We start from the raw sequence: 67,322 nt of genomic DNA on the forward strand, positions 1-67,322 counted from the left end.
TTGAATAGTTGGCAAAGCAACATCAGACTAAACCACATATAAGTTAAAAGTTAAATCCTTAATAGACCAATTTCTAGTTACAAAAACAGAAGCTTCACCTCATAAGCTTCCTGGCTGGTTACAAAAAATGTGTCAAAACCAAAAATTTGATCTTTAAGGATGTCAATAGTTGCCTTCGAGATCTTCATAGTTTCATCAAGTTGTTGCTGTAAAGAAGAGTATTTCAGCCAAAAAACTATAAAAAACACTATAACAAAAGCAAGCAAGCATAATTGTCTCAAAACATCACCTTCATTCCTGGCAAAGGTGAACCACTAGCAAACTCCAACTCATCATCCTTGACCTACAGTGGGATTTAAGTCAAGCAAAACAATACATAGTTATATATTGCAGTACTAACAAAGCCATTCGAACCTATGCAGCAAGTAAACAAAATCTTAAAATACCATGTTACTATTTTGAGCCACAAATTCTTCCTTGTTATCTTCAACTTTTACTTCCTGATCCAACAGTTTGTTGCTAGAAGCCACATCCTTATCCTGGGGATACATGACAACAAGCATGAAGGAACTTCTCATAGTAAGGACACAAATCTTCTGCATAATTAAACAATTTTCAGAACATCTATCATGTGGTCTTGTAAGCCATATATATATAATACTACTTTTCAGTCTTAATCATTGTTTATGATGTGTTTCCTTGGAGGGGGATCAGAGATTTTTGTCATCTATCTCTGTAAACCACTATAAGAGCTCATGTCCCTCATGGTTATAGGCCCTCCTGTTAGTTATATTTCACCTTTTCAACAAGTTTAGTAATAAGCATAACCTTATTGTTCCAATGGAAAGAAGAAACTGGAAATAGCTTTTCGAAAATTTCCAAACAAATCATTTCAGCTAAATCTTTCAATTTTTATTTTACCATGTTCAGATTTATGTAATCATCCATCTGTAAACTACTCGGAGCACATTGAAAGGATAGAAATTGGCAATAACTGAGCTAGTGATGTGCTCCAATAGTCGATAAAAGGATGTTGGTAAGGAGAAATAGTCAAACCAACTTCTCACAAACTTGGAGGACTTCGTGATTGAGAACAAGGGGGAAAGGAAGGTGTCGCAGTGTGAGCAGTGTAAGCCAACATCCTCATACTACACAGTGGTAAGTTTTTCAAAACGAAAGCATTGAGGACATTACAAGCACCTGATTGAATCCCATTTGATGTGGTTAAAAACATTTCTCCCTTTCTCTTCCTCTTTTTTCTAAAACAACCTTTTTTGAGATGGATGTCTTCTTCAAGATTGGAGTCTTCTTCAAGATCAGTACCTACTCCTTTGAGAGACCGCACCTATTCCTTCAAGATGAATGTCCTCCCTTCACTATGGATGCCTATTCCAATGAGTTGAAGCCCTTCCCATCTGGCCAATGCCTTTATGAGTTGGAGTTCATTTGAAGTCAGCACCCACCAAGCACTTGTGCTACAAGATTAATCAAGGGATAACAGCAAATCACTGCCCACTTTGAGCATTGACTACGAACCGCACTACCCTTCACATAAGTAGCCATGTGTCTCTTGACGTAAAGCAATAATTTCTTTTCGTTTGAAACATCTTCACCTTATTGTGAGATGCTTTGGGCCTAATCTATCTGATGATTCATTGATAGGGTTAGTGAGAGGACATTGTGTTTTTCTCAAAGAGTCGTGACCAATAATGGGCATGCAACGTCCAATCTTTTTAAGGTGAACTTTCACCATATTGATCCTAAGTTAAAAGAAGGTTCCAATTTCGCAACCTAATAAATAGTTTGTATTACTTGAATTATAAAATAGAGTAAGCTCTATACAGGCACTGATTCACGATCATTAGAATTTGACTGTAAAGTATTTTAGTACCAATTTTAATTAGTGACTTATGAATGAGAATAACAAGTAATCGTGTAATATTGTAATAGAGATTCTAGCATATGGGAGCATTAAAAGAGTTCATTGGAGTTTAAGGCATGAGTTAGGAATCTACTTAGTGGTGGGTAACCATTTGCTGCCTGGAGTTTTCTTTTATGCGTGATATATTAAGTAGGGATGAGAAAATGAAATGAGCAATTATGAATATTTTCCTAAATAATTCAGTTTAAGAATTAATTGCTTTACTAACAATAAAATGAGCAAAAGAATATAATTTATGTCGTGCCTATTAAATAAGTTTCTTTGCAATATTACATGAGATGTTATGATAGATATCTTTGTTTTTGTTTTATGCTACTGCATGAGATATCATGGTAGATACTTATGTTCTCTTCATTTGAGAATGAGATACTATGATAATTCTCTTGTTTTTAAGCTATTGCAAGAGAAGTCTTGATATATATATTTGATAATACCATGATAACCCTATGTTGGAAATGAGATACTTTTACAATGTGTGCAAATAATATATTTTTTAAGAAATCACAAATTAATGGCTCACCTAAGGTTGGCCCCTAAAAATATGTTGCATATTAAATCTACTAAAATTTGATGAAATACAAAAGAGGCCAATGAGAAAAATAAGGAACTACATCAAACTAATCCTTAATAATACTAAAAGGAGAATAAATCATGTATAGTAATGCAACCTCAACCAACCATCCAAGTGCAAGTCACTATGTGTGAGTTGCATACTTCAACTAACATATACAAACATATATATATATATATATATATATACCCTTGCATTATTGAGTAGTACATGAGATGCCTTTACCCCACATGCATGATTGTTGTAGCCAAAGATAATATATTAGATGCCACTTTAGATAGTTGAAGATTATGACTCAAATATGAAGTTAGAATGTTAAGTTGGAGAAGAAAATTTTAACTAAGAGATCAAATAGATAAAACTTGACATAACCAAAGCGAGCTCAATGATAGGCATTAATTTCTTGTGTTATTATTGTTCTTTTACATTTGAATTTATTATATCATGCAGAACTTTATATGCATTGAGAGTATTATTTTGTATATTGTCCCTCTACCTTCGCCCTTTGAATGTATAGGTAGGCTGACTCAAACTAGAAGTTGAATAAAATTTATAGGTATAATGTTAATTGTTTATGTTATTCTATGAAATGTTGAATGGAGTTAATTGTTCATTTATATGTTTATGTTATTCTACGATGTAATCATATTATTTGTGCGTATATGTGATGCAGGAGCAACCGAGGCATCTAGCAAATATGGTTGATCCTTGTCTCTTGGCACGGGCATGCTTCATTTTAAGCCATGGCGAGGTGAAATCGAACTTTCTAGCAGCCAATATAGTCAAGTCGTGTCCCCTGACACGACCGTGTTGCATTCTGCTTCTCGACGAAGCGAAATGCAGCGTTCCATCATGGAACACAGCTTAGTTGTGCTCCTTGGCACGGCTGTGTGGCGCCACCACGGCTCAAGCGGATCGGGTTGCCAAACGACCTAACTTTAGTTTTTTAGAATTTGTTTTGTTAGTTTCATTTTTTAAGGGGTTTTAGGCTATTTAAACACTTGTTTGGGTTGATATTAGACATCTTATTTTGGTTTAATAATTTTTTTTTCACTTAAACCTAAAGGCGGATCCTCTACGTTTTATCAAATTTTCTTCCTTCTACATGATTATTCTATGGGCGAGTTTCCTTAGAGGAATTGCAAAGAAAGAAGTAGAAGGAGGAAAATTCGATAAAACATAGAGGAGCCGCCTCTAGGTTTAATCGAAAAGAAACTTTATTAAACTAAAATAAGATGTCTAACATCAACTCAAACAAGTGTTTAAATAGTCTAAAACCCCTCAAAAATGAAATTAACAAAACAAACTCTAAAAGACCAAAGTCAGGTCATTTGGCGACTCAACCCGCTTGAGTCGGAGCAGCACCACAAGGTCGTACCGGCTGGCACGGTCGTACCGAGGAGCACGACTAGGTCGTGTTCCTTGTTGGAACATTGTGTTTCTCTTGGTCAAGAAGCAGAATGCAATACGGTCATGTCAGGGGACACGACCTGACCATGGTGGCTGCTAAAACTCGATTTCACCTCGTCATGACTCAAAATGAAGCACACCCATGGCAGGGGACATAGGCTGGCCATGTTTGCTGGACGACTCGATTGCTCCTGCATCAATATGTTATAGCTTTTGAATCATGGAATTATCCCAATTAACATGGCTTTACTCTTATAGGGTAAAGCAACCTCTAATTTGTGACAGTTGAAATGAACATAATCATAAAAGTGTAATTCTCTAGTAATATTAAACGTATGGTTTTAAAAAGCCCCACTTGACCACCTAAGAAAATTTGTTTTAAGGGGCCAATCAATGATCGCATATGATTGCATTCATTATTTGTATACTATATTTGTAGCTATAGAATCTTATTTGGTTCATTTACTAAAGCAAATAGACTTAAAATTCTAAGCTTGCTAAATAGCTTATAACTTTTAGATATTTCCTTAATAGCTATTTTGCAAGTATAAATCTTTTAGATTTATATATTATTTTTTTAATATTTTAGTATTGACAAAATATGCCTCCACATTTATTCTTGCATACTATATATGTGATACAATGGGTCAATTTTATACTACCAACATGCACTTTTTGAAATCTTGAGTAAATATTTTAAACTATTGTATAATGGACAACTACAACAAGTATATAATTCATTTTGACACTAATACAACAATATAGTGCAATAATAATATGAAGTTACTCAGTTGATGATAGAATCCACATAGTCATGATCTTAGACAAGGTCATTAATGGATGGTGTGGTTGCTTTCCATTTAGATGTCAATTGCTTTGTTCAACCCTCAATACACAGAAAACACACAAATTTAACTTTATTCAAAGTAGTAAATAACCACATTTTCTAAGACTTCTCTAACAATCAAACAATTTGCAACATAACAATAATGAAGAACAAAATCCGCACTGTCTGCAAATAGATATTTGGAGCTTCAATAGTTAATTTGACCTTCTTGACTATATTTCAAATCAAAATCAAGAAGGTTTATGATCCCACAAAGAAAAATAAAACAAAAGTTCCATACATAAATAGGAATATAGGGGTATAGTAAAAGTATTGTTATGAATGCTATATTGATTTTATTGGAGAAACAAAGATTTTGCAGTTTAAATGAGGGAAGGAGGACTGAAGGACTAGGGTAACTTATGAAGCCAATTGCAAATAGAAAGCATAGAAGTCAACAATTCCAACATCGCTATGAGTCTAACCAATAGTACCCTTAGCTTCCAACCCCACCTCACCATCCCTTGTGTCCTCCCCTGACAACAAGCAAAGCATTAATTTCCTATTATCTTTCTTCCCTTGTCTCCCATTCTCTCTGCCTTTAAGTAAACACTGCCTAAGGAGAACCATTTTCAAACAACATTAAACAAATGAAAAGAAAAGTCTAAAACACAGTCTAAAAGAATATGAACATAAAAATGCAACTCATCAATAATATTAAAATTTTGAAGTATCATGTAATGGAGCATTGCAACAAATATATAATTGAATTTTCACATAGTGCTATAATATAGTGTGACAAAAATGCAAAGTTAATCGGATGCTGATAAAATCCACATAGCCATTATTTTGGACAAGGCCATCAATCGATGATGGGGGTGCTCCTTGTCTCGATGCCAAGTTCTCCTGCCCAAATGGTTCAACCCTCAGTACATGGAAAAGTCATCTATTTAGGTTAGTCTAAACTAAAGAAAATAACTACATTTTCTAAAAGTTCTCAAATACCAAACCAATTTGAAACGTAACAAAAATGAAGGACGTAAAATATGAACTCTCCATGAAACATTTGGAGGGTTTATGATCTCACGGAGAAAGTAAAACAAAAGTTCTTTGTAGCAAGTAGAAACGCAGTGTATTGTAAAAGACAGGATTAGCACTCAAGCCAACCAACAATGAATGCCACATAAAATATCTGGGAGAAACAAAAAATTCTTCAGTTGAAATGAAGGCAGGAGAAGGACTGAACGACTAGGGTAACCTATGAAGCCAATTGCAGTTAGGTAGCACAGAAGTCAACAACTACAACTTCGCTATGCCGAAAGAATGAAAATGAAACAGTGACGACAAGCAATAGATAGTCCAGTTCTAAAATAAATAAATAAAACATTGAAAAAAAACGCACCTTTTCCTCGTCGTTATCTGGCTCAGTCTCCGTCATGCCCTGGCACGCTATCCAATATCTTCTCGACTTCAACCTGCACCGGAGAAATGGATTCCATTCGAGGAAGATGGAAAAGAGGTGAAAATGCACCAATTTGCAGTGAAACCAGAAGACCTGAGGAGGGTGGGAGGTTTGGAAGAGAAGCTCCGGAAGGGCAGCGCATTGGTGGAAGAAAACGCAGGCGTGCAGAGGTAATCCCGGGAGCGGAGAGCGCTGCAATTGAAGCATTGGGAGGCGCAGGAGAGATCCGCCGGGAAGCTCATACGTATTTGCGAATGGCAGCCTGAGAAAGAAGCGATTTGCTACTATCAGTTCGCGGTGGCTGATTGCGTTCGCCGGAGGAAGAAGGCGGGGAGAATGCGAAATCTTATCCGTTGCCGTGAGGACGAGCGAAAGCGCGAGCGAGGGAGCGATGCAGATTTTTATTTTTTTATTTTTTTTATTTTTTTCTCTTTTCCAAAGAAGAAGTGGAAGTGGAAGTGGAAGTTGAAGAAAAGAATCCGACCCGCATCCATCCAGCTTCACATTCATATTATTGTCGGGTATGGATCGGATTTTACATAGTTAATGGATCCGGGTAGTCCGACCCGCATCCATCCAGCTTCACATTCATATTATTTGTCGGGTATGGATCGGATTTTGGATAGTTAATGGACCCGGGTAGTCCGACCCGCATCCATCCAACTTTAAATTGTGATTTAAAGTTTATGAAAGTCGAATGTGATTTAAATTGTAATTAATTTTCATTCATTAAATTCCTACTTTAATATTATTGTATCTATAGGATCTCACTATAGTCGTCAATTTGGATTAGCTTGCCGGATTAGTTCGTCCTATCAAACAATTTAAATAAATTGGATTGATATTTTATCAACTCATTTTAAGATAAATTCAGATGATGACCCGTAGACCCGTGATCCACGTGGATTGATTCGTGACGAAATTGAGTTGACTCATAAATTGAAAAAATTTATTTATTTATTTTAAAATTTTAAATTAAAATAAAAAATTTAATAAATTAATGAGTTTGTTCCTTTTAAATTATAATTCAAATTTAATAATTTAAAATATACAAACTGATATGTATACCAGAAAAACTTGGGGGTCCCAACTCGATAGTAACCCAAATTATTAATGTAGTTACCTACTACTAGGTACTGGATGCTAAATGCACTACAAATAATGTATTATTATATAGCCTTACCACCCTACCGACCCTGTTTTCATTACCATGCCACTTACCTTAAATTATGAAGATATAAGGAAATATATTAGGTATAAGGAAATAATTAATTCTAATGATGGATCAATTTAAATTGTAATTTAAATTTAAAATTTTTAATATTTTTTATTTTTTGACAGGTCTGTAGATTGGTCTGCCTAACTCATAACCTACCTTAGATTGGATTGAGTTGGAGATTTTTCAACTCACTAAATTGGTAAGTCAATCCATCCTATCCTACCATATAATGAGTTTTTAATGAGTTAGCCCGCCTAACTATAGATTGACTCATTTGACAATTCTAAATCTCACTCATTCCGGTCCTCCAAAGTTCCTTAATATATTATCATTAATTTTGGACTTCTTTTATAACCACTATATAAGTCAAATTGTTTATGTTGAGGAATAAAAGAGAAAAAGTTATTTTTTATTATATTCCTCTTTCAAATATTTAAATATTATATCAAAGTCTAGCTTAGGAAAAATGATAATAAAAAGTATTGCTATATCATTTTTCATAAACTTTCAATAGTCGAAAGTAGAGCTGTCAAATGGATCAACTCATAGTGAGACGAGCTAACTTATTATAAATTCATCATATGATAGGACGGGACGAGTCAATCCACCAACTTGGCTGGTTGGAAAATCTTCAATCCAATCCAACCCATGGCGGGTTGCTGATTAGATGAGCCAATCAGCGAACCTGTCAAAAAATAAAAAAATATTAAAAATTTTAAGTTTAGATTACAATTTAAATTGATAAAATTGAAATTTTTAAACTTAAATTGTAATTTAAACGGATCAAGTTTACTAATTCATCCAATTTTCTATTTTAATTTTAAAATTTAAAATAAATAAATAAACTTTCTCAACCCGCGGACCAACCCAAACCCGCCACGGGCCAATCCACGCGGGTCGCAGGCCTAGGTGGGTCAACCCATCTGAACCCATCGATTGATAAAATTTTAATCTAATCTATCTAAATCGCTAACGAGGCAGGCCAATCTGACGGATCCAACTGACGGCTATAATCAAAAGTATTTTACTTATGGAATATAGTCGTTTAAGGGTCAGGATTAAGTGAGGCTGAAATTAAAATATTGGTAGAGAATTAGAAAGATGTAAATGATGTTAATCAAATTAATCTTGTAATAGAAAAAGAGGTGTAAAAAAAATTCACAAAGCAAGAACATCGAAGTAAGCTTAGAAAACTCGGTAAAGAATTCACAAAGATTATGAACAAGCTAGAAATATTTGACTTTAGATTTTGAGATCAAAGTTTGAAAATTTTGAGATGAAAAAAATAATAGCATTAAAGAGTATTTTACAAAAGTTAATTTTGTAGTAAATTTAATGTTTTCAAATGATAAGACTTTGGATGATCTTAGATTTGTTCAAAAAAGTATTTGGTTTTATTTAAAAAATAATTATTTTAGTCGTTAGGATTGTTGAATAGATAAAGATCTCAAAAGTATGACTTTGTATGATTTGCAAGGAGTTTTGAAATCTCATGAAGCGAAGATTAACTTGTTGTTTCCCATCTAATCAAGCTCTTAAATTTCAAGTTTCTTTTCATGATTCACCCTATCTCGGTAAAAATTTAGATAAAAATAATTACCGATTCAAACTCTCAGAGAAGAGAAAGAAATAACCAAGACAATAATTATCCTTTGTGCATTCCCCATCTGGAAGAAAATGACATAAATGAAAATCAAAATTTCAACAAAGAAGCTCTCACAAAAGAGAAAATGATGGTTATCAAAGGGGCGAAGGGTGTGGTTTACTAAGTGCAACTATTGTCATAAACTATGACATAAAGCTATCGATTGTTGGCACAAACAAAACAGATAATAAGAAAAATAGTTGTTAAGTGTAGCTTGATGTAAACCCAATTGAGAACAAAGTCTCAAGAACTCACAACAAGAAGGGAAAAACCTAAAGCAGCTTAGATAGAAGTTGGAACTATTAATATAAGTCAAATGACACAGCTAGTAAGAAATGAAGGTTGATGAGTCAATGAATGCCACAATGATTGCCTTGATAATTTTAAAGTTTTATTGAATAACTAACAAAGTGGGAGCCTCACTAATATATCACTCAATTTTCTCCTCCCTTGGTAAAACATGTATTCTATTTCTAGGGGAACATGTTGCCCTTATTAATGTAATCAACCTTTGATCAAAGTTGACCAAGCTCGAATTGTTTGATCAATATATTTGATAGTTAAGTAAGATGTCAAGTAAGTGAATGTTGATCAGATATTTAACAATGAAGAAATTCAAGTGGATCATGATTAATTAAACACTTGATAGATAAAAGTCCAACAGGAAATTAACTTGAGTGAAGTCCAAGTGAAATATTGTTGACTGGACACTTAACAATAAGTGAAATCCTAACAAATCATGAAGAACTAGATATTAGGGATAAGCAAGGAAGTCTTGATAGGTCATGGAGAATAAGATATTGGACACGTGCAGTGGAAGTACTAACATGGCATAGAAGATCATATGTTAGTCATGAGAATGAAAGTCCTAATAGGTCATAAAAGACTAGATGTTGGGTATGTGGGTAAAACCTAATAGATCAAAGGTTGATCGGATGTCAATTAGTATGAAAGCCCTAGAAGTGTAAACTTTAGGCAAGTGCAAAAGTCTTGGTGATCAAATGTTAGGCAAAGAAAATCTTAATAGATTAAAATCAATCAGATACTAAGCAAGGTGAGGGTTCAACCTTGCCATGGTTAGAACCAAGGTATCAATTGATTGATGTACTTGAAATCATATATTTGGGATTTAAATAAGTTCGTGGCATGATCAGTCAATTGATAGGAGTTGTTTAGTCAACTGAATATGTAGTCTACTGTTGCAATCGATCGAGACCAATATGAAATATCACAGAATATTTCTAAGTCGACTAAAGCAATCAATTGATAAACTTGAAATCATAAATTTGGGATTTAAATAGGCTCATGATGTGATCAATCAATTGATAGGAGTTGTTAATCAATTGAATGTGTAGTCTACTATTGCAATCAATTGGGACCAATATGAAACATCATAAAATATTTCTAAATAGACTAAAACAGTTGACTAATGATAGTACACTGGTGAAGTGTAGAGCAGTTGACTGGTGACCTGGATGCTAGGTTGGAAAGAGTCATTGAGTGGATAAAACTCGAACAACATTCAAATTTGGGCGGAGCAATCGACTAATAAAGAGCAGATAGTCGACTGATGGTGAGTAGTCGATTGCAAAGGTTTAAACAATCGACGGATAAGCAAATTTCAATCATAGACAACAATTCTATAAAAGATAATTTCATGAAGATTTCATATAATAGATTATTGAAGGGTTCATGGGAGAGTAGTACTACATTCCAAAGTCTTCAAGAAGTAACCAAAAGCAACAAAAAGCAATCAAAGTAAAGTTCCATTGTTTAAAATTGTTCATTTTATCTTGTATTCATTATCATTTGTATATATGTATTTTGTTTGTGTTGCTTGTAAGAATATGTTTTGTAATAGGTGTCTCCACCTTCGAGAGGTGTCTAACAAGGAGGAAGAATAGTAGTGTTACCGCTAGAACTTTAGGCCATGAAGTATAATCTTGGAGTTTCGAATCATGTACAATCTCATATTTGTGATTGTTTATGTTATTGTGTTTTCATTTATGTTTCCACCGTATATTAACCTTTTATAGACGAGCACATAATCGATAATAAAATCAAAAGTTGCTATTTACCCCCTCTAGTGATCATAACGGGTAGCCAAGTAGTATCAAAGTAGGTCACTCTTCAAAAACTAATCGTCGAGGAGCACAACACTAGAGGTGTTAAAATTGGGATGGATCCTAAAGACAGATTCAAATACGACACTAGAGTACCTCCACCATTCAAAATGGAAGATTTCAAGTATTGGAGATTGTAGATAAAGCATTTTATTATGATGGACATCAACAATTGGTTCATCTTGATGGAAGGATTTGAAACCCCAAAAGATAGAAAAGGAACTTCTCAAGAAAAATAAATGGAATGAGGAGTCAAAAATAGAGGCAAACAAAAGAGTAATGAATTTGTTAATTAAAATTTTGTCTAACAATATTTTATGTAGGTTAGGGAAATGCAAAAGCACTCAGGAGTTATGGAGAAAATTGATCGCACTTCATGACAACTCTTCATCCACACAAAAGAGGAGAATCCCAAGGAGGACTCATTGGATCAAAAAGATGAAAATTTGAAGGTCAAAAGAAACTTGACATTCGAAGTGGAGGTTAAGTAGTCATCTACCTCATTGTCCAAGATTGAGGGAGAGGAAAGATTTATTGCACTAGGACAAGAAGAAGTCTCTACCTCCAGAGTCGATGAGGATGTGCCATCCACTTGCTCTGGGTAGGATGAAGAAGAGAGCCCTAAATCTACAAGCACTAAGGAGCTTACACTTGAAACTATAAGAAATTCAAAAAAAAAATTGTGTGCTTTCAGTGTAGGTAACGAGGACACTATAAAATAAGTGTTCAAGCTTGGCAAAGAAAAAGGAAAAAATTTAGTCTGTTAGGACCTTGTGAGCTAGAAGGGGGGTTGAATAGCTCCACTCGATCAAACTTGAACCTTCGTCGCTGAAGAAACTCCTCTCTACACACCCTCACAACTCAAACAATGCTAACACAAGAGGATTTTACTTGGTATCCGCCTCCTTGAGGCGACTAATCCAAGGGTCTTCACTCGGCTCACTCTTCCACTATAACTTCTCCTTCTCGGACAAACACCGAAGGCGGAGAAACCTTCTTACAACAGATTACAAGTTGTATACAAACAACCAAGCAATACAAGGAAGAAGAAGAGTAAAGATGTTACACAAAAGTGATGAGAATGCTTCTTCTTCTTCAAGAGGTTGCTCCAAGCTTTGTAGATGAACACCAGCTAGGTTTCTTGATCACTAGAGCACAAGCACTTGGAGCATAAATAGTGTTGAGTTCTTCCTCCACAAGTAGCTCTTCACCATTTAAACAGGTTCAGTTTTTATGTCATCAGTCGACTGGTTTTACCATGCCAGTCGACTGATTTAGTCAAACCCAGAAAACGACTACTGAACTGCTGAAGTCACGTCTGATTTCTGTCAGAATTTAAACTTCAGTCGACTAACTTTTCCCATCAGTCGACTGATCTTATCTCAGTCGACTGATGTGGATGATCAGTCGAGTCGTTTAAGCTTCTGTTCGCTGACAGTCGACTGAAGCAAAATCCCAGTCGAGTCGATTCTCTTCTGCCTGCTTCTGAGACAACCTCAGTCGACTGATCTCCAACCTCAGTCGACTGATCAAGGAATCCGACTCGACTGTCGTGTGTTTCAGTCGGCTAACGCAGCGTACCAGGCGTGCCAGTCGACTGACCTTACCAAATCAGTCGACTGTCTTCAGAATATAGTGGCTGAAATGAGATCTTACCGAGTTCTTTCCTCGCTTGATCAAGTGTTTGGTCGTCGACCTTCTTGATCTTCATTTGCCTTACCCTATAAGGACTTTCTCATGCCAAGAGCTCGCCTCTTGATCAAGAGTTTGGTCGTCGACCTTCTTGATCTTCATTTGCCTTACCCTATAAGGACTTTCTCATGCCAAGAGCTCGCCTCTTGGACTTCCTCGCTTGATCAAGAGTTTGGTCGTCGACCTTCTTGATCTTCATTTACCTTACCCTGTAAGGACTTTCTCATGCCAAGAGCTCGCCTCTTGGACTTCCCTTTTGCCTCACGTCCGGTCTTCTTACCCGCAAGGACTTTCCTCCATTTGCCTTACCCTTGTAAGGACTTTCCCGTGCCAAGAGCTCGCTCTTCGACCCTCTTGGACTTCCCTTTTGCCTTACGTCCGGTCTTCTCACCCGCAAGGACTTTCCTCCATTTGCCTTACCCTTGTAAGGACTTTCCCATGCCAAGAGCTCGCTCCTCGACCCTCTTGGACTTCCCTTTTGCCTTACGTCCAGTCTTCTCACCCGCAAGGACTTTCCTCCATTTGCCTTACCCTTGTAAGGACTTTCCCCCATTTACCTTACCTTGTAAGGACTTTTGCTCACCAAGTGTTCGGTCAACCTTGACCCACTTGGACTTTCCTCTTGCCAACTTTCATATTGGACTTTCCATCTCGTGCCAAGTGTCTGGTCCTCCATGACCCACTTGGACTTCTCACCATCAAGTATTCAGTCAACCTAGACTTACTTGACATCTTGTCAACATATTGATCAAACATCAAAATCCAACTCAAGTCAAACCGAGCTTGGCCAACTTGGTCAACATTGACCTGAGGTTGATTGCACCAACAATAATCACATGATATTGTGAGATTCATCTTTAAATACAAAAATTTTACTATGTCAATATAATTGAATTTTTAATCTATCAAAATTGACATGATAGGATAGAGTCTTATAATATGATAAAGATCCATTAGCAATTTGACATCCTTGGTATGTCATATTCATTCACATGATGGCAATTAAGGCCAAAGATATTATTTGACATCCTTGGTAGGTCAAATGTTTAAATAGATATACATAATCCTATAGTATAAGGAAAATCCTATTACATCTCACAAGAACCATAAGATTAACTTGTATCGTGTATTGAGACATGTAGAGATATCAATGAGATGCTAGGATGATGAGCTGAGTTTAAAGTGCCAACATAGTGTATCTAAATGAGCTAAGTATCATCAAATCACATAGACTTTGTATGAACCAATAATGAAAAAATAATAATGTACAAGTTATGTACAATTAGTCCATAGAGCATGGTTGAAAATTATTTTAAAAAATATTTTTAAAAATCTTAGTAAAATCTATTAGTTGATAGAAATCATCATTGATAGTATTGATACAAAATGAGGGTGAAACATTGAAGGCTTCAATGACTTCCAATATTATGTCATTCTTTAAAAATAATTACTTTTTTTAAAAGTATTTTTAATCATAGTCATTGATATAAATAATGTATGCATGAAGTTTCATAATCTTTTTTTAAGTTATAGAATTATTTATGCACTTTTAAAATTTAGAGTATTAAATTGTTCAAACATCAATCAACTGTCTCAGAAATATTAATCGCCTATAGACACGATAGTCAACTAACACTTAGGATTTTAACTAAAATAGGGTTATTTCAATCATCTAGATTTACTTTTGGATATTTTAGTTACCCCTAACCCTCTGATATACTTAGATAAACATTTAAAGAAAAAATTTCTCAATGAAGATAAAAAAGATGTTAATAAGGGGAAGAAAACAAATTAAGGGAGAAGTTAAGGTTCAAGGTTGAACTTTTAATTTCATAATATAAAATTGAAACTTTCTAAGGTTTATGAAATCTAAAATATTATTGGTGCAATAAATAAAGAGAGGTGTGCTTTGAGTCGAAGGTCCACCTTAAAGGCACGTGGAATGACCTAGGAAGAGTAGGTGTATTTCCTTAAGGGGACAGAGATTTGTTGGTGCAATTAGTCTTTAGGATTTTAATATTTGTTTAACCAATACGTTTAATGGGAGTTAGTTAAGATTCACCAAGTAATTTGATCAAGGTTGACCGAGTGAGTGGTAAAGTCTAAACAAGTTAAGATTGACCAGATGTTTGACAATCGGTGAGAAGTCCAAGCAGATCAAAGGTGATTGAAGGTTTGGTAATTGATGAGAAGTCCTGACAGGTCAATGTTAACCTAGACATTAGTGGAAAATCTAAGCAAGCCAAAGTTGACCTGATGTTTGACACGGAAAAAATTTAAAAATTTCAAAGGTGACTGGATGCTTGGCAAAGAAAAAATCATAGGAGAATGAATTTTAGATAATGGAAAGACTCCGAGGAGTGAACTCTGAGCAAAGGAAAACCTTAGGTAGTGAAAAGTCTTGGAGGAATGCACTCTAAACAAGTGAGCCCAGTAGGTCAGGTAAGCTAAGTACTAAGCTTGTTTGCATGTTTATCTTACAAAAGCTAGAGTTGGACAAAGACATGAAAGACTGGATGAAGTTTGGTCAACCTGAGCTAGTCCAGGCGATTGGACCAAGTGTGATTGACCATAATCAAGCTGGTCCGGGTGATCGAACCCAAGTTGGTCCGGGCGACTAGAACAAGTCTAGTCGAGTGGAACCCAGATAACTTTGAGTTCCAGGATGAAGTTTGACTGAGTTCCAAGAGATTAGAAGTTGCCAAATCAACCTGATCCAGAGTCGAAGAGGATTAAACTTGTAGTCGAGTCAGTGAAGGTTCGAGTGATCAGAATGACTTTCAAGCGATTGGACAAGTGTTGGTCGAGACCTATAAAAGGGAGGCAGAGGCTCGAGGTTTATAACTCATTCACACTCAAATAAATTTAATTCCCTCTTGTTATGTGCTTAAAAGTGCTCAAAAGATTTTATTCGTACAATTCGGGAAGTGCCAAGAGTGTCATTACATTTACGACTTTTAGATTGGATTTGCACTTTCTGTGCTTATACTTTATTTTCATATTCTTTCTATTTATGTTTTAATTGTGCTTGTACTATTAATCAGATCTTGTAAGAGGTTTCTTTGTTGGGATGTATACTATAAGCCTAGCTTTTGTATGAATATCTATTTTATAATATTTTGAAATGAGAATCACATTGGTCAAATGTCTGCATTTTATATGTTAATGCAGTTGTCTACTTAATTTATATTATAGATAACATGGTGTGTGGTGCCACACAGAAGATCATATTATTAGTTCCTTATAAATTATAAATAGTAGCTCACAACCAAGATGGATAGGGATAAACTATTGAAGTGGTTGTAGTGTAATTGATATTAGTTTATCTTGACTATTAAATTACACTAGTACACTTTGTGTGTATTGAGCAAGACCGTTTGAAACCGTTCAATTTATACTGACTATATAATCGAACTAGACCTCAGTTATGCCAATGTAATTGAAACTTCAAAGCCTCCTCCTCTTTGTTGATTCAAGCGTGGAGCTACTCCCTATATGCCAATGTCGGTAGCGAGAGATTAATCCTTGACAAGAGCGACGACATGGTCTTTGTTGCCTTCTCCAGGGTGCACACAGATGCTTCATCGTCCATGCCCTTGTCTGGCCTCGACGATGAGTTATTGGAGTCTGTTTCCCTTTATCGTGACACACACGAGTTCTTTGCGCCGTTGGATGGAGGCGAAGGGGACGACGACGGGCAACCGCTACGGCTACCGGCTACCGATGCTCCTTCGAAAGCGGAAGCGAACGATGATGATGGAGGAAACTCGTTGGGACGGAGATGAAGGAGAATTCTAGTGAAATTATAATTTTTTATGGGAAAAGATAAAAGTGCTTAGAATGGAGTATGTCAAATGGATATGGATAAATTTAGGATGAAGTGGATTAATCATCAAATATCTATATATAAAAACAGAGTTGTCTGTCTAAAAATTTCCCGCCTAAACATCATTTCAGACATATTTATCTATATGGAAATTAACGTACATAGCTATAATTGATTGATAATACAACTTTTCATATATATTAATATTAATTGAAAAGATCTTTAAATGCATTTTAATCCATATTAAGCATAAACTTTAATGCTCAAATTATTATTATTAAATGGTAAAATAAGATTCCTAAATATATTGTATAACTTTGATGGTAAAAAATATCACATATTACAAATGAGGGTGGGATTGCATATACTCTATAAATTAGGATTGCAATATATTCATTCACTTATTTTAGGCTGAAATAAAAAAATGACTCCTCTGTTTAATCTCATCCGAGAGGTTAACCCTTCGAAAATGCAATGGGCGTTGAAACTCCAATTAGTTCGTTGTTATGATCTACCTGCATGTGGAAACAACGAAGATTTTAGCTTGGAGTGCGTCTTTCATGATAAAGAGGTTGTATTTTTTTTACGTATATATCTGATTACTATTAGAAAATATAAATATTTACTTTTTCTATATATTTGTAGGGTGAACGCATGCATGGAACAATAAAACGTTCGATCATAGAGAGAGTGAAACTCATTCTCAAAGAACGTCCGATCATAGAGAGTGAAACCCATTCTGAAAGAACGTCTAATCATATTTGTAGGGTAATTTATGAATTCAAGTCTTTTAGTGAATTGAAGAAGACAGTTTCTGTTGATGAGAACATATTTTTTGGTAAGTTAATTTATTTTTTTGTTCCATGATTAATTAATCGAATATTTTATGTTATAGCTTATTTTTTTTTTTTTCTCAAGATGTCATTAACAAAATAGTTGCACGATCTATAAAATAACATCCGATCTATATATTTGTTAATTATATAAAATAACATCCCGTGCATTGCACGGGAAAAATACTAGTTATCTATTATATAACAGAGTAAAATGGACCGATTCATCAGTTGACGAGTCAAAAAATCTCCAACTCAAGATGAATTATAAATTAGATGGATCTAACTCATGAATCTCTCAAAAAAATAAAAAAAAATTAAAAATTTTAAATTTAAATTATAATTTAAAAAGGTTAAATTGAAAATTTTAAATTTAAATTATAATTTAGACAGTTCAAGATTATTAGTCCTGAGTTTTTTACTTTAATTTTAAATTAAAAAAAAATAAATTAATTTTTTCAATTTACGAGTTAATCCAAGCTGTCACAGGCCCATCTATGTGGGTCACGAGTCTAGATAGATTGATTAATTTTAATTTATCTTAAAATAGATTGATAAAATTTTAATCTAATCTGTTTAAAGTATGTGATGGGACTGATAAATCTGACAAATCTCATTCAAATCGACCCGTGGATTACAATCTCAATACATGAAATGGATAATAATGAAAATTTATAACGCGGTTCGATAATATGCCCGAAGAAACAATCATTTGGATTAACAATTATTTAGGCGGAGGAATATTTCTGAAAATAAGTGCTTAATTTGGTAAAAAATCAAAGTACGATGCCCATTTTAAAAATTCCTGAAACCTGCTGGGCGGTTTGGTAAAATGCCACCCTCAAAGATCTCAATCAGTTTCCTTTTGCAAAGAAATGCCATTCGACCGGATTCATGGGCCGCAACGGTCAGTGCCGAGCCGCAGCGCACTTTTAATTACAAAAAAAAAAAAGAACTTTCTCTGTGTTGTCCCGAAACCCTTAATCGACCTTCTCCGATCTCTCCTCACCACTAGCGGCGGCAGCGGAATCGACAGTGGCAGCGTCGGCAGATGGCCTTGGCGCGGTTCCGTGCGGCCCTCCATGGGCGACGTCAAGGGTTTCGGTTGCCCTCAGAATATTCTCTCTCTTCCCGTAAAGCTGATGCGTTGTGCAACTCAATCACTTCCCCTGCCCCTTTGAGTTATCTCAGTTCAGGAGTTGAAGGTTTACTCAGACTTCTAAATTAGTTTTCAATCTTGTCGATTCTCTCTGCCAAAATGAAGTGACTTTTATCCTCAGCGTTCGTTCTCCGAAGGAGCTTCCTCAGTTGTTCTTATAATGCTAGTAGCGTCGTTCCTCCGCATGCAGTAAAAAATGCAGGCTGCTTGACTCAGCCATGTTCTTATAAGGTATCCATCTTCATTGCTGGTAAAGTTAGTTTCTTACCATGTTTTTTTATTATTGTATTTTTGTTGTCAGTCTACAGAGATATCATTCAGTATTAGTGGAGTTAGATACATGTCCATTGTGAAAGCCCCCGGTGGAGCAAGACAGGTGATCGAAGAATTATCTTTTCTCTTGCTGACCATGTTGTTGATCTTAACTCTGGATTGATATGCAGTCTGGCGAGTGGATGTACAAAGAAAGCTTGTCAGATGCTACTCTAATAAGTTCTATGTTTCTTTAAAATTTGATAATTTTAATTTTTAATATATTCTATCTCTGTACTGCTATTCTGCTGTACCATCTAGACTGAATTTTGTCTGTTGAATATTAAGTATTTCATTCAACAAGAGTTTTGCATTTGATCGAGTAACTCATGTAGGTTTCATTGAAGCTGACTCTGTCAAGCCCTGGATTTGTCTATGAACCATATGCTCCACGAGATCCAATTCCCTTTTGGAGAAGGTAGATCAATCAAGTTTATATTTCTCTCTTCATCTAAATATGTTGGACATTTTGAATTAATATCATAGTTGTACTTTCTTTATCATCCATCCTTATCAGAGGATTAAGCTCTGTTGATCTTTCAAACTTAAAAATTGACATAATATGTGCATACGTGATGGAATATTAGATAGTTCTTTCTCTAATTGAAGTTAGGTGATCGGTATACCCATTCATTAAATCAAATAATTTATCTATGTTTATATTTAATACCTTTTGAACTTAGAGGTTTTGAAGTTTCTACAAATTCATGTAACTCAGTAACATCAACTTTTGTTACTTATATGATTTTGTACCAAATTTTTCTGTTCTTTGTAGGTTCTAGGTCCGATTTTGCATAATTACGCTTTGACCTAGTGTAGTATATGTGCCATACAAGCAAATGCGATGATAGAATTGCTATAGTTTGTTTGACACGTTTTTTACCAGGTGGTTCACTCCATCTGGCTGGAGAAGAACTAAGGAGGATCTAATTATGGAGGTACATATTTGCATGCTCACTCAAGATTAATCCTTCAAGTTCCTTTATTTTGATCTTATTAGCCTGGACAATTTATCATTTATTCTTCCAACAATTTATTGCTTACAAGAGTTCTAATTTTGAATTCTTATCCTTTCAAAAATTTCATGTTTTATTTGTCTCGATACCTTTTTAGTTAAAAATAGTGAAGGCTTTTGTGGAGGCAATATATGGGCATTGTTTGCACTTATTTATTGCCTTGTCTTGCATCCACTTGAGCCCTTTTTATAGCCTTTATCCCGAATCCTCTTGTTTTGCTGATCTAGCGATTATTAGTTGACTAATCCTCTAAATGTTATCTGAATCACGCTGTTAGAACTTCCATCTTCAGTTGCATTTGAATTAGAAGGAACAGTGGATTAATCAATGCTCAATCGACTGTACCAGTCAACTCCAAAACTTTCTATCCTCTTCTAACAAAACTTAGTTGACTAGATCAATTAACTAGAAAACATTCTATTCACTACAAACTAACCCCACTTAAATAGAAAATCTTTTGTTTGTTTTGCCATGGTCTAAGCCATTGATCGACCAACCCTTACCCACCAATCAATTGATCTAATTAGAATACCCCAAGCAGACCTAACATGGGGTATTTGGACTACCAATCAATTGGTCCCATTTATCAATCATTTGAGTTAAACAACAAACCCCAAAACACTTGGGGTATGAACTTGTCAGCCTCTAGTCGACTAATTTACATCCATCAGTCCACTTATCAAACCATAAAACCCCTTTTACACATGAGGTCTTTTGTTCGTTTTGCCAAGGTTTGAGCCACCAGTCAACTGATCCAATCAGAATACCCTATTCAGGCCTAATTTAGGGTATTTGGACTATTAGTTAATTAGTCCCCATGGTATAAACTTGTTAGCCATCAGTTGATTGATTTACATCCATCAGCCGACTTATCAAACCACAAAATCCCTTATACACATAGGGGGCGGGTTCTTAGCCACCAATCAACTGAATCCCAACACTAGTCAACAGATCGCTTGTCTCAGACCATATCTAAGGTTGATTCCACCTAAGTTTGTCATCTACCCTTATAGCCAAGTCACTTTACTCACATCTCTTATGAAGTTTCTCTAAGTCTTGAGATCTTTTATTGTCAAGTTGCATCCATCAGATGCTCCAAGCCTTTGACTCCTCCTTAGCCATCCTTCGTACCCTTTTTATTATATAGATCTCCTTCTCGACTTTCCATGCTCTTATACTCCTTGTCTTGTGATTTCTCGGATGCGTCATCCTTCTTTGATCTTATGGATCTCGAGCCATCATAAACCTTGACCACACCAAGTCAACCTGTATACTTGGTAGACTACACAACTTAAATCCACAAATCTAACTTAAATCCTTTACCCAACTCATCAAAATATTTAGTTGCCTAACCGTAGAAGGGAATGCAAGCCCTAACATAGTCGATTGAATTACCATCAATCGACTTATCGGTGTTGAGTCGACAAGAAAAAAATTCTCTTCTCATTCAAATGAACCCGGGTTGATTGGGCAACTAGCCAATCAATTGACAAACCTTCTATTCGTTTGCTAATGGTCAGAATCATTATTCGATTAAGCCTTACCCATCAGTTGACTGCTCTTCTCCATAATATCCTAAACAGATTTAACTTAGAGTATTAAACCACAGTCGTCTGGAAAACTACAAAAGACACTTAGGGTATTGACTCTCTCGGCCACCAGTTGATTGACACAACCATTAGTTGACTGGTATACAACCATTGGTCAAATCTAGAACCTTGAAACATTTGGGGTGTGGTTCTTAGCCATTAGTCAATTGGACCGGTTCTTTGAATATATCTATGATTGAGTCTGCCTAAGTTACCATCTACCATTGTCCCTTCTATGCAGGTCGCTCTACTCACATCTCTCGTAAGTTTCTCTAAGCCTTGAGGGCTTCTTCCATCAAACTATGCCCTTGAATACTCTAAGCTCTCTACTCTTCATGCCATTCTTTGTGCCTTCACTTACATAGTTCAACTCCTTGGCTTTACATTGCTCCAATCATTCTCATCTCGCGGTCCCTCAGATGCTTGTGTATCCTTCTCTGATCTTCATGGATCTTATCCTGCAGTCCCTTGGATGCCTGTGCCATCCTTCTTCAATTTCCACAGACCTCATACTATAGTCCCTTAGGCTGCGTTTGGTTTAAGAAGTACAGAAATACAGAGACGGAAATACAGAAATACAGAGACACAGTAGAGACAGGGACGCATTTACAATGGTCTCTGTATCGTGTTTGATTTTGGTAATACAGAGACAGTCTCCTCAGACCTCCTCTGCTTCCCGCCGCCCGTTCATCATCGTCTGACCACTGTCTGCCGCCGGACCGGGTCCGTTGGACGCGCCACTTGTCGGCGGTCCGGCGGTGGCCAGATTACAACCCCGATTCGGTCAGAATCCGATCGAAATCGGTCGACAGACACTGTTGGCCGATTTCGGCCGGATTCCGGCCGAATCGGGGCCGAAGTCTAGCCAAATTGGGGTCGGAGTCCGACCGCGATCGACGCGCCGGCGCCGGGCACGTCGACTGCTGTCGGACTCCGACCCCGATTCGGCCGGAATTCGATCGGAATCTGACCGAATTCCGGCTGACAGTGGCTGAGGCGCGCAGGACTCTATTTTTGGTTGGATTCCGGTCGGATTTCCGCCACAATCCGGTCGGAATCCGGCGCTGACCGGAGAGCCGGCGAACTGCGCATCCAACGTGCCCGACCCCGCGGCCGGCGGTGACTGGACGGGCAGCGCGACGGTGCCGGAAGCGGAGATGAGTAGAAATTATGTCTCCGTCTCCATTTCGGTGTCCCCAGTTTGAAAGTGGACATAAATTCTATCTAAGACGGAGACAGAAATCCTATTTCTGTCTCTGTCTCTCAAAATCAAACGGGGGCGGAGACAGAAATCCTATTTCTGTCTCTGTATTTATGTCTCTGTCTCTGAAACCAAACGCTGCCTTAGATACTCCTATGTTCTCCACATACTTCATCCTACAACCCCTCAGCTGCCCATGACATCCTTCTCTAATCTCCACGGAGCTTGAGCCATCGAGCTAACAAACACCTTGGCCACTCCAAGCCAACCTATGTATACACAGTAGAGCTTGTGCAACTTAACAAACAAGTCACATATGCAACAAACCTAACTCGAATCCTTTGCTAATTCATTAAAACACTTAGCTACCTAACTTAAACTCTTTACCCAAGTCATCAAAACACTTAGTTGCTTAATTGCAGAGGGAATGGAAGTTCCAACAATTAGGTTTATAAAAAAGTTAATCATTAAATAAAAAAATAAAGAACGATTGAAACTTTAAACAAACTAAGAACACAATATATAGCATCTCCAACTAAAAGAAATTTGGTCCCAAATTTAGTGATATGGGGATATTTGATACTCATCTCATCATCGCTCTCTCAACTAGCCTTTGATTTGAGTGATGCTACTAACCAATCTTCACTAGGAGAAGATACTTATTTTGTAGTTGATGCTCCTCACGATAAGTGGTACAATGAATTCTGTATGATGAGTCATATTCGAAACATATTCTTGTAACATGGAAACATAGAAGATGTTTTGCATTTCTAATTCTGATGGTAGAGCAAGTTCGTAGGCTATCACATTAATCCTCCATACTTGAGTCCGTCTATCCTCCACCCTCTATACTCCCACGCCCTCCAAGCTTCAAAACAGTGGTGAGCTGATTCCCGCCCTATGGTAGAGTGCCTTGTCAGCCATCCATGAGATCTCACACTGATGTGGCAAGGTGGCGTCACATAACATAGTCACATACTTTTACACCTATATGTGAAATCACATAACATAGTTGCTCCACTTGATGGAGTCTAGTTGGAGTCGAGTTCTCTTTGGTGGTGGAGAAAGATGCAAAAAAGAAATCAAGTTTGGACAATTTTTGAATTTTGAGTTTTGATAGAGTTCTCTAGTAATTAGTCTATTTTGTTTGTTATCTTTCAATTTGGGTTATCAAAATAAATAGGGATAATTGTATTTCTCAATTTTCGTATTTATTCTTTAGTTTCCATTAAGGCTGGGTCTATAAAAGTCTTTTGATTAATAAAAAATTTCACTTTCAAATTTTTATGCAAGATTTCTTTGTGGGGTTTGATTCCCGTTGGTGCTTCGTCAAATACCCATTGTTGAACCATACCTATTCAATGCTTCATTATAAATCTAATAATTTTTATTGACCTAATAACTCTAACATATTAAATCTTATTTTTATATTGATTTCATTATCTAATATATGATTCAATTTGTTTTTTTTATGCTTATGTTGCAGTTGAAGAGTGCTTATGCCATTACTAGGTTAAGAAAAGTAGCTGGATATTCAAGGAAGCTTTTCTATCAACATGCTTTGAGATTGTACAAGGAGGTATGCTGCCCCGACATTCTTCTTTATTTCTCCATGTATTTTTGTCTCATGAACCCTTTCCCTAAGTAATCCGAAGATATTTTCTTGTATGCTGTTTAGCTGCCAAGTTCTTGTTGTATATGGCTTATTACTTGTTTATTGCAGACAGTGGATGAATGACAAAGAAAATATTGGGTTGTGAGCTAGATAAAATTATTGGTTTTGCTTTGATTTTAGTTTGAATCTAGATAAATAAACCAAACTGAACTGAGCTGTTAAGGTTTTATACAAATACACATGTATGTAAAACCATGCTACTGTGTTCTCATATGGTTATTGACTTGTTGTGTTAATTGTTTAAAACCGAGGGGGTGGATTGAAGCGATTGTTGTGAAAAATTGACCTAAAACGAAGCACATCGTCAATTGGCATTGTAGAAAGGATTGAATATGACCCTCATCGTTCTTCTCGGATCTCTCTAGTACAATGGATCGAGGGGGTGCAGCTACTGAGCCAAAGGAAATGCTACACGATAGAAGAGTTCGCTCCACCGCGTAAGATCCTCCAACCTACCACGACCACCATCTTTTGTCTTTTTTCATTCTCCTTCCTGCCCGATAAAGTGGATCAAAGAAAGGTAGCTTGCTCCCACAGATAATCCACCTGGGGCGGAAGATAACAAAAGGGAGACAAAGTCCTAACCAAACACAAACCTCAACTGTCTACCCATTTCATCCATCATATCAGTCAAGTTGATCTGATTCGTTCTTGTCTATGGATAAGGCAAGGGAGAAGACCTCGCGGATGAAGAGGGGCGACAAAAGGAGAGCTCTTGCGTAAGCGAGCGAGGTAGAGAGCTCAATAGTTAGCGTCACACATGATTATGGGCTTGTTGTGTTCATTGTTTAAATAAAACTTACTATGATAATTTTTATTTATTTTTCAATAGAATCCACCCTTTAATTGAATACATTTTTAATTGTTTTTTATTGATATATATATATATATATATATTAATTATTGATTTCACACCAAACTAAACTAATGATTTTGTTTTCTTTTGAAATTGAACTGGAAAAGTTTCAGTTGATTTCAGTTTAAAATTTTTGAATTTTTGTTGTGGTAGATTTTTTTTTTACTGAATCAATAAACTGAACTATGCTCTCCCCTAGTTACAGAAACCTAAAATAATATCCTCATCTACTTGGTATTTAAAACCATCTTGGAACCTACAGGTTGTGGGCCCACCACACTTTTGCTGTTGAAATACCACCACCAGAGACAACCACTAGAAACCTACCACAAGCCAAGATCTGAGCTTGTTTTCTTTGCAAGAACTATTAATAACTAAAATCCTACGTTTTATCTAGACCTCTTTTTAAGGGGAGTATCATCCGCAATCCGTGAGTGCATGACCTTGAAGTCTCTTTTCTCTGTTTAGATTCCTTGTTTTTTTCCTCTGGTGTAAGTTCAAATAATGAATATTATCTAGGACAGGCTAACTAATTTAGGTTAGTGGTAAACTATGGTAATGAAAAGGTAACTTTGTATTGTAGTGACATTTGGGATTTAGCTTATAATCCTCCCATATGATCCACTATACTTTTCATTGTTAAAACATCCAATGTGGTTTTGTTTGTGCATAAGATAGAAACTCAATTGGTAGCAAAAGAATATACTCTATTTGATGTTGACTATATTGACACTTTTTTTTCTCCTATACTTAAAATTGGTTTAATCTAACCCTCTCACCGTGGTAGCTATGATCCAATAACCACTTAACTGGATGAATGATAAGAATGTTTTTTTTTCATGTTGATCTTGTTAAGGGGTAACATGATTGAGCTCCTAGGTTTGTGGCTTAGGGAGAGTATGCTTTGTGTGCAAATTGAGAAATTCTCTATACAGGCTGAAGTATATCTGGGTCGAGTGTAAGTTCTTCTCTTCTTCAATTTGGTATGGTTAGGAGTATATCAAATATTTAGTGTTTCACCTAACCTCTTAGTTTTGAAAATATATTATTATCATTGTTTATGTAGATGACATGCTTTCATTTGTTAGTGATTGACATCATTAGTACTTGCAAAATTGGGAGCATACTTTAAGGTTAATATGGAAATTGTTCACATCTTGGAATATGAAGGGTTTACAACTATGTTCCTAACACAACTACACAAGTTTGTTCAAAGATAGTATGAAAATTTTGCTTATTGTTGATATTTTTGATTCAAGAACTTGTTAAGGACTAGCTTAGTAAAAGTGCTAACTAACCGATAGAGCTGATAAACGAGGTTTTTATTGGATTACATAGTCTCTCAAATAAATTAACAATTACTCTCTACATGTTTCATCTTATTGTGGAACATTGGATTAACGTGATAGCTTGATTGTTTGTTAGAATATTTAGGGATAAATAATCTGTTTATTCTTTTAGAATAATTCTCCTGGAATAAGTCGGTATATTCATGTATAAATTAGGGGTTATCCCTTCTAATAATACAAGTTTTTCATTATTATTTTAACATGGTATCAGAGCGTTAGGGTTAGGATTAGGTTTATCCACCTAATCCTTACGCCGCCGCCGCAATACCTTTCTCCCTTTTTCTTTTCTTTCGTTCGCTCTGTCCGCCAAGCACCGCATCTCCTTCCTCGTCCCTAGCTTCCGACCGCGCCATCTTCTCCCGATCGCGCCATCTTCCGAAGCAGAGCAAGCAGGCCGCCGTCCCTAGCTTCCGACAGCGCGACACAGCCTCCCTTCTGCTTCCAATCGCGACCTTCGCCTTCCCTGCTGATCGCGAGCGTCTTCCGCCGAACTCGAGCCGCTTCGAGTCGATCGCGAGCTTCTTCCTCAGCGCGCAATCGATCGGTCTCTGTCGTGGCCAGTGGTAACCTAGAAGCTGTGGAGCAGTGAAGTCTTCTCCAGGTTTTTACTCTGCCTCTTCTTCGTCATCCTCTCTCGCGACGAAGCTTCTGCTCTTCCAAAACCCTAAGCCGCCGAAGGTTTCTTCTTCCCCGCGACGCACCACCTTATGCCGGCATTTTCTGCTCGTGCGGCCGCTGGAGAAAACGTGTGGAAGGGCTGAAGGTGCCGAAGGTCTTCCTCTTTGGTTTTTTGCTCGTCGGCCTTTCCCTCCACGCAAGCAGAACGGTGCCGGCCTATCCCTCTTCATCGCGCGAGAGCTTTCTGTTGTCACAGTGACAGCTTTCTATTTGCCGTGGAGGTTCGGTCTGTTTTGGGCTTCCTGTCTAGCAAAACAGCAAACAGCAAATAGAGGACAGTGATATCCAGCAAACAACACCTTAAATTCCAGTTACAAGTAGCAGCATCCTGTTTTGGAAAGAAGATTGATCATGTCACCTTGTAAGAGTGGCAAAGAACCACCATATATGACCCCACCGCCTTCTTACGACGACTTTCTGAAATGGTATGAGGATCGAAAGACTTCTGATTCCCCTACTACCGTTGCACTCACTGGTAATTCTTTTGCTAATATATCTTCCTCTTCGAGTCCTTGGATTCTTGATTCCGGAGCTACCGATCATATTACTGGTAATAAATCTCTTTTTTCTTCTCTCTCTACTTCTGGTTATTTACCCTGTGTCACCATAGCAAATGGTTCTCAAACTCAGTCTCAGGGTGTTGGTATTGTTCATCTTTCTCCGTCTCTTTCTATCCATAATGTTCTTTATGTTCCTGGTGCTCCCTTTAATTTATTATCAATCAGTCAGCTTGCTCGATCTCTTGATTGTATCATCTTGTTTACTAAATCTTCTGTTTCTTTACAAGACCGGAGTACGGGGAGGATAATTGGTTTCGGATATGAGTCTCATGGCCTCTATCATCTTCAGCAGTCCTCTCTTGTTGGTTCGGCGGCAACATCTCCCCTTCTGATTCATGCTCAGTTGGGACATCCTAGTCTTGATAAGTTGAAACAATTACATCCTGGTCTTTCCCACTTAAAATCTCTATCATGTGAGTCATGTCAATTAGGAAAACATGTTCGTAGTTCTTTTTCTCCTCGCACTGTGAGTCGGGCTACGTCACCTTTTGCTTTGATTCATTCCGATGTTTGGGGCCCGAGTCGTGTCTCTTCTACATTGGGGTCACGATATTTTGTTACCTTTATAGACGATTTTTCCCGTTGCACCTGGTTATATTTGATGAAGGATCGTTCGGAGTTGTTTTCTCTTTTTCAATCTTTTTTCTATGAAATTAAAACTCAATTTGGTATTTCCCTTCGAACCTTGCAGAGTGATAATGCACGTGAGTATTTATCTACTCCATTTCAAACCTTCATGGCGTCTCATGGTGTATTGCATCGGACGTCTTGTCCTCATACCCCTCAACAGAATGGAGTTGCCGAACGCAAGAATCGTCATCTTCTTGAGACCACCCGGACTCTTCTTCTCCATTCTCATGTTCCTCTCCAATTTTGGGGTGATGCTGTCCTTACCGCATGCTATCTCATCAATCGCATGCCTTCCTCCACTTTACAAGGTCAAATACCTCATCATGTTCTTTATCCTCATCAGTCTCTTCATCCTTTACCACTTAAAGTCTTTGGTTCTACATGTTTTGCTCATGTTCTCGATCCTGGCATGGACAAACTCTCTCCCCGATCTCATAAATGTGTCTTTCTTGGGTATCCACGGTCTAAGAAAGGATACAAGTGTTATTCCCCTACTCTCCATCGGTACTTCATCTCTGCTGATGTCACGTTCTTTGATTCGGTTCCATTTTTTGGGCCTAATGGATCTCCATCTGAGTTTTCTCCTTCTACGCCTGCACCTTTGGCTATCTTTTATCCTCCGGAGGAATCTTTGTCACCTCCAGAGGCATCTCCTCCATTGCAGGTTTATCAGCGTCGTACTCGTCCTTGTCCTGCCTTGCCGCCGCCCACCACTGACACTGCCATGAACTCATCTTTGGAACCGAGTCTTTCGCCTCGTCCTCCGGTCCCATCTCCTGAGCCTGATGTTCCCATTGCACTTCGAAAGGGTATGCGTTCCACTCGTAATCCTTCTCCTCATTATATTTCTTTGAGTTATCATCGTATTTCTCCTTCCTATTTTGCTTGTCTTTCCTCCTTGTCGTCTGTTTCTCTGCCGAAGACTCCAGGTGATGCCTTTGCCCATTCAGGATGGAAACAGGCTATGCTCGATGAAATGTGTGCCTTACAGAGCAGTGGGACTTGGGACCTCGTTCCTTTACCACCAGGGAAGTCAGTTGTCGGTTGTCGATGGGTATATACGGTGAAGGTTGGTCTAGACGGAAAGGTTGACCGGCTTAAAGCTCGTCTCGTAGCTAAAGGATATACTCAGATCTTCGGATCGGATTATGGGGATACTTTTTCTCCTGTTGCCAAGTTGTCCTCTGTGCGGCTATTCCTGTCCATTGCTGCTATCCAACATTGGCCTCTTTATCAGTTAGACATCAAAAATGCTTTCTTACATGGTGACCTGCTCGAGGAAGTCTATATGGAGCAACCTCCGTGTTTTGTTGCTCAGGGGGAGTCTTCTGGTCTTGTATGTCGCCTGCGGAAATCTTTATATGGCCTCAAGCAGTCTCCCAGAGCATGGTTCGGTAGATTTAGTACAGTAATTCAACAATTTGGCATGACTCGGAGTGAGGCTGACCATTCTGTTTTTTATCGCCACTCATCTGCTGGTTGCATCTACTTGGTAGTTTATGTTGATGATATTGTTATCACAGGTAGTGATCATCTCGGAATTTCACAGGTGAAGCAGCATCTTTTCAAACATTTTCAGACAAAAGATCTCGGCAAACTCAAATATTTTTTGGGGATAGAAGTAGCACAGTCCAAAAATGGGATTATCATATCCCAAAGGAAGTATGCATTGGATATTTTAGAAGAAACAGGCATGCTAAACTCAAAGATAGTTGACACTCCAATGGATCCTAATATCAAGTTGATGCCAAATCAGGGGGAGCCTCTTCCAGATCCTGAACGATACAGGCGATTAGTTGGGAGATTAAGCTATCTTACTGTTACTCGTCCGGATATCTCATTTGCAGTAAGTGTAGTAAGTCAGTTTCTCAACTCTCCATGCAAGGAACATTGGGATGCTGTGACTCGCATTATTCGATATATCAAAGGTGCTCCAGGAAAGGGTCTTTTGTACGAAGACAAAGGACATACTCGAATCGTAGGATATTCTGATGCAGATTGGGCAGGATCTCCCATTGATAGAAAATCTACTTCTGGTTTTTGTATATTTGTCGGAGATAATCTTGTTTCTTGGAAAAGTAAAAAGCAGAATGTTGTGGCAAGATCTAGTGCAGAGGCAGAATATCGAGCTATGGCCTTAGCCAGTCAAGAGCTTATATGGCTCAAACAGTTACTTCAAGAGCTAAGATTTGGAGAAGTTACACAAATGTCACTTATATGTGACAACCAAGCCGCCATGCATATTGCTTCGAATCCAGTTTTTCATGAGAGGACAAAGCATATTGAAGTCGACTGTCACTTTGTCAGAGAAAAAGTCATATCTGGTGAAATATCTACTAATTTTGTTAATTCACAGGATCAACTAGCAGATATATTCACCAAGTCACTGAGAGGTCCTCGAATTGACTACATATGTAACAAGCTGGGTACATATGATTTATATTCTCCAGCTTGAGGGGGAGTGTTAGAATATTTAGGGATAAATAATCTGTTTATTCTTTTAGAATAATTCTCCTGGAATAAGTCGGTATATTCATGTATAAATTAGGGGTTATCCCTTCTAATAATACAAGTTTTTCATTATTATTTTAACAATCTATGGAAGAACTTGCCCAATCAATAGTAATTGTACCCAAAATCTCAAGAGATTTTTCACTGAAGTATTTATTAAGGTACTATAGAATTTCTAAGATTGCCTCTCAATTATTGTGCTATTGGGATCTTAAGAATGGATAACACTAGTTGTAAATTAGATGGTTGGCATGGTAGTTTAATCTCTTTATCAAACTTGTATACTTTGCTAGATTAAATAGTGGCTACCTTTTCATTAATACATGAGGATCTATGTGATTGTGAATTGTTTTTGGTTCTTAGTATATCCACTTTCTTAAGCATGTCAAATACATACATATGTGTTTTGTTGGAAGATATTTGCATCAAATAAATCTCAAGATATTTGTATACTTTAGCAAAAGGTGGAATCCGCTACCCCAGCGGTCCCACGTGGTCGGCCCCACGATTATCTGTAAGGAGGTAAATCGGGAAGCTGCAACTGGCCACTACGAGGGAGGGCATTGCCTCGGTTTCACTGAGATTCGACCCTTGCCCACTTCAGCAAGTGTGCCCCGTAATAACCAACTCAATCATGCTCCGGGGGTAGATATTTGTATACAACCTTTATACTGACGAAGTATTTGAGTTCATTTATTAAGGTACTATAGAATTTCTAAGATTGCCTCCCAATGATTGTGCTATTGGGATCTTAAGAATTGATAACATTAATTGTAAATTAGATGGTTGGCATGGTAGTTTAGCCTCTTTATCAAACTTTTTTACTTTCCTAGATTAAATAGTGGCTACCTTTTCTTTAATACATGAGGGTCTATGTGATTGTGAATTGTTTTTGGTTCCTAGTATATCCACCTTCTTAAGCATGTCAAATACATGTGTTCTGTTGGAAGATATTTGCATCAAATAAATCTCAAGATATTTGTATACAACCTTTATACTGATGAAGTATTTGAGTTCTTTCAATTCTTTAATCTAAAAATGATGAGTAGGCAGTCTTTTAGTTATGTGATCCAATTGGAATTGTATTAGTCTTGAGCACTAGCTAGTCACTTTTTGAGTAGCAAAAACTTGCACTATTAAATCTTTTAAACCAAGTTCTTGGAGCTATGTCTTCAATTTGCACATTGGTTAGTCACTTCTTGAATAACAATTTGTGTAAGTTGCACTATATATATCTATATATCCAAGTTCTTGGAGCTATGTCTTCAATTTGCACATTGGTTAGTCACTTCTTGAATAACAATGTGTAAGTTGCACTATATATATCTATATATCCTCAATAAGACCACTACAGATGCAAGCGTCCTTGATACTATAGTTGATGAAGGGACTAGTGAAAGATATTTGCTAATATGAGAAAAGAGACAAATGTAAATAATCTTTAGTCGTAGGAGAAAGTGTCAAGATGGTCCACACTATAAATTTGAGTGTATCTCATAACTAGCAAGCAATTTTTTGAGCTAGTTCATAACACCATCAAGAGTACATCTAATGGTAGAGGTTCACTTGCAACATACTTTCTTGGTAGAAAAAAAAACTAACTTTCAAATGCTGTTAGAGTGGAGAGAATCCATCTCGTTAGCTATGACTTGTCATCTACCTAGATTAGAAAGAGCCTTTGAGATAATTTAAGAAATTCACTTTGAAGCTTAAGAGTATACAAAACAACAACTAAGTCTTTATCCCATTAAGTGGGGTTGACTGTGTAGATCCTCCTACGCCATTGAGCTTGATCGCCTAGTATAACATCCTTTATATTTAAATGAATTTTATTCTGTTTTATTGTTGCTAACTAAGTCTTCTTTGTCTCTTCCTCGATTAATATGTGTATTTGTCACAATCTCACATTGCCTAAGTAGAGCATTTATTGGTCACCTAAGTATATGCACATAACATTTTAAATACTCTCATTTCTTATTTTGTCCATCCTCGTATATTCGCATATACACTTTAACAACTTCATTTTTGTGACTCATTTTTTGCTCGTGTGCTTGCTTCATAGTCCAATAGTAAGTTCCATATAACATAGTAGGTCTAATCGCCATTTTATAGAATGCCTATTAACTTTTAGAGGTAATTTACGATCACAAAAAACAACTTATGCTCTCCTCCATTTCAACCATCTCCATATTATTTGTAGCCTAAAAATGAGTGACAAAATGAGGATAAGAAAGTAAAATAATTGGTGTAGCATAGGATTGGGTGACAAAATGAGTGTTTTGGAGATAAGAGTAGCCACGAACAATACATGCAATGTATTTGGAATAATTTGTTTTGTCCAAGGGATACGAGAGGTATCTCTAAACACATATGGGACAATAAAGAGCACCACGGGGAAAGAATGGTGGTAGGAACCTTATCATGAATAGAAGAGAGGATCATATGCAATTGATAAGGGAACATGAAATAAGAATGACATCACAAAGAATGAGTGGGGAACATGTGTTTGTAGAAGCAAAGTAGTTTCAACTTAACTAATTGATAATTCTTCCTTTTTACAACACCATTCTATTGTGAGGTGTGAGAGAATGAAGGCTAGTGAAACTATCTATAACTGAAAAAATGATGGAAAAGTATTAAAGATGGATTCCTTAGCATTATCACTGCAAAGAATTTTAATAAAGTATAACAGAAAGGTATAGGGAAAGTTCAAAATACTTTTCATTAAGCACCATATCATTTGAATTATGAATGAAAGGTAGAAGTGCTTGAATCTATGACTGGAATTGACTTGCTTCAAAGCCTCAACATTAGAATGAATTGAAGTAACATGTGCAAAGATGCACTTATGGACACTATATTGGGGAATGACGACTTGGCATGTTACCCTAAATGACTTGACTCACACTCAATGCACAAAAAACATAGAAATTAGGATCCATTTGTTTTAAACTCAAGATTACGATAACCATGATGATTGTGTATTTGAATAGGTGATGAGACCACTAGAAGAGTAAAAGATGATGGCGTATTATTGAATTGGTAAAATCTGTGAGACTTGTGCATTGCACTAATTACTTTTCTAGTCCTTGAATCTTGAATGAAAATATTGGTGATGTTAAATTAAAATATAGAGGATAAGGATAATGCAAGTGAAATACTAATATTTCTAATGCTCTTATGCATTGAACGAGTCCCATTACCTAATATGCCATTGGTAGGACATAAGGGTGGTGCAAGGTTAGAGGAATATAAGATGTTACAAAATTGTGCTTAGTGATTTGAATATGGAATTCAAGAGAATGATTTAGATGTATGATATAAGTAAACAATTGGTGTAATTTTATATAGAGTAATAGAGTTAAGCTAACTAACTAGGATGAGGTTCTGGCGGTAGCTTAGTATTGAAGAAAGTTGGAATATCCCTCAGTAAAAATTACAAAAACTACAATATTGCTACCAAGACTAAACTAGAACAGATGTGAGCAAATGGAACTATCTTAGGAAACAGTTTTTAACTCGGCCACATATTGTGGGTAAGTAATGACTGGTTGAATATTCATGAAAAGAGTAGAAGAAATCTTTGTCATTCCAAATTTCCCATAGTGGAAGCATATAAGTCTATCCCATCCACTAGAATGGTCTCCATGACCTCGCTGATGGCCTCTATCGCCTTGAGGCCCTCCAATTGCAACTACGTTGTTAGAGTGAATTTGTTTTTAGTGGAATCAGGCATGACCTTAACATTTGAAGTGATTTAACAGATGATTTTAAGATTAGTAGTAAAAGCTTAGTATTTACTAATGTGTGAGTTCATCTAGGTGTCTAATTGCCACAATTATAATAGATTGCTAATCGCACCATAGTCCTGAAAAATGTCTCCCATATATAGGTCTTAAGCTTAACAAAGGCACCTTTCAATGTCAAAGAAAGGAACAATGTAGGCTTGAGAGGTTACTGACCATAGGTTCATGAACAAGATGTTGTTCTCAAATGAAGAATGGTACAACAAGGTCTGATGAAGTTGTTCATAGGTGCATCCGAAAGGGGAGGTGTTGCCCATTAATTATTGATGCTCGAAGTCGCATGATGTAAATCCTCATCAACAATCTGTGCAAAAAGGGTTACATACTTAGAGATTGCACACACAAAGCGGAGGATTGCACACACAAAGCAGAGGGTGATATCAAACTCAAACTGCACAAGAATAAGTCGTGATGTGGAGCCATCAACAATGATTGAGAAGGCCACGGCGTGAAGACATCAATGATGGTCATGTCACCATTACAGCTCTGACAGTCTTAAGGTTAAAGGGGAAATTGTCAAGCTTTCTCACCTCTAGTTAGAGCAATTTCCTCTACCTATACCCATATTCATTATTGTAATTTTACAATTACACATTGGAATATATGGTATTGACAATTAGGTCCCTAACTTATACCTCTACATTAAGACTTTAGAATTAAGGATTTGAGTGATTTGAAGTACCTTCTACTTATAGAGGATGCTTTTAATGGGGACCGTTTATATGTCACGACAAACATGTACTTAGGATGCTTAGTTTGGGTTAATAAGAGTGCCAATAAATATAGCTAATAGTATCCAAGCTTCTTCAAGCATACTAAATTTGGAGATTAGTTGGTAAATTTGATTAGAGATCTAACATCTCATTTGCTATTAGTGTGAGTAGATAATTTTTTTATTTTCATGCCAGCACCATTGGAAGGCAACTCTATGAATTCTTCAGTATTTACGGATGCTTCTAGGAAGAATCTCCTATTATGATGATCGTGGTCTTATACTAATTATAGCATACACAAATACAAATTGGGTACAATTTGGGTAGGTTTCCCCTTAGACAATATTATGTTTTGGAAAAGACCATGGTGACTAGATGAAGCCTAGAGGTAGAATATAAGGCTGACTGATTTTTACATAGGAGCATAGCATAAAATAATGAACCTATATTGTGATAATCTGGCTATCATGCTCATTGCCATTAATCTTGTCTTCCATAAAATAATAAACCATAAGAATAAATTACTTTCTTAGAGAAAAAATGCATTACTTCATTTGCTTGTTTTAAATATTATCAAGTTAAGTCCCTATTTATACATAGTATAGGGACTTATTCTAGGACGAATTATTCTATAAAAAAGAAACAGAAAAAATAGAATATTTATTCCTAAATATTCTAACACTCCCCCTCAAGCTGGAGAATATAAATCATATGTTCCCAGCTTGTTACATATGTAGTCAATCCGAGGACCTCTCAGTGACTTGGTGAATATATCTGCTAGTTGATCCTGTGAGTTAACAAAGCTTGTAGATATTTCACCAGATATGACTTTTTCTCTGACAAAGTGACAGTCAACTTCAATATGTTTTGTCCTCTCATGAAAAACTGGATTCGAGGCGATATGCATGGCCGCTTGATTATCACATATAAGTGACATTTGTGTAACCTCTCCAAATCTTAGCTCTTGAAGCAACTGTTTGAGCCATATAAGCTCCTGACTGGCTATGGCCATAGCTCGATATTCTGCCTCCGCACTGGATCTTGCCACAACATTTTGCTTTTTGCTTTTCCAAGAAATAAGGTTATCTCCGACAAATATACAAAAACCAGAAGTAGATTTCCTATCAATGGGAGATCCTGCCCAATCTGCATCAGAATACCCTACGACTCGAGTATGTCCTTTGTCTTCATACAAAAGACCCTTTCCTGGAGCACCTTTGATATATCGAATAATGCGAGTCACAGCATCCCAATGTTCCTTGCATGGAGAGTTGAGAAACTGACTTACTACACTTACTGCAAATGAGATATCCGGACGAGTAACAGTAAGATAACTTAGTCTCCCTACTAATCGCCTGTATCGTTCAGGATCTGGAAGAGGCTCCCCCTGATTTGGCATAAGCTTGATATTAGGATCCATGGGGGTGTCAACTGACTTTGAGTTTAACATGCATGTTTCTTCTAGAATATCCATTGCATACTTCCTTTGGGATATGATAATTCCATTTTTGGACTGTGCTACTTCTATCCCTAAAAAATATTTGAGTTTGCCGAGATCTTTTGTCTGGAAGTGTTTAAAAAGATGTTGTTTCACCTGTGAAATCCCGAGATGATCACTACCTGTGATAACAATATCATCGACATAAACTACTAAGTAGATGCAACCAGTAGATGAGTGTCGATAAAAAACAGAATGGTCAGCCTCACTCCGAATCATGCCAAATTGTTGGATTACAGTACTAAATCTACCAAACCATGCTCTGGGAGACTGTTTGAGGCCATATAAAGATTTCCGCAGTCGACATACAAGACTAGAAGACTCCCCCTGAGCAACAAAACACGGAGGTTGCTCCATATAGACTTCTTCGAGCAGGTCACCATGTAAGAAAGCATTTTTGATGTCCAACTGATAAAGAGGCCAATGTCGAATCGCAGCAATGGACAGGAATAGGCGCACAGAAGACATCTTGGCAACAGGAGAAAAAGTGTCCGGAGAGGCATAATCCAATCCGAAGATCTGAGTATAACCTTTAGCAACGAGGCGAGCCTTAAGCCGGTCAACCTTTCCGTCCGGACCAACTTTCACCGTATACACCCATCGACAACCGACAACTGACTTCCCTGATGGTAGAGGAACGAGATCCCAAGTCCCACTGCTCTGCAAGGCACACATTTCATCGAGCATAGCCTGTTTCCATCCTGGATGGGCAAAGGCATCACCTGCAGTCTTCGGGAGAGAAACAGACGACAAGGAGGAAAGACAAGCAAAATAGGAAGGAGAAACACGATGATAACTCAAAGAAACATAATGAGGAGAAGGATTACGAGTGGAACGCATACCTTTCCGAAGTGCAATGGGAATATCAGTCTCAGGAGATGGGACCAGAGGACGAGGTGAAAGACTTGGCTCCAAAGATGTGTCCATGGCAGTATCAGTGGTGTTCGGCGGCAAAGCAGGACGAGGACGACGCTGATAAACCTGCAATGGAGGAGATGTCCTCGGAGGCGACAGAGACTCCTCCGGAGGATAAAAGATAGCCATTGGTGCAGACGTAGAAGGAGAAAACTCAGACGGAGATCCGTTAGGCCCAAAAAATGGAACCGAATCAAAGAATGTGACATCAGCAGAGATGAAGTACCGACGAAGAGTAGGAGAATAACACTTGTACCCTTTCTGAGACCGTGGGTACCCAAGAAAGACACACTTATGAGACCGGGGAGAGAGTTTGTCAATGCCAGGATCGAGAGCATGAGTAAAGCATATAGAACCAAAGACCTTAGGTGGTAAAGGGTGAAGAGACTGATGAGGATAAAGAATATGATGAGGTATTTGACCTTGTAGAGTGGAGGAAGGCATGCGATTGATGAGATAACACGCAGTAAGTACAGCGTCACCCCAAAACTGAAGAGGAACATGAGAATGGAGAAGAAGAGTCCGGGTGGTTTCAAGAAGATGGCGATTCTTGCGTTCAGCAACTCCATTTTGTTGAGGGGTATGAGGACAAGATGTCCGATGCAATACACCATGAGATGCCAAGAAGGTCTGAAATGAAGTAGATAGATACTCACGTGCATTATCACTCTGTAAGGTTCGAAGAGAAATACCAAATTGAGTTTTGATTTCATAGAAGAAAGATTTAAAAATAGAAAACAACTCCGAACGATCCTTCATCAGATATAACCAAGTACAACGAGAAAAATCATCTATAAAGGTAACAAAGTATCGTGACCCCAATGTAGAAGAAACACGACTCGGACCCCAAACATCGGAATGAACCAAAGAAAAAGGTGACGTAGCCCGACTCACAGTGCGAGGAGAAAAAGAACTACGAATATGCTTTCCTAATTGACATGATTCACAAGATAAAGAATCTAAGTGAGAAAGACCAGGATGTAATTGTTTCAACTTATCAAGACCTGGATGTCCCAACTGAGCATGAATAAGAAGGGGAGATACTGCCGCCGAACCAACAAGAGAGGATTGTTGAAGTCGATATAGGCCATGAGACTCATATCCGAAGCCAATCATCTTCCCCGTACTCCGGTCCTGCAAGGAAACAGAAGATTTTGTAAACGAGATGACACAATCAAGAGACTGAGTAAGCTGACTAATTGATAATAAATTAAAGGGAGCACCGGGAACATAAAGAACATTATGAATAGAGAGAGATGGAGAAGGATGAACAGTACCGACACCCTGAGACTGAATTTGAGAACCATTTGCCATGGTGACAAAGGGTAAATAACCAGAAGTAGAGAGAGAAGAAAAAAGTAATCTATTACCAGTGATATGATCGGTGGCCCCGGAATCAAGAACCCAAGAACTCGAAGAGTGAGATATGCCAGCAAAGGAATTACCAGTGAGTGCAACGGCAACAGGGGAATCAGAAGTTTTTCGATCCTCATACCATTTCAGAAAGTCGTCATATGAAGGCGGTGGGGTCAGATCTGGTGGTTCTTTGCCACCCTTACGAGGTGACATGATTAATCTTCTTTCCATCAGCACCTGCTTTCGGAAAGGTGTGCTGCTGCTGGTGTCCTGCTGTTGTTGAGTTGCTGGAGAATAGAAAGGACGGCTGCCGGTGGCTGTAACTTGTGCTGTTGGCCTGCTGGAAAAAAGGCAGCAAGGATGCTGCTGCTACTTGTAGCTTAAAATTGATATGCCATGTCCCAAATGTGTTGATGCAGCCATATTTGGAAGATCAAGATCATTGGTGGTTGTCTGGTATTCACCGGGATGTACTTCTTCTATCAAAGCCCCAGGTATTTTTTTTTTTTCCAGATTACTTTTTTTTTCAAGTCTAACTCTGGACCAAAATTTTCTCATAGCTGATCTTCAGGTTGAAGTAAAACTTGATCTGTGGAAGAACACTAGAAAAGATAATGAAAAATTTGAAAAGTTGACCACGCTTCTGTCCGTGACACGAAGATAAGCACCGGGCGTTCTCGCTGCAGGTGATGGCGTACTTGCTTCCTGTCGCAAGCGAACTTCACGGATGGTGTCCTTGCTTCCTGTCGCAAGCGAACTTCACAGAGGCAGGAAGGCGGTGGCGGAGGTGCGCTAGGGAACAGGAAGAGAGGGCGAAGATGCCTTCGAAGGCTGAGGTGAAGATCTGGAGGACTAGGGCAGCGAGGATAACGGTGCCTGAGGTGGCGACGCTGAAGCCTTCGCGACTCGAATCAACACGCCGGAGAAGAAGTTGTCGGTGTATTTCCGGCGAGCGAGGAACTGATCGAGGGCGATGGGGACGAACGACGCCTCGATTTTCTTGAGCTCGCGAACTTGTCCAGCCGTTCGCGATTCGGTTTAGAGGCCGCTGTTGTCGAGGTTGCGCCGCGACGAGAAAAGGCGCGATTCGGATTCGGAAGAGCAGCGGCGTAGAGAGAAGGAAGGGAAGAAAGGGATCGTGATTTAGTTTAGGGTTCGGCGGATAAACCTAACCCTAAATTTAATCCCGGCTCTGATACCATGTAGAATATTATTCCATAAAAATATTATCAAGTTAAGCCCCTATTTATACATTACTATAGGGACTTATTCTACACGAATTATTCTATAAAAAAGAAACAGAATATCTTAATAGAATATCTATTCCTAAATATTCTAACACGGTGTAAATGAAGAAGAGCTCCTCGTAAATGCAACTCTCCTCTTTTCTGATGTTGATCCACAAGGGTAACAAGTTGTAAGTGCGCTCCAACTTAGGAAATGATTTGATTCCACTAGTTGCTAATGTTGATTGTAAATTGGAGATTTTATTCAGGTTTCTATTGCTATAGTATTGTCCATGAAGAGCGATTGTGATTCCTCTTTGTAGTTTTTTTGTCGGTGTAAATGAAGAAGAGCTCCTCGTAAATGCAACTCTCCTCTTTTCTGATGTTGATCCACAAGGGTAACAAGTTGTAAGTGCGCTCCAACTTAGGAAATGATTTGATGCCATCACGATTACTATAAGGTATAATATCTTGAGTTGAGTCCAGGTTTTGGTCCTTGGTTGGCTTGAAATGTGTTGTTGTTGCCGAGTGCAGTGCTTGAGGTGTGCCAAAGCCAAACAACAAGAGGAGAGATGAATGAGAGGAGAAAAATATGTGAAGCATCTCTATATAACGCAAGAAGAAGATGCTAGGAGTACCCCGAGGTTGTCTTAGGCGGCGATGAAGTCGAGGAGGGTCTCAGAAGTATTCACATGTGCCTTAGGAGATTGAAGTGATTGCGAAATGGTTACATGCATCTCAGGAGCTCAAGAAGTGGTTGCATGTGTCTTGAAAGCTCGCGGAAGTCTCAGAAGCTTGTGATTTCTTGGCCAACCTTGAATGAAGTTGCTAGCGATCTTGAGCAAAGCTATTATTCTGTTTGTTAGTCTTGTGGAGGTCTTCGCCGTGATGCAGAAGCCACCACTGCTATCTTATGAGTCTCGTGAAGTTGTCGCCATGTTGTCGTTCAGTTTCGTTGCCTTGAGCATGTATTGTGTGCTGATCGACCCACTGAATGAGAAGTTTCGTCTAACAAAGAATGAAATTTTAATCCCTAGTTTAGACAACACAAGTATGTCTATAATGAACACTTGGTGTTCTAAAAAATATCTCGATTAAGTAGGCTAAGCTTGATTTCATTCGACCAATTTCTATTATGTGAGGGTAATAGGTGTTATATTCAGACTAATTGTTGCTTAATTTCCCAATACAATAGAGTTAACCATTGCTACGCAAAGGTTTCTCACATAGGACACCGTATCCAAGCACCATTTCCTAATTTGTTTATAAATTTGGTTCTTGTTGTCAACTTCTCATGAATTATTGGTTTGTCTAATTGTCTCTTAAATTACAAGACAGTTAACCATTGCTAGGCAAAGGTTTCTTACATAAGACACAATATTCAAGTACCATATCCTAATTTCTTTATAAGTTTGGTTCTTGTTGTCAACTTCTCATGAATTATTGGTTTGTCTACATACACAGTATGATCTGTGAGTATTGTTATTGGTTCCTTATTACTTTTCCTAAATTGTTTTGGTTCAACTAATTTTTCAACAAGTTTAGATGGTTGATGCCAGCATGCTTCCATATTGGATGGCAAAGAATATGTAGCATTTGATTTGATGTTTTTTTGTCTGGGTATGAAATTTTCTGGTTATGGAAATGCTGAAGTTTTATGAATTGTGAATTTATGGGTTTGTTTTCTAGCAGGCTTGTTTTCATTTTAAGGTGTGATCTTCACGCTGATGCTTGGACATGCATGTTTAAGTAATAGCTCGATCTCTTTCTTTATCTTTTCAGATTAACACTTCATTGGCAAATGGAAACACTTCATCTTTAAGAAAACTTGTTACAGAAAAGATGTATTCTGTAAGTTCCTTTTTCCCTCTATGGATCTCTTTGTATCCTTTGTAGTATTTGCCTAGAAGTTCTATTCATTTATTGTTACTATATTGAAGACCTTGAAGAATGAAATCAAGCGGAGGGATTCAATGTGGAATTCTGTGTACTGGGAATTAGTTGAACCTGTGCTTAGCATTCGGACATTGCGTGCTCGAATGGTAAGATTTTTTAGATTCATTGGTTTTATCCTCTAATTATATTTCTATGATTGCATAAATTACCCTGGTGGCAATTCTAGTGCTTAGACTCTTTATCCCCGCCATAACCATGATGGACATTAATGCTCAATGACAATACTTGACTATAGAATTTTCTAGAAATAGATGTGTTGGACATGTACACGCCATGTTGATCAACACTCCTGTTGAATACTTGTATCTGAATTCAAGAAACTCAGGTTGGCACTGATAACAAGAACAGCGAACAAAATGCAAAAATTGAAGATGAAACCTTACCAAACGACTGTTTTTGTTCTTCCATCTCATAGATGGTTTCACTTGATTATAAAGTGTTTCTTTAAATATCTAGGCTAATTTCTTATTCATGTCTCTTGTTTAACTTATAATCAGATTGCTTTGGACAAAGATGATCTTGATAAGGCTTTTGTACAACTGACACTCGAAATCACAGCAAAGCAGGTGAATTCTGAATAAATGATTTTTTTTTATTGAAAAAAATGCTTTTGGATTACTATGACATGGCATCTTTGGGTGTTCTTCGATTTTCACTAGTTGACATTTTATCCTATATATTGCTGGAAGAAATAAGGGTTTTGTTTTTTCTAACCAATAGCGTGGAGTTATTATTAGTGTAGTATGTTTGGTGAGATTTGGCCTGAATAAAAGGGCAGTCTTGTCCGGTGCACGAAACTCCTGCCAATGTAAGGTCCCGTGAAAGGTTTTATTAAACGCAGTCTTGCTTTGCATTGTAAGAGGTTATTTTCAATACTCAAATCCGTGACATCACATGGTAGCAACTTTCATATGCACTTTTTAATTTATTTGATTGCAATGAAACAAAACAAGGTTATGCATCTTGTTAACCATTCTATTTAAGGACAATTTTCATATACTTCATTAAGAATGTCTTCCAATTATGCTTCTTAATTTGTGAATTTCAACAATATTGAATAATTTAATTGTCATTTTGAATATATTGACGTGCATGTATATCTGGATGGTTAAAAGTGGTTTACTCATCTTATACATGACATGGAAGAGACAAAATTGTATGAGTGATTTTAAAAAGAAACATTACACCTAGTGATTAAGCAGACCCCATTATGTGGCTATTCTGAAAAGAGATCCAGGTGGACTACTTAGGTATCTTAGGCAGCCCAAGTGGTGCTGGTGACTTCACTTATCATTATTATTGCAATTGGTTTACTTAAACAAAACAATAATTGGGAACTTGTATTGCCATATGTTTTATTGCAATGTGTTGATATAGATATATGAATTTTAGATTTATTTATAATCTAGTTTGATTAAATATATATTGTTATCTACTTGTATGTTTCATTTTGTTATTCTGTTTTTTGCAATGTGAGATATAATGTGTTCTTGTTATGTAATTACTTATCAATTATCACTTGCTTTCTCGTGCTTTGATTGATTAAAATGTTTATATATATTCTTTTATTTAATATTCTTTTTAATGCTCATTGCCTAGGCTCTCACTTGCTGCTTAGGCGTTATGTAATGGACCGACTTTCTACTGTTTGAAACTGCCTTGTAAAACTTTGAACATAATAACACTTGCTGCTAATCACTCTAACACTATCCTTCATGATCTGTTTGGGTATCGCTACGCTCAACCCCTACAATGTCATACTGTGATACACTTTTTTAGTTGTTTTGGGGTGGGGGTGGGGTGTGGAGTTTAGGGTAGCATAGGAACTAGAGATGAAACTCAATGCTAATGGGATATGTGAATGAGAGGAGAGTGAAGAAGGAAGATGTAGCATAGGAAACAAACTCAAGCTCAGAAAGAGTAAAATTTCACAAAAAGAAGAATATTTATTACATCAAATCATATCTCTTTTAGAATCATACATCAATAAATACTTGGTGTGCTAAAAATTTTCCTAACTTATATCAAAATATTTAACAAACCTTCAAAAAACTTAAAACAACTTAATCATTTAAAATGTGACATTCGAAATTAACTTTTAATAGGATTTAATACACTATTCTTTCCCAATGAGAAGAACTTGACTCCGTCGAGTAAGAGAACAAATAATAAATCTTGCAACACCTTATGTTAATGAAAAATGAATGATTAGGACATGTCTTTATAGAAGATGGTTCTATAGTTTGTGGTTGATTCTTGACTAATATTATGTAATTTTTCTGTCATCCAATCATCTTATATATTTAAGAGTCCTTTCTAGTAGACCCCAAGTATTGATGGAAAGTAACCACTATCGATGGGGTAATTACCCTCTCAATTTCGGGTGTGGGATGTGACAAGGAAGAACAGATGCGAAAATCATAGCAGGATGATCTAAATCGTAGGAGGATGGTCTGTAGGCAAATCTACAAAAATAAAATGGTCGAATGCCCCCTCATTATGTTATTATATAATTGGATTGGTATTTAATTCAATGCTAAGTCAATGACTTATGTATATTTTTGGTTCTCACAATATCAAAGAAGCCAATAGAGCAAATAAGAAGTTTATTGCAAGAGTTTTAAGAAAACACTTCAACAGTGTAACATATAGTCTTCTACATCCTACTTTTTTTGTCTACTGTGTATCAATATGTCTTTTATAATTTGTATTGTTCAATGTGATTTCCCTCTTAGTGTTGACATAAATATGTCAAATGTGCTCAGCAAAATGCTAAGCATAAGGATGGAAAGTGGTAGGCAAGGTTTGAAATATTCAATATCTGATCTGAGGTTTTGGTTCATGTTCGGCTTGAGATAGTGTTGTATGTCAATCAGCCAACTAGATGTTTAGTAATAGGTCTTCGACGATGACACCTTGCTTTATGTTGGGCAATGGTTTGTTCTACTACAAGTGGGTGTTGTGTTTACCGCGGTCTTTGATTCTATCGAAAGGGTGAAGACATGGAGGGAGAAGACTAGATGAAGGGAAAGAATTGTTTGTTAAAGTATCGAGGTATCAAAACCTTTTGTGTCAGTTGGTCGGTGAAATGAAAGTTTTGCTGACAAACATGTCTTGAGATTTGAAAGGTCGATGGTTGGTAAAGGAACTAGATTGGTTAGGGGATTCCCTTTAGATTTATATACAATTTCAAGAATATTTTTTCTCAGATTCATGTGCTAAATTGTTAACAATGGGCAAGCCTAATCCAAAATCTTATTCTAAGATATCTAAGCATGATTTGCAAATTATGATCGAAAACTAGTTTATGGATGAAATGTTGAAATTTAGATGAAAACTTAAGTTGGGTCCTGTAGAATTTGTGGTCTTCCAAAAATTATTAACAAACTTACCATTGTAATTTGACACTATGGACATGGTTAACTTAGGCAGTATAACAACTTAAAAAATTATTTAGCCACACGAGATGAATCATTTATTTTATTATTGGGAACAAAATGGTTATCTTAGGCACCCATGTTATGCTTGGTTGCCTTGCCCTCTTGGCATAGTTAACATTGTGATAAAATTCTTGCAATATCTTGTGATGCTAGTAAAATGAGGTTATGGTCTTATCTTTTGGAAGATGTTCTATTGAGGCTTCCAACATGAATCTCTTATACTAAAAAGTCCTTAAGTGGTACTCCAGGAAAATACAACACAAGTGCATATTAGTAAATAGGTAATTATCCTTAATAAAAAGTTTGGTTTATAGTTGTACTTGTCTTTATGGTGCTTAACAATTACAGTTATATCCGCCTTGTGTAGGGTATGATTTAGCACAATGCATTATCTTTCTCAGTTCAAGTGCTCTTATGGGAATTTATGACATTTAATATGTTAAACGCTTTGCCTTTTGTAAGAAGTCTAATCCACTAATACCTTTTGGTTTGAATAATTAGGGTTTTAAATGAACCAAACGTTTGTGAACAAGTTTGGTGTTCGATTTGATAAGGGTGTGCTTATATTTGTTAAATATACACAAGGTCAATTAGATGAATAAGCTTGAACAACTCATTAAACTAAATGAACAAGCTTGAATACACATTCTGCTTTTTAATGTTTGTGAACAAAGATTGTAAACTGTTCATGAATATTGTTTATAAACAATATCTATGAATAAAAATTGTGAACTATATCAATAAAACTCTTGTCAAACTTGTCAATAGACAAAAAGCTTTCAAAACAAACAAACAAACTTGTAATATTAAGCTCACTAACCAAATAAGTTTGAAAATATAAAATAGTCAAAAAATCAAACAGTTCGAATAGAGAGTTTGATAACATCTAAACAAACCAAGCTCAAGTCAAATTTAAACCAAGCTCAAGCTCATAGAAAAGAAATCAAACTAAGCTTAACAATCATTTCAATAGCTTGATTCATTTTAGACTTGGCTTGGTTACCTTATCAAACAAACTTGAACAATATAAAGTTTGAATTGACTTGGCTTGTTTACACTCCTATGAATAATAGCGTAAACTCTTTGTTATACATTGAGGAACGTGTTGTCAAATCTCATTAAAGTCAATGGGATGCCCTTCTTGGCATAGGGTGCTCTTGATTCCTAGGGTTGTAAAGAAGCTTAGTTTTGTGCTATTCAAGCTTGTTTAATAAGATAACTGAGCCAAGCCAAACCGAACCTAAAATGAACCAAACCATTGAAATAGTTGTTCAAGCTTGACTTGGTTTCTTTTTGGAGCTTGAGCTTAGTTCGTTTAGATGTTATCGAACTCTTAGTTCAAGCTTGTTTGATTGTTTGAAAATTTTATAGTTTTAAGTTTGTTTGATTGGTTATTAAGCATGATAATACAAGCTTGTTTGTTCATTATGAAAGTTTATTTATTTGCCATACTGAGAGTTTTATTGATGAATATGGTTCACAAACTTTGTTCAGGAACATTATATAAATATTGTTCATGAACAGTTCACAATCTTTATTCATGAACATTAACGAGCTGAACACATGTGTTCAAGCTTGTTCATTTAATTGACGTTAGGTAGATTGATCGAGCTCTTATTAAACTGAACACCAAACTTGCTCATGAATGTTTGATTCATTTATAGCCCTACTAATTCCTGTAGGATCGTTGAGAGCGCTAAGGGAGGGGGTTAATAGCACTTTTGTAGTGTTTTCAAATTTCGTAAAGTGCTCGTAAATCCTTGTGATCAGAGAAGTATAGAATGTAGCGGAAAAATAAAAGACACAAGGAAAAAGTACGTAGATATTTATTTAATTCACAACTATAGGTTGCTACTCCAAAATCCACGATCAAATAATCACATTTTCGACGGGCAATCAACTATATAATTCCCCTCTTATGAAAGGGAGTTAGCGATTATAAAATATAGAATCGACAACAACGATACCCACCTAATGAAATTAAGTACAAAATGAAATTACCGAAAGAGTGAATATATCAAATTTTGGTGCAGCTCTTCGACGTTACGACGTTCCTGGTTGATGCTTCACGTGCAGACGGTCATCGCTTGAGTGTAGAATGATGCTTCAAGGGCTCTCTCTCGAGATTCTTTTATTAGGGTATTCGGGCGCTTGGAAGCCTTTCCAGACGTCTACACACTGTCCGCTAATCCACCATCGGCGCTGTTGACTCAGCATTTTCAGGCGCTTGTATCCCTTTCTGAGCGCCTCTATGCTGACGTGGAGGTTCCGGATCAAATCTTGACTCCGCAATGCCTTATCTAGATCGGGGCGCCTGGAACTACTTCGGGCGCCTGGAAGTTGAGGTGTCCCGACCACCGAGACTCTGCCACCTCACTGCTTTGCTGGCCTCGTTCCGCTGATGTCCAATCGCCTGAAACCCATCCGGGCGCCTAGAGTCCGGTTGCCTGGATCCAGATAAAGGCACCTAGAACACAAAGTTCCAACCCCTCATTTCTTACATTACAAGTTAGCACAAAAGCAAAATATAACAGGAAGTAAAACAATTTAGTCTTGACTTCAGATTTTCAGTGAAATCTTGGGCCAGACCGATGTCTACTGTTCCCCTTACCGGGAACGCGCTTTCACCCACTCTACTCGGGAGAATTTACCTGTTGTCAACCAAGTCTTTTAAACTTGTTGGACTTCCGCTTAGCTTCGATTCTTGACCTCTAGGATTTCTATTGCTAGACATCTGATCCACTTGACTTGCCTAAACTTCCACTGCTAGACATCTAGTCTACCTGACCTGCCTAGACTTCCACCTGGTGCACTTGATCTGCCAAGTCTTCCTGTTTAGTCCTCCAGACCAGGACTTCCTACCTAACCCTCCCAAGTTAGGTCTGCCTAGCCTCCAATCAGGACTTCCACTGCTTAGTCTCCATTAGGACTTTCACTGCCTAGTCTCCACTAGGACTTCCACTGCCTAGTCTCCACTAGGACTTGCCTGTGCTTAGCCTCAACTAGGATTTTCCTGTACTACCTGCACATTTAGATCAGCTCATTAGTAAACACCACACACTTAACTTGAATCTTTTTGCCATGATCAAAATCAAGGTTCGATCATCTGGTGCTCCCTGCACCAACAATTCCTACTCTAAATGCATTATTAACTACCTTATTTGAAAAGGTTGGCTTGGCTTAGTATAAGAGTCTTAATCATCCTAACCTTTAAATTTTTTGAAAGGCCAAAGACAATAGTTAAACTCCCTTTCTTAAGCCAATTTGTGTTGGGAGTGAAACTAAAATTTCTCATAAAACATTGGTAGGTCATAAAGTCATGCTCAAATTTTATTAAGATTCATATAGATGCCTTATGTAGAAATGATTAACCTATGGAAAATGACCTTGAGTTGTAGAAATGAACATTTCTTCTATTTGACATAGTTTTTCTATCTGAAGGATAACAAGCATGACTCAAATGTCAAATGTGTTTTAAGTGTGTGATGTGCACCTTGTTGCATGTCAAGATGTTGTCAAAGTAGATTATCAGGAATTTTCTTGTGAAAGGATTTAGCACTTGGTTCATTACTATCATCAATGTGCTTCCGACTTTTTTGAAGGGTCATGATTAACCATTCGTGTAGTCCTTATTGTATCTTGAAGGTAGTCTTATATTCATCACCTACCTATCTTAATCCTAATTTAGTGGTGCTATTATGGAAGTCGACTAGTGGTTAGGAGAGAAAAGGGTTTGATGTTAATTGAGAAGAAGGTTACAAGGGAAATTGATGACTCTAATACCATAATAGGGGGAAATTATTCCTTATTGAACTTTAGGTCTCTCTCCTTTGCCTATATATAGATATTATTAAGGATGTGAAGCATTATAACTAGCCTCCTACATTATATATACTTATAAAAGAGCTCAATTAGCCTAGAACAAAATTAACCCTATCTTATTACTCCTCTGGAAGATTATATTATAGAGGAAGGGGAGGGAGACATACCACAACAAAAGGAATAGAGGAGGTCATGCCGTCAAATCAAATGTGCATCCACTCCTAAAGTGTTTAAAAGTAGAAACCCCCATTAACACCAACATTCAATGCACTTTGGTAATAATTGCAGAAGAGGGCAAAAAAGAGATAAAGTTGTGCATTATTGATTCAAAAGAATTACATTACAAAAAATACACAAGACTGACACTATACCTAGAGGTGTCAAATAAGGAAGTCTGCTTGTGACTTAGTTTGACATGAAATGGGCCTTCTTGCTTGGCTCGACATGACAAAAGTTGTATTGTGCCAGGCCCAACCTATATTGGTCATGTAATTTTTTGTTATATCTCTCATGGTAATTTTATAGTATAATTGATAAAATTTTCTCAATGACTTTTGATAATGATTCTGCAATAAATAGTTTAATAGAAAGTTCTGATTTAATCATGGGATGTAGAATTTTTTTTTTTCACATCCATTGTGTTTGCTACATCTTAAACCTTTGTATACAAGATGAGCTTAAAGTAATTTATGAAAATATTGCACAAATTAAAGATTCTGTTATGTTTATCCAATTCTCATTCTTAGAACAATAAACTATAAAAAATAGTATAGAAGTGTGAATGTTAAATATAAAAAAATTGTACTGATGTACCACAGGTGGAAGTAGGTACCTTACCTTAGAGTAGCCATATTGTTTAAGGATCAATTAGAAATCTCGATGGTGGAAAGTTTTTTGGCTAACATGTTGAAAATACATGTGATCTTTTTGAAATTTTTTATTCTTGTACGAATCAAATTTTTTTCTTAGGTGTATATTCTCCAACTTCACATTGGATGCTTCATGCATTAATCATAGTAAGTGATTTATTTAAAAAAGATTACTATAATGTTTCTGATGCAATTATTTTAGATTTAGGATAAAATTAGATACAAAAGAAGGGGAAAGAGACATTTATATAATAACTAAAACAAGAGAGGAAGATAAGAGATCTTATCCAAATAAGATGTGTTAAAGATGAATACAATAGGATATTATTAAATGATGAAATAAAATAACGATGGGAGAAGTATTTTTATTAACTTTTTAATGAAGATTTAAGTGACCAACTTAACTTAGGTGGTTTAAATAGGTTAAATGAGTATATAAATTAAAATTTTTATTATAGAATTCAAACTTCAAAAGTAGAATAAGTTTTAAATGAGATGCACAATAAAAAAATAGTTGGACAAATGATATTCTGATAAAGATATGGAAGTGCTTAGGGAAATAAGGTATTGAATGAATAACTTACAAAGTTATTCAACTTGATATTGAAAACAAAAAAAATGCTTGATTAGTGGGGGTAAGTGTTCTAGTTCTCTTATATAAGAATAAAAGAGACGTACAAAATTATGCAAACTATAAATAGTATTAAATTAATGAGTCATACCATGAAATTTTGGGAAAGAGTAATAGAAAAAAGACCGAATAAGGATTAAGGATTGAAATCTCGAGCTGTTTTGTTCGATATCGACGAAACTTTTCATTCTGCCAGTGGACCGACACCGACACGACACCGACACCGACACCAACGGTTTCGATCGAGACGTTGTTCGAAGGTGCCACTCGGGGTTCGACGACGCCTCCAGAGCCCTGCCACGCGGTCGCGCGTCCCGATGGTGCGGAAAGGATTGAGTTTTTAAATTTAGATTTTAATAATAACTTAGGTTAATAATTTTAATCAACTCTTAGCTATAGTTGGGATAATTTAAATAGACTTAATTAAAGCCTCATAAAATTATCCTATTATTTTTTTTAAAAATATTTTATTTTTTATTTTTTTTATTTTTAAATATTTTGATTAATTTTTTTAGTTAATATATTTTATATTTTAAAAATATTAAAACTATATCAGCACGACACGATACGATATCGAAATTGTATCGTTCCGGTCCGAGGCTGAAACTTCGGCACGGTTGGGTATTTTAAACCTTAGGATACTACGGTGATCGAAATTTAATTTGAATTAATGTTTGGAAGGGCAACAACAGAAGAGATACATCTTTTCAGGTAATTAATTGAAAAGTATTGGGAACAGAAGCAAAGACTTACACATGGTATTCATCGATATAGAAAAAGCTTGCGATAGAGTCTTACATGAAATTATATAGAGAATTCTAGAAAAAAGAGACGTTAGCATAACATATATTGAACTAAGGATACGTATGAGGATATAATAATAAGAGTGAAGACTATAGGCGAATTAACCAAAGTGTTTCCCAAACAGATAGAGTTACATTAAGGATTAACTCTATGTCCCTATCTTTTTACATTAATCATGGATGAATTCATTTGACCCATCCAAAATACGGTACCGTAGTGTATGTTTGTAGATGATATTATTTTGATAGATGAGACACGTAAGGGAGTAAATGCTAAATTCGGATCTTGGCGGAAAATGCTAAAAGTGAAAGGTTTTAAACTTAGTAGATTAAAGACAGAATATATGGAATTTAAATTTATCAATATTAGACATAATAAGCAATTGTTAAGATAGGAGATGACGATTTGTTTGTAAATGAGAGTTTTAAGTTTTTAGGATCATTTAAAACAATGGAGGGATTGAGAGATGTCTTATATAAAATATAAATAGGATGGTTAAAATGAAGGAGAGTGTCAGATGTTTTTTGTGATCATAAATTACCTCCAAGACTAACAAAATTGTTACAAAATGATGATTAAACTTGCTATGTTATATGGAGTTGAATGTTGAGTTATAATTCGAGTATATGAGTAGAAGATGAGAGTTGCATAGATAAAGATGTTAAAGTGGATGTGAGGACATATAAGGATGGACAGGATAAGAAATAAAAATATTAGAAAGAAATCGAGGTTGCACATATTGACGGAAAACTCTCGGAGACACGTTTAAGATGGTACAAATATGTACTTAGATGACCAATAAATGTTCCAGTTAGATGATGTGAAAATATGATAAATGTGCATATTAAATGAGGAAGAGAAAGATAAAAAAATTGGTTAGCAATAATAAAATAAGATAAAATTTATTTAAATATAAATGATGATATAGTAGGGGATAGAGTCCAATGGCGTAGAAGAATTTATATAGCCGAACCCACCTAGTGGGATAATGTTTGGTTGTTGTTATTGTTTTATAATCTTTTAATTGCATATTACAAAAAATTAGAATTTAAAAATTTTCAACAAAAAATATTAGAAATTAGAAGAATATTGAATTAAATGTATTTAATTTCCTGTAAGAGAGGTATGATCACCAACCAACACCACCACCTCTACTACATTTCTCGTGAAGATCAAGGCAGAAATATATTCTAATCAAACTTTAGTTGTGTTAGTACTCGTAGTCAAATAAGTGGAGTCTCAAATAATTGACTTTGTAATGAGGTAAATGAACTTAATTTTTCAAGTGATAATTTAGTAGATTATGAAAACTAAATTGGTGGAAAAAACATGCGTCGATGTGCTTGATTTTAGCTACCATTGCTCGTGATGTACTACCAATTCTCATGTCTGCAGGAGCGTTTAAGTCTTGTTTTAGTGCAGGTGATAAGGTCTTGGATGAGAAGAGTAGTCACTTGAAGGAAGATTCATTAGAAATGCATTAATGCTTGAAGGATTTATTAGATGCAGAAGAATGTCTTGAATCTCAATTGGTTTACGATGATTGGTCTAAGTGATACGGTGGGACCATGTCAAGAATGATTGGTCTCCAACTCGTTTACCTTGGGTAGAAGCTATGTATTCAATCCAAGTGGAAGATTGAAAGATCAAGTTCAGACACACAAATATATATATATATATATACTTTTAACATTAAGATATAATAATCATGTAAATAAAAATTTAAATATACTATTCAAATTATATTATATTTTTTTATTGTGTTAAAGTTAAATTAAGGATGTAAATTATGTAATATTATAAAATTGACTTATCTAATAATTTTTTAGATTTAACATTATTTGATTAAATTTCATTATGTTTAATTAATATTTTTTTGAGTTTTTTTTTTTCAAAAAGTTTATTTTTAAAATTTTTAAGTTTTCAATATATATATATATATATATATATATATATATATATTTTAATAGAAGGGGTTTGCTCGATCAGCCTAGCCACTGAGGTTGGTCGACCCACCCTTTTAATTAAAATAAAAGCTCGCTCAGGCAGGCTAGGGTTGGCCTAAGCTCGGGCCCACACAATGCACGGGCAACTCTGTAGGCATGAAGTCTGCCAAGCATATTGCCACCACTCAAAGCCTATTACCCAATGAGACTAAGTATACACCTCGCTTTGTATGATCAACATTGCTTATTGCCTTTAATTCTAATAGGGGCAACAATTATATATTTTATCAGCATAACTTTCCATTTTGTTTCTTCCATTCTGAATTGTAATCACACAAAATGGTTATAGTTGATATTTTGAATATTTTAGTTTACATGAATATATGGATTTGAAATTTTTTACATATAGTTAGATAGTCAGATACCTAGATTAAGCATATCTCTTGAACTGGTATAGTACCTGAGTACCAAATTATACATCAAATTTACGGTAATAGTTATGCATTATGAAGTACCTTCTGAATCATATGCCACCCAGGGGTAATAGTCAGAAGACTGCATGCTGCCCATTCTGTACAATGCTGTATTAGCTCTTCCATTGGGGTCATTTTACTTCTTTTCAGATGTTTGTTATGTTTTCTTCCCTTGATCTCTTATTTTTGTTCATGTTCTAGAGGTTTGAAGCTTACAATGCAAAAGGTGCTGTTGTTTCTGGAGACAAAACAAAAGAGGTATAGATCTCAGCCTCTTAATCCATTTTTGTTTCCTGTTTGATGGCTGAAGAAATACCTATAAATTAAATAGTCATCTATCTACCCTTGTAGTCAGAAAGGGACCTGCTATAGGAAACATATTGATTCAAGCAGTTTGCACAAAATGAGTTATATCTCATATCACACAGAATAATGAATATCACACAGAAGAAAGAATGTTATGCAGAGATTAAACAAACAAATTTTTTATTACTTGAAAGACGATAAACTGAAGAATTCAACACTTACATAGACCTCAACCTAAGCGAGGTGACCGTCGCTCACTTGGGTGAAATATCCTCAATAAACTGAAAAATCCTCATTGAAGAATTTTTCCTACATAGGCATTGAGATTAATCAAAATATCCCCAATAAACTGCTGGAGATGGAAGACAAATCCTTTCTTTGATGATCCAAGGTGAACTTTGCTCATTCAGTTTGCTGGAAATGAAGAAAAATGAGGGAACACTATTATAACAGTGACAATACACATAAAAATTAGAAAACTTGAGTGAGTTGTATCAACTGATGTCATTGATGTCTAAATGCTAGAGAGTGGGCTGTTGGTGATGCTGCTCACACAAGTAAGGGGCTTAGAGAGGCTATTCATGCGGGAAAGAGAATTGTTGGAAGATTGATGTTCCTCTTGCAAGGTGAGAAGCAAGTGCTAGGGTTGACTTTCTCTGTGAAGAAGAGGAGGAAGTTAGAGGTTGATTTTGCTGAGGTGAAGAAGAAATTTGACTGGAGTTGGCTGTTGCTCGGAACACACGGGAGAGGGCAATTAGGGGATGGGGGCTACAGGTGCTGCTGGAGATTGACAATTTTACTGATGCAGTTTAAAATTAGAGATAAAATTTTAGTTTTTAAAAAAATATTTAGGGTTTAAATTCTCACACGTAATGTGGGTGAAATTACCCTATATTATCTATTGACTAGCGGACAAGTGCTAGTGAAAAGAGGATCAACAGCTAGCAGCACCAAAATGGACTAATCAAAGGCTGTTACATGTCTTGCTCTAAGAATTGTTCATGGGCAGCCTTTATGCCACAGGTTGTCACTAAGTAGGGCCTGAGATGGCATATATTGGGGGAGTGCTTTCTACTTTGCTTATAGTGATTCATCCTTAAACTCTGTGAACTCATTCTTGGAGTCCTGTCAAGGTCACTCTCAAGACCACAAGGGTTCGGTAATAATTCAGTCGACTTCCATGGGGATAACATTTAACTTGTCAGAATTTTTGAGAGTTCAAACAGAGCCAGAGTGATAGTTTGGCCAAGCTAGTGCGGAGCTCAAACAGAGCCAGAGTGATAGTTTGGCCAAGCTAGTGCAGAGCTCAACCAAACTCCATTGTGTAATTCCTCTCACCAGACCCTATAGTAAACCTGCAATGGTTACATGTCAGCAGGATTGTACATCTATTCTGAAAATTGACTATAACAAACTGGCGCACTAGGTAGCAAGCAGTTAGGCATAAAAGACACCAGGGAGGAGATGAGGTCAACACCCACAAGGAAGGTTTTGAAGGTAGCTGGTCAACTTGGAAGGCCATTTGAGACGACTATATTCTCTCTTAAGAAAAATTTGTTTACTTCTTCAAGTGTTGGACCGAGAAACTGTTGCCACTGTCATAGAGATCAGGAGCTTATGAATTCATTGCCGAATTTCATGGTTGATGTTCCTAGGAGAAGCCAAACTAAAATATATGGAGTGATTGTTGGTCTAAGAGGGATGTATGGTCCAGTCAAGAATAGGATGGGTTTCAAGAGAAATACTGAAGGCGAGGTTAAAAAAAAATTTCCAACCGTTTCGAAGCTTTAGTCTTTGACTGGAACGTTACTATTTTAGTATTGTGCTAACATTCTGATCCATGATGCCGGTGCCAGATTGGAAGTTGAAGGAGGAAAGAGATGAAGCATAGGAAGGTTGTGTTGAGTGGTATTGTAATTTACTGACAGAATATGGCTTAACATGGTACAAGATTGCAAACCACGAGTAAACTCAGACTCAGTGGAAAATGATATGCTTTTGAGGGAGGAGCTGAGGTAGTAAGTCAAACTCCTTGAAACTTGAATTCCATTCACTATAAAGATACATGAGGAGCTAATCCTAAAGAAGTCTTAAGTGGCCGAAATGGATACTTATGACGAGCTCAAACTTATATGACATGTTGCTTTTTTTTTCAAGGATTTCCCTCTATGGGGCAACAAATGCCACTATGTGCCAAATATTTCCAACAATCCTAAATGGTGTGCATAAGTGGTAAGTGTATTTGCCTTTGGGTGATGGAAGTTTCAAGGAATTATGAAGTTGTCGTGTAGCCTGAATGCAGATGGTGTGATGACATTGAAGCAAACCGATGAGCCACTTTGAAGTATTTGAAAATGTTGGAGACTGCCAGATAGAATCAGGATTCAAATCCAACTAATTTTTTGATGCTAACTTTCAAGTTTTCATTGCACTGTCTCAAATTTTACTGTAGCTTTACAAAACCTGCCATAAGACTGTACTAAGATGCTCGAAAGGATTGGCTGATATGCAACAGTGGATGATGCAGTGCAGGCCAAAGCTTCGGAGCTAAAGCCAAGAAGGGCAGAGGAGCCAAGGAGGTTTTTTGGCTATCAGGCTACCAAGTAAAGGATTTTAACTGAAGGCCATCGGTGATGTGCTGAGGGAATTCCCTGGATGACAACTCAGTCAGAGATAACTCATGGAAATTAAGTTGAAATTTGCCTTTGCTTGTGCCACAATTGATTTGGTTTGCTTGAACATTGCGAGCATAGGAAAGATAGTGATAAGTACATTCTTCGGAAACATGAGATAGATGAATTAATCCGAAGAGGATACCTGCACAAGTTTGCCATGCCAAAGAGGTGGTAAGAGGTAAAAAGGTAGAGCCAGTTCATGAGCCGGTACAAAAACAGATGATTTATCATGGCTCATGCTTGGGAGAAGCTATCTTGTTTTGCTTTGCACGTGGAGCCAAAATATTGTTGAAAGCTAACTTTTTCAGAGGAATTGTAGCTCAGATCATGAGGATGCCTCATTGGTCAAGTTATAAATTGCTAACTGTTTGGTGAAACATGTGTTAGTTGACACTAGGAGCTCATCTGATATTGTATTATAATGCCTTTGTGAAAATGGAATATTCAGAGGCCAATTTAGAGGGATAAGGAACCGCGCTGACTGGATTTACTGGTATTGCAGTGAAAATGATGGAGATGATAACTTTTGCAGTGAAAGTGGTAGAGGAACCTGGTTTAAAGATTGTAACCTTAATTATAGTGCTAGCTTTAGCTTTTGAGATGATGGCATTTTAGATTTATATGTTCAGTAATGAACAGCTGATTGTCAAGCAAGTTCAAGAGATTGAGGTAAAATAAGCTTTCTATGTGGCATATTTAAGGAGAGTACAAGGTATGAGGAAGCAATTTATAGTGTATAAGATATTCTAAGAAGAGAAGTGATATGCAACATGAAAAAATGCAACATGAAACCAACATGACACACTCAACTGCATATCATTGCTCTTCTAAGAATGGCAAATGCAAAGGCAGATGCATTTTCGGAAATTGCTGCTATGTCACTGGTTGAGGGCAAGCAAGAAGTGGCCATAGAAATAGTGGGGAGAGAAGCTTTGGAATTTTGGTAACTAAGGTAGAAGAATGCCACCACTGCCGGGTAGATGAGTTGTCCATGTACTTTATGCAAGGAAAATTGCCAACTTGGAAAGGATGATCTTATTTTGATGGGGGTTGTGGATGTCTTGGAATTGGAGACGTGGAGGTAGTGGTAAGGTGGACAAATGCTCTGGTGGAGTAAGAAAACTACTGCTGCCGATATGGTGGAATATGAAGGAGGAATTAAGATGCAATGGTGTGGGGGAGGATGGAGTATGACAACAAATCAGAATTACAACTCTGATTCTTAAATCAAATCAAGCTCACATAAACAATCCATATCGAGATTGATGAAACGTGGGATAACTATCTTTAAACAGAGAATAAGAAAGACTCACATAGAGCAAGAGTTCACTATAAAAAAACAGAGGACTTTTATTACTTTAAAGATGATAATCATTGAAGAATTACACCATTTTATAGACCTCAACCTAAACAAACTACAAAATAATAAATTTTTAATAAATCAAAATAAATTAAACTCCTACCAGAAGTATTTTCTCTTTTTAGATTAAAACATACAACATCTACTTAACACCCTAAAGTAAAACAATTATCATCTTAAAATACTGCTTTAAATATTTGTCCTCCTACAGACATTACCAAAATTACATATCAAAACTTACAAGTAAGAGTAAATTCCTTATTTGCGTTGGGAAGTCAGCTTCCCAAATTATGATATGCATTCAGCAGCAAATGAAACATTTATTCTCATTCCAATTACAATTAAATACATATAATATTTTGTAGAAGCAAAGATGCGTTGATGAATATAAGTTTCAGTCTCGGTGTTAAAGAAAATACTAATGACATTTGAATGGGTCTCAACAAAAGCTTCTGCAGATGCATATGTGAGACTGAACGATAAGATCCTTAAAAACATAATTTTATTGGAAACTATTATTTAATGACTCAATGCAAATAGGTTTTAATACTTTCCAATAGACAAAACATATTAACCTAAAAGAATGAATTTCAAATTAGTAAAATTTTTTAGAAACCATAATCATCATCGAATCCCTCCTAATATGCACACATCCAATTCTCTTAATAGTCTTTTGTTAGGTATAAGTTATTTTGGAGCTCTTCTTTCAGTGATAAATCCACTGCAGATCTTTTTTGTTCTAGATAATTTTTTTTTCACTCTTGCCTTATCTTGTTGTTAATCAAGAATCTTTTATCCCTTCTAAGTTATTTATATTTCAATTAATGAACATAAATTAGGTCAACCGTCATATTCATTTATAGTTAATCATAAAGATAGCAAATTGAACAGACTGAAAATATCTGTCTGAGTGAGAAAATGAAGATAAGATAAAATGCTATCGGATAGACTTACATACATGATTGTGATGAAGATGGGCCTTGCATATGCATCTATGGAGGTATTAAATGCCAGCATGTATCATTTCTTTATGGTTTCAGCTGATGCATTCAAACATTTTCTTTAAGTGGTTATGTCATATTCTCAGAGTCACTAGGATACAAGGAATGCTTGTTGCTCTGGATGAAGTCCCAATAGGGTGTAGGTAATTGTAAACTTTTGTTAAAAGCGACATGTATGCAACTTCCTCGTACATTAAATTTAAGTTTAGGGCTTGTACTTCTTTGTATGTGGTGGTGCATGCAACAGCTGTTGAGAAACTTGTGTTAGCTAATCTGCACACATTTCCGCTGAATATGTTTATTATAGCAATCTTTTTTTTCCTTTTGTTTTATTTCTACCTCTGGTTCTTGGTTTATTTTCTAATTATAAAAGTATTTTGCTGAAAAACTTTTCGTGCTGTGTTTAGGTGCTGGTTCGAGACATCTGGGTTCTTGAAAGGTCTCTATTCCACCCTGGGGCAGATTGGCGCCTCTGTTCGAGAATATTGCTATAGGTTATTTGAAGGCACATTCAGGTGTACGTAAATAAATTATGTGACCCAATCATCGAAGTTGTAGTTTTTTTTATTAATAAAAGAAATTTTAGAATGCTGTTGAATGATTTTACACTTTGCATTTTGCCAGAATGTTTGCTCAGTGTAGCACTAATTTACCCATCAAATTTTCTTTTTTAGACTCATTAGCAATTAATTATATTGGGATTCTGTTCCTTTGATGATGTGGATTTGTCTCTGATTCTTAACTCTTGCGATAATTTGCCAATGGGAAAAAGCATTAGTTGTGGGGAAATATTCTTATTTCGAATATATAGTTTGGTATAAATATCTGTTTTGGAACATCAAGATGCTATTGACAAGTGGTTTTATCATGTCTTTGGCTATCAAATACTTTTAACCAAAATAATTAGTAACAACTATACATGTCATTACAAGTTTAAGACCATATATGCATCATTGGGAGTGTATCTGGTGGTATTATTGTCTTGTTGTGTCTCATTGATTATCTGAGACCAACAAATACTTGATGACCTTCTCATAGATTGCTTATATTAGTGATCCAAGATTATAAAAAGGTTCTTGTAGTTATGTGATGGATGTTCTACCGGCATTGTTCGAGCATAAAGACCAGACACTTCCTCATTGCGAGAAATAGTCTATTAGCAAATTGTCTAATGAAACGGTCAAGGATCACGGGCTTTGGAATAGCAGTATGAGGTTGTGAACTAAGTAAAATCAAAATTATCTTTTATGTGCTTTTGAGTTCTTTGTTTTACTTTCCATTGCTTGACTTTGAAATGAAAGAAAGTTTTTAAAAATAAATGAAAAAGTGACATGTGTTATTCACAATTTCTGTTGGTGCAATCGTGCTCCAAGTGATTGGATTTTAATGTTTGGCTAAATTAGTTAAGTTAGGCAATGATTGTTTATCTAACATGTGTGGTCTGAGTCCACAGGAAAGTCCAGGAGTGGAGACTTGACAATTGGTGAAGTCCCAGAGGTGCGACCTCTTAGCAAAGGTGAAGTCCCGGAGGCGCGGCCTCTTGGCAAGGATGTCTTAGCACGATGAAATCGAGGGAAATGTCTCAAGCTAGTGCAAGGAAGAGCACGAGGCTTGTGGAAGACGTTTGAAGGCTTGCATCAAGGCTAAAGGGTAAAGAGAAGCTAAAAAAGAAAGTTTTCAGCTCTTGCAGTCGACTGGCCCTGCCAGCAGTCGACTGGGGTTGATCCGGAGCACACACAGATAAGCACAGAAAAATCAGTCGAGTTGACAGTCGACTAGGACCAGTCGATTGGCCATGGAACAGTCGACTGATATATTACCGTTGGAGTGACAACTAGTGAATTAAATGCATATTTAATTCCTGTTGAAGCCCATCAGTCGACTGGCCCTAGGAGCAGTCGACTGGTGCACTGAATTTCATAAAAAGAGCGGTCAACGTCGCAGAAAAGAACAACATTCATTCATCTTCTTTACTGCTCTTCTGACATCTGTAAAAGCTCTTTTCTTCCTCTCATACTTTATTAAAGATCTTGTATGAGGAAGACATTGTTTTGTGAAGGTTTCTCCGCCTTCGAAGTGTGATTCGAGAAGGAGATTTTTCTCATAGTGGAATCGTCGGCTGTGTGTGTGGATCCTTGGATTAGTCATCTCGTTGAGGGACAGAAAATTAATATTTATAAGAAGATTCTACAGTTCACGTATCACGTGAAGTTCATAATATTTTTATATGAAAATGAAGTCTTAATGACCCCTCAATAGGCGAGAGTGGATATTAATATCTATTCAAAATTGACTCAAAGATTATAAATATCCACCATATAAGTACCAAGGACAAGCATTAATTAAAATTGAATAAAATTATAAAAAATGACCAAACTCAGTCGATTGATTTTTATTATTAAAATCGAATAAATTTATAAAAAATTACCAAACTCAATCGATTCATTTTTATTATTAAAATCGAATAAATTGACAGTTTGATAAATTTAATTTAATCGAATTTTAAATTAAAGTCTTAAAAAAAGGAGCGGGTCAACTTCGGAATCCTATCAAAGTCTTACAAAAAGGCAGCTCTCAAACAGATCCAACAGCATATGAACCAAAATCAAAGACAACAATTTCGACCGTCCGATCGTTCAATCGAACGGCAAGGACCATGTTATGTTTACAAAAGGCCCGAGCAATCGACATGGCAAAATGATTTCCACCGTCCGATAGGCTTTTGGTTTACTAGGAAAAGAGAGGGAAGCTAATGAAATAAAGGAACAAGGAATTGAAAATCAGGGGCGTTTGATTTGGTCATTTTCTATTTTTATATTTTTTATTTTTAAAAATTATTATTTATTTTGTATTTTTCAATTTCATTCTCTGAAAAATTAGAAGACATTCTCTAAGAAAATAAAAAATAATAAAATATTATTTTATGTGAAAAATAAAAACTACATGAAAATATAAAAATGCGGCGTTTTCCCCTTCTCCGTCGTCGCCTCCACCTCCTTCTCCGCGATCATCTCCAGCGCCGCTCGCACGACGACGAGCTCCTCGCCAGCCACCGACTCCTTCTGCGCTTCCTCGATCGACGCTCCGCCCTCCTCCTCAATCGGCCATGACCCGACTCCTAAGGTTCCGATGGCGAGAAAACCCTCGAAGATCTCCTCCATCATCGGATCCCCCTGCTGCCGCCTCCTCCCTCGTACAACTCCGCATCGAGACCGAGGCCTCACGCGCGAGCATGAAAAGGCTCGTATTGTCGGACGCCGGTGGAGATCCTCATCAAGCGGCTTCCGCCCACCGATGCAGATACACGCGCCTGCTAGCCCTGGCCGTGCCGAAGAGCGCACTTTAGCAGATGAACGCGGTATGCAACTAAGGTACGCCTCTCACAAGTTTTCCATTTCAGGCTTATGTTGTGGTAATACATTACACACTAAGATACGTGGGCCTATAGGTTGATGCGGCGGAGCTCCGGGAGAAGCTTCTCTCCCGCTACAGCAATTCTGAATTTTGTTACTTTATATCTAATTATTTGATAGAAAAATTTATCATGAAATATCTATTCATATGAAATAATTATTTTAAATTCAAAACAAAATAATTATTCATTAATCTATTTTGAAACTAACTTTACTTATCTATTTCATATTCTTTCCTATAACATAATCGATTATTTTAATAATTTAATTAGACCAACTAAATAATAAATTGGTTCAGTCGGTACTCGTAGATGTGGTCAATTAATATAATTATATTGAACATTTCAAACTATTTTAAAAATATCTTTTATTAAAAAAATTATTTTATTTATAATTTTTTATATTAACAAACCAAATGTATTTTCTAATTTTCTTTTTTAGAAAATAAAAAATAGTATATCATACCAAACACATTTTCTTTTTTTTAAAAAACTAGATCATAAAATAGAAAAATAGAAATAGAAAATGAAAAATAGAAAATAAAAAAATTACAAATCAAACACCCTCTAATTTTCTTCTTTGACAAAAAAAAATGATAAATCTTAATTAACCTCATTGACTATTCCTGAGCGTTATTATGAGGGATCAAACGACAAGTGCCTAGATAACAATCTAGATATCCTACCGTGACACCATATCCTAGGAACTATTTTTCTTCTTTGACACGACCATTTTATGTAGAAGAAAACGCTTCGATTATAATAATAAAATTATTATTATTTTATAAAATTTAAATTAATGAGTTATCAATATTTAAAAATTTCTTTATCTTTTACATTGACAATTGTAGGTTCATATGCACAGTCAAATTAAACTCAATCTTATATTTATTTTACAAAATAACACTGTATATCAGTGTATATCCTGCAATATTAATATACTATATGATATTAATGATATGTTAAACTTCATCAAGTGTATAAAGTGCACAGATTTAACGATTAATGATATTTTTCTTATAACACAATGACTATTTGGTGGCAAAAACATCACAAGCATGAACATAACAAATACATTATTTGCTTACAATCTTCTATGATCGTTCTCCAAATTCATGGCAGAAAACTAGAAGAAATTTGGTGATGTTTAACAACCCAAAAAAACATTCAAATGATTTCTCAGCCATTAATATTTTATTAGATGTTCATCACATCAAAGCACTTTGTAAATTTTCTAGCTGCAACGAAGAAAGAAATAACTTGGGCAACTCTGAACTATCAAACCAGTAAATCATAATGATTTCCACCATTGTATAATAATCTAACGGGTTCCCTCTGCTTTCCTTTTCTCGATTTCTTGCTAAATTCAGATCCGTATTCAGCTATAGGAGTAAATCCGCTGCCCCATCCTCCATGTGTATGCTGCAGTAGATCAATAACACTCTTTAGTTAAAACTATAGCTTTCTTAACATACTAGGATATTTTAGACAGAAATAGGTGCAAAATCATAGAAGCGACAGAATGGAAAACATCATGTATTAGACAATATTTTAATCCCAAACAATGAAATAATTTACTTTCTCATTTTCACAGAGATTTATGACAATCAAGTAAAGAAATATCACACAAAAGTACTAAATAGATTAACAATGCTGATTTCCTAAGAACTAAGTTGTTCATAGTGCATTGAATGGCTGGAACTAACAGGCATAGGCTTCGGGCATCGTTGGCCAAACGACAAACAAGGTATCAATTTGTTAAGTGTGAAACCTGTGTAGGTTAGTTAAACTAGATTTTGGCTATATAGAGCTTGTTACATATTAGAAGTTTACAGAGGACAAGATTTCTAAATCTCAACCAAGGTTTTAAAATCAGTTTCATCATTGAACCAAAGGTTTTGTCTTGGTGTCAACCTATGGCAATACATGGTGCCAATCGGCATGGGTAGGCCTTGCTGATTGGTTTATTGGTGGAGGGGGAAGGGAGAGGAAGAGGAAGAGGAAGAACCAAAAGCAGAAGAAATCTACCATTCAGTTCGCAATTCTTTTAGTCAGTCAACCCAGTGTTCTTAATTCTAATGTTTCCATCAAATTTGGTCTTCCAAGTCAACAGTTAGTCAATTGAGAGCTCGCCTTAGGTTGTTTTCCAACATGGTTCCGTTAGCGCCGTGTTTTGGTGTTGCTTCAATGTTGATTCCTAAGCTGAATGATTTAGACTATAACTGAGTTTTAAAACACTATCCCATTGAAACATACTTCGAATTAGAAAAGTATCCATCCTTTATTATTTCAATACCAATGTTGAAATGGTGCTTCATCATGACAAATGAACATACTAGAAGCTAAGTACATTGACACATGTAATGGTAGGCTATTCTTCAATTAGCACGCGTTGGACACATTGTTGGGATCTCTTATGTGAAAAATAACAATATACGCAGCGGAAAATAGGATCCCTTCCAATGATCCATGCGAAAAATTCGTACAAAGTTCTAACTAAGAGTTATACCTTTGTTGTGTGCCTTTAACGTATCCTACTAGTCCTTGGTTCGCTGGATCTCTACATGATCAAAATGGTTGTGCCTCTAATAGTATCCACATGAACACGATCTCAATTTCGGAGATGAACCACCTTAGTTGTGCTAGCAACTTGGAATGGTTCACAAGATAAGAGGACCAAAAACACACCTTATGTGTTTTGGCCAAGAAGAAGGAGAGGAGGAAGAAGAGGGATGATGAGCACTCTCTCTATTTCAAAATTGCAAGAAGCTTTTTTGTATTCATCCAATGAATACAAAGGGTCTTTGCCCCTTGAGCTTCCCCTTCCTCTTAATGCCCATAAATCACAATGAATACCAAAAACTCTTGGTATTCTTTTTGACTCTTCATCTTCTATTTATCCAATGAATAGAATGTCTCTTAACCTTCCTCTTTAATAATGTTTCATTAAACCTTTTAATGAACATTATCCATTATTAAGTGGTTGAGTCTAATTTAAGTGAGTCTAACTTGGATTAGACTCAATCCCATAATCCAATTGGATTCATTTGAGTTTAACTCAATTAATCCAATTTCAGATCATATTTTAGTCAAACTAAAATCAACTTATCTCTGAAACATCATATTCTTTGTGTGTGACTTAATAAATTCTTGTAACGTTAACAATCTATCTAAACTGCTTTAGACACATAAACAATGAGTAGTATATAACAATGCATCATTGCTATCCAAGTGACAAGAAAGTCGAGATCCGACATAACCTTTCCATATCTATTATAATGTATGACTTTGTCCTTCTATCCTCGATATCGAGATTGATCAATGAGGCATAGATTGTGTCATTGTCTTATCAATCTTTGTGTTTCTTGATCTCCGAGTAGACTCACTCAAGCAAATGAGCTCAATATCTCATATTGACTCATTTGAGCATGATCACGTGTTCTAGTAGTCCTTACTCGATGAAAGGGCCCACAGATATCACTTCCGTCATATGGGAGGAATAAATTTCATCTACATCACTCACATTCCTTCGCATAATTCATTGTATACCCAGTGATCGACTTTATAATCCACCCTGTTACGGGTGACGTTTGACGATACCAAACTATACAACTCCTTATGTAGGAAACCGTAGTGACTTCAGGTCTAAGGACTATTCATACCAATAGTCACTATGAAAAAGTTTATGACACTCATATGACGATCTATGAAACTTTCTCATGGTGAGTCAATTCAGTATATATTCTCCAATATATACTCATGTGTCAACGTGATATTCCATATCCATGATTTGTGAGATCAAGTTATTAATTGACCTACACGCTAGTCTCAACGCATTAATATTGCCCTTGTATATTAATGTTTGACTAGGATTAAGAATAGTTAAGAGTAGTATTCTTTACATTATTTCACTATCGATATGATATAGATTAGAACCTACTACCCAAGGACATTATTATACTTATTCATTTGGCACAAACCTGAAGTAAATATAATAACCAAAACTATCTTTATTAATAAAATATGAT

General features: G+C 36.4%; 2 protein-coding genes across 2 annotated transcripts in view; one reads left to right on the forward strand and one right to left on the reverse strand.

The window, feature by feature from the left end:
• The window catches only part of LOC141842604 (putative zinc metalloprotease EGY2, chloroplastic), a 17,548-nt gene extending 10,954 nt beyond the window's left edge, over positions 1 to 6,594 (reverse strand). The window contains exons 1-5 of the mRNA XM_074730659.1: positions 6,305 to 6,594; positions 6,152 to 6,224; positions 447 to 539; positions 290 to 343; positions 99 to 206 (exon numbers count right to left, since the gene is read on the reverse strand). Of these exons, the coding sequence (XP_074586760.1) occupies positions 99 to 206; positions 290 to 343; positions 447 to 539; positions 6,152 to 6,224; positions 6,305 to 6,453 (477 nt within the window). The 5' untranslated portion in view covers positions 6,454 to 6,594. The remainder of the gene's footprint in view (positions 1 to 98; positions 207 to 289; positions 344 to 446; positions 540 to 6,151; positions 6,225 to 6,304) is intronic.
• An 11,914-nt stretch (positions 6,595 to 18,508) lies between these two features.
• On the forward strand, positions 18,509 to 60,600 carry LOC141847372 (uncharacterized). The gene is made up of 11 exons (XM_074735414.1): positions 18,509 to 18,754; positions 18,830 to 18,939; positions 19,010 to 19,084; positions 19,356 to 19,438; positions 19,907 to 19,958; positions 24,313 to 24,405; positions 42,382 to 42,450; positions 42,540 to 42,641; positions 43,053 to 43,121; positions 54,742 to 54,798; positions 60,290 to 60,600. Exons 1-11 carry the CDS (start codon positions 18,601 to 18,603, stop codon positions 60,374 to 60,376), a joined length of 951 nt encoding a protein of 316 aa, XP_074591515.1. The 5' UTR covers positions 18,509 to 18,600; the 3' UTR covers positions 60,377 to 60,600.
• The last annotated feature ends 6,722 nt before the right edge of the window (positions 60,601 to 67,322 follow it).

The sequence above is a fragment of the Curcuma longa genome, chromosome 1, assembly GCF_044706935.1.
Source record: "Curcuma longa cultivar G26 ecotype Majalengka, Jawa Barat chromosome 1, ITB_CL_G26_1.1, whole genome shotgun sequence".
In the NCBI taxonomy this organism is placed as follows: Eukaryota; Viridiplantae; Streptophyta; class Magnoliopsida; order Zingiberales; family Zingiberaceae; genus Curcuma; species Curcuma longa.

Excerpts from the sequence above, each read along its gene's own strand:
- LOC141847372 (XM_074735414.1), top strand. The coding sequence starts at position 18,601 with ATGGCCTTGGCGCGGTTCCGTGCGGCCCTCCATGGGCGACGTCAAGGG. Across the intron at positions 24,406-42,381 it reads CTTTGAGATTGTACAAGGAG|ATTAACACTTCATTGGCAAA; the intron begins GTATGCTGCCCC and ends TTATCTTTTCAG. Across the intron at positions 42,642-43,052 it reads GGACATTGCGTGCTCGAATG|ATTGCTTTGGACAAAGATGA; the intron begins GTAAGATTTTTT and ends ACTTATAATCAG.